The 68,371-nt window shown below is 46.3% G+C and overlaps 5 protein-coding genes across 10 annotated transcripts; 3 read left to right on the top strand and 2 right to left on the bottom strand.

Moving 5' to 3' along the window:
* Positions 1-8,029: 8,029 nt before the first annotated feature.
* CNBP (CCHC-type zinc finger nucleic acid binding protein) lies at positions 8,030-17,142 on the top strand. Of its 4 annotated transcripts, none has more exons than XM_066195276.1 (5): positions 8,030-8,150; positions 14,379-14,498; positions 14,749-14,844; positions 15,019-15,220; positions 16,081-17,142. In XM_066195276.1, exons 2-5 carry the CDS (start codon positions 14,396-14,398, stop codon positions 16,196-16,198), a joined length of 519 nt encoding a protein of 172 aa, XP_066051373.1. In that variant the 5' UTR covers positions 8,030-8,150; positions 14,379-14,395; the 3' UTR covers positions 16,199-17,142. The 4 variants fall into 4 exon arrangements, with proteins under 4 accessions (XP_066051373.1, XP_066051375.1, XP_066051374.1 ...); XM_066195278.1 differs by having other exon boundaries at positions 8,031-8,150; positions 14,752-14,844; XM_066195277.1 differs by having other exon boundaries at positions 8,034-8,150; positions 15,022-15,220.
* A 1,185-nt stretch (positions 17,143-18,327) lies between these two features.
* ISY1 (ISY1 splicing factor homolog) lies at positions 18,328-26,666 on the top strand. Of its 3 annotated transcripts, none has more exons than XM_066195554.1 (11): positions 18,328-18,390; positions 19,187-19,209; positions 19,861-19,912; positions 20,763-20,828; positions 21,257-21,299; positions 21,467-21,579; positions 21,751-21,868; positions 22,533-22,655; positions 24,434-24,537; positions 25,530-25,616; positions 25,909-26,666. In XM_066195554.1, the coding sequence occupies exons 1-11, from the start codon at positions 18,388-18,390 to the stop codon at positions 26,014-26,016; spliced, it is 840 nt and encodes a 279-aa protein (XP_066051651.1). In that variant the 5' UTR covers positions 18,328-18,387; the 3' UTR covers positions 26,017-26,666. The 3 variants fall into 3 exon arrangements, with proteins under 3 accessions (XP_066051651.1, XP_066051652.1, XP_066051650.1); XM_066195555.1 differs by lacking the exon at positions 18,328-18,390 and adding an exon at positions 18,865-18,889; XM_066195553.1 differs by lacking the exon at positions 18,328-18,390 and adding an exon at positions 18,912-18,924.
* A 4,047-nt stretch (positions 26,667-30,713) lies between these two features.
* On the top strand, positions 30,714-39,127 carry LOC136296472 (haloacid dehalogenase-like hydrolase domain-containing 5). The gene is made up of 7 exons (XM_066195598.1): positions 30,714-31,120; positions 31,776-31,888; positions 32,601-32,694; positions 33,887-33,920; positions 34,814-34,988; positions 35,958-36,146; positions 36,960-39,127. Exons 1-7 carry the CDS (start codon positions 30,881-30,883, stop codon positions 37,354-37,356), a joined length of 1,242 nt encoding a protein of 413 aa, XP_066051695.1. The 5' UTR covers positions 30,714-30,880; the 3' UTR covers positions 37,357-39,127.
* A 1,672-nt stretch (positions 39,128-40,799) lies between these two features.
* On the bottom strand, positions 40,800-55,216 carry RAB43 (RAB43, member RAS oncogene family). The gene is made up of 3 exons (XM_066195181.1): positions 54,959-55,216; positions 47,335-47,518; positions 40,800-46,468 (listed from the first exon to the last, which is right to left on the bottom strand). Exons 1-3 carry the CDS (start codon positions 55,166-55,168, stop codon positions 46,215-46,217), a joined length of 648 nt encoding a protein of 215 aa, XP_066051278.1. The 5' UTR covers positions 55,169-55,216; the 3' UTR covers positions 40,800-46,214.
* A 7,495-nt stretch (positions 55,217-62,711) lies between these two features.
* Positions 62,712-64,965, bottom strand: GP9 (glycoprotein IX platelet). The gene is made up of 2 exons (XM_066195329.1): positions 64,871-64,965; positions 62,712-63,718 (listed from the first exon to the last, which is right to left on the bottom strand). The coding sequence occupies exon 2, from the start codon at positions 63,710-63,712 to the stop codon at positions 63,116-63,118; it is 597 nt and encodes a 198-aa protein (XP_066051426.1). The 5' UTR covers positions 63,713-63,718; positions 64,871-64,965; the 3' UTR covers positions 62,712-63,115.
* Between the last annotated feature and the right edge of the window lie 3,406 nt (positions 64,966-68,371).

Raw genomic sequence — 68,371 nt, 5'->3', positions numbered from 1 at the left:
TGGAGACAGATATTTATGATATAATGATGACTAGACTTCCAGCTGCCTGAATCTTAAAGAATTTTTTAAAGAAGACTTTAATATGAAGCGTGCCTGTTAAAGCTGGTGATAATATTAATGAGTCTCAGATGAGTTATTGCATATTTAACTACTATATTATCAAAACCGCATGGCAGTGAGGAAAAACAAGCCACACTTGTGAGCAATGGAGCTTTATACTCCATTTTATTGAACAACAAATACTGGAACCAAATGCCATCCTTCTCTTAGGTGAGTCTATCCGCTTTTATAGTGTTTACATGAACTCCAAACCAGTCCTAAATAAAGTATGTTGTACCATCCACCAGGAATTAGGGATGTTTTGAAAGCCCAGTGGCTGCAGCTCTGAAATCCATACACAAAATTTGATAAACTTTGCAAATACACCAAGCCCTGGTTATCTTCTTCTGGGGGTGTGGCACCTGGGGACATGGGGCAGTGGTGGCCTTGCCAGTGCTGGGTTAATGGTTGGACTTCATGATCCTGAAGGTCTTTTCCAACCTAAATCATTCTAGGATTCTTTGATTCCATACCCAAGGTGGTGTAAAACTGGTCAAACAATCATGAAGCACTGGGGAAAGACACCTTGACTGACAGGGTGTCAGGTTGTATTCTAACTCTGTTAGTGTTTATTCTACTACTGCATTTTATTTTAATTTTCCTAGTGAAGAACTGCTATTTCTATTCTCATATCTTGGCCTGAGAGCCCCTATTTTCAGTTATTATAATTCAGGGGAAGGGGTTTTACGTTTTCCATTCCAAGGGACCAACTGCATCTGCAGGGTCCCCAGAAGCAAGCTGGAAGTGGGCAGGATCATTGAGTGCACCCACTGTGGATGCAGAGGCTGCTCTGGGTGAAGCCTTCTGCCATCAAACTTGTTTTCTGAACTCTGAGGGATATCCCCCTCCTCCTCTTCCTCCTCCTCCTCCTCCTCCTCAATGGACTGTGAGTGCAATTAGAACTGCTTTCTGTGATGGGATATTTCTGTATCAATAATTAAAGCAGCAGCATGATCACCTGGATCATGCATAAATGGGGGATGCTTTGGAGTAGGGTTTTGTGTAGTCATTTATTTTAAAATAAAGCTTGCCTTCCTGGAAAACAAAAAAAAGAAAGGTGACAGAGTATCGTAATAAGTTAGCTGAGATTCCATTATCTTCATGCAGGAAAAGCCAATTCTTTATTATCACAACTCATTTTATACAGTTTTTACAGACCTCGTGTGCAACTTTAACTGTTAATAGCTTTCTTGCCAATTACTCTATTGGTTAGTAAAAGGTATTCTACTTGTCCATCAAATTTCTCCAGTCTTGGATTGTTTACATATTTTCTTTACTGATTCTCCTGGGTCAAATGCGTTGTTATTGCAGGTGCGTTTGTTTTTCAACCCAGGAATAGGTGCTTCTGCTAACGAGTTTTCATACCAAGATTGTTTTTGCACGGGAACTTGCAAATTACTTAGAAGAAGTGGCAGGCTAACTTTGGCAATTTAGCAGAGCAGGCCTGATTTTTTAAGGCCTTTCTTTTATAATTCTTTTACCTGTCACGACAGCAGAGCACTGGCAAATGTATCCTGAAAGGTTGAATGGAAGCCCCTTCTGCATTCAAATCAGAGTTTATGTGAAAGTGTTAGTGTATGTGCCAGAGAGAGCTATTCCTAGATTCCCTAAGAATGCACCACAAGATTTTATATGTAATCAATTCAAAAAGCTGGAAAACAGAAGAAATTTATTTATTTATACAGAGATCACGCCTCTTATGAATTATGCATTTATATAGCAGGCCATATGTGCTCATGAATAAATCCTTTTCTGAGACTCAAGACTTTGGTAGCTGTTCACGAAGTTAAACTTTACACATGTTAATGAGGAGAAGCCTAGGAAATGAGAATAGTTCCTTTCCAAGTAAAAGTCTTGCTTAAACCTGTGAAACCCCAAGACCTCAGTATGGTTTTGCAATGTCCATTTGTATTTCTGGGACTGAAATCCTTAAAACAACTCAAGAACATCCCAAGAGAGGAAGAGCAGGACCCGGCTGTGTGCACTGAGGAGAAAAAGCTGCTTCGTGTGTTTAGGATGTTGTCACTTACCAAGAGCATTTAGGCTGAGGATTCTTTGTATTTGGCTGAATCAAACAACTAGCACTGAAAATTGTGAACAGTGTTGTAATTTTTTGTTGTTGTTGTAATAACAATTAGCATTGTAAATTTAGCATTGAAAAAATTATATTATGATACAATTACAGGAGAAAATTGTTTCATTTCTATTTAATTTCTATGGAGCTGACATGAAAAGAGTCAAAGTGAGAACAACTTATAGTTTTCACCTGTAAATTTTCACCTTTACAATTCCAAACACGGTATGTTTGCACTGCTGGGGAACCCTGCAGTATCTGGGGCTTTTTTTAACCTTAAAACTGCCTCAGCTGCATTATTGCTGCAACTTTGAGCCTCTAACATATTTAAAGCAACTCTATTACCAGCATTATCTCACACACACACACCTTTGTCACAACTGTGAATTGTGATTTGCCTGTTCCTGTGTTTTTCTACCTCCAAGCCAGCACCTTTTTTATGACCTTTTACTCATCCTCAGCTTGTAGTTTATCATGCAATTAAAGTGAGCCACACCTATTTTTAGCATGTACAAATATTCTAGGAACTGCAGAACTGTTTGTCATCTCTGTTGGTAGAGCCCAATTGCTTTCATTTGTTGCTTGGTGGAAATCACCATGGAATTCAGTTATCTTTTTGTTGTTAGCAATGCTTACATTTCTTAGATAATTTCTCCTCTCCTGTGAGTTATTCCCACTCAGGCATATCCCTAACATGGCTTTTCACAGCTTTAAGTGAACATCTCTTTTTAAAGAGTATTTCTCATCATTATTTTTGTACTTCTATGTATTATTTAATGCAGCTGAAAGGATGCTGTCAGGTTTGTATCCACATTTCAGTCTGAGGTGGGATAACCTCGCTTAGCTCACTCTCCTATATCCTCTGCACTATTTTGGGTCAAACACCTCACTGGAAAAAACAATAAAGCAGATAAATCACTGTAATTTTAACACAGATTTTTTTTCCCATTAGATATCTATCTTTCTGCAGAGAATTTATGTCTGAAAGGAATGTGGCTATAATATTTTCCATTAAATTATCATGCTGCTAAATCTTTCTTGGCAAAGGTTGTGGTAAGGTGCAACAACTCAACTGCTTGCTTGACAGCTTATTCCAGGAATAATGTAGGGGGGGGGGAAAGTCCTACTCATTACTTCAGTAATGAGATGTTGGGGGTGGGGGCAAGGTTTTAATCCTTTTTGCTTTGGCAGGCTGCAAACAGGACACCAGATGGGAGATATTTAATAAATAAACACTGCAAAGGCTCTGATCCACCTATAGCCAAGTCCTGACTCAGCCTCCTCTTACTGAAATCACTTGGAGCCTGGTCAAGTACAGATAAAGAGCTCGTTTCAGTGTTGGATCCCAGCTGAGGATTGCTGCATCCAAACTAGGTTAGGAACCTGCTGCTGGGAGCCATGGCAGTGTGAGAGGAAAAGGCAGCTTTGCCTTGAACTCTCTTCAGTCGAGTCAGCCTAGACCAGTCCATTTCCTCTGCTTCCAGCCCTGGAAAACTTGGTAAAGCTGTTCCAGCACCTGGATGTCTCTGCTCTGCCTCTTGACGTACTATTTTTTTTCCTAGGTATCTCTTTCCTTCCCAGAGTTAACTGGAACAGCCATGAGGGGATGGCCCCTCAACAAGGTAAAGCCTTTGGTGTCCAGGTACAGTTGCTCGATGTCAAACATACACTGAGAAAAGATGGGCTGGTTATGAATCTCAAGTGGAGGCTCCAAAATCCAAATTTGACCCAGCCTAGTGGAGTGTCCAGCAAAAAGAAGGTTTAGTTGTGGGCTCTGATCCTCCTCTGGAGTCCCAGCTCAGGAGTTGCCCTGTCAGAGTAGAGAGAACGGCACAAGATTCAACTGGTGTCATCAACATCATGGAATGCCTGGGCTCATCGGGTACAATCATGTTAAATTAATAAGTGATATTTTTTACTGGGTTTGCAATAAACACTGCATAGAGATTTTTGGTCCCTGATTCCTCCTCAGGAAAACTCAAATGTTGGAATCACTGGTGTAAGTGGCTGGGAGCCGTGTGAGAAGCATTTGAAGCAGGGAGGAGCCGGGTCTGCAGATTGACTGCGGCAGATGCCTGAGGCCAGACAGCTGATAACAGAGCCAGGGAGCCGCTGCACTCCGGGGACAATCCAGCACCTCCTGACCGGGGCTCCACATTGTCCCGGATAACCCCGGGGCACTGCTCAGAAATAGAAGCAGCGGAATGACCAAACCTGCCCCTTTAGTCGAATCTGCCATTTTAGAGGGACACCAAAACTCCATCAACACTGCGCACACAAACGTCTCCGCAGTTCTCACAGGACAGTGCCTCTGGCACTCCAGGTTTTGGAGGTTATCCTAAAATATTTGGGGTGTGTGTGATGTCAGAGGCATCCTGCAGCAGAGGTCTTTGCACAACATCAAATGCTGCTGTGATTTTTAACACTGTAGTCAGCATAACGGCCACAGCATTGGGCTCAGTGCCGAACTGCCCCTGTGGCCAAAGGAAATGACACCTCGAAGGTGGGCACAGTGTTAAAAAAACTATTCCAAACAGCTGGCACCCGGCAGGTTATTCCACAGGGTGTTTTAAAAATAACAGCACAAGGAGGTTTGTGTGTCCTAGCCATGCCACAGAGTATGCTTTGGAGGATATTTTATTGAGACACGTGCCTCAGCCTGTGCCACATTGGTTATGTCCGTGTGGCCTCACGGTGACTTCACTTGCACTTTTCCCTTCCCATCCTCATGGGACACCAATCTGCTGCTCCAGGAGTTCTGAGGGACCCCCCTTGTACCATGTAAGCTGTGGCTCCTTATTCCACAGGACTTCCCGAATAACTGATTTCAATCTCTTTAGAGAAATAGAGGGATGATTGTGGAGCTGCAGTTCTTAGTTAGCAAAGGAAGTTCTTCTTGCCCGATTCTAAATGTGGATATCTGTGCAACAGTCATGAGCTAACTCATCACTCTCGTATTATCATATACACTAAATATGTAATTATTGGAAATCTCATCACTAATTATAACAAATCAAAATGGACTAAGCATCTGGAATCAGTATGATTGCTTCTCCTCAACCAGACTAATTTTGCCCTAGAACACTGTATATAGCTAATTTAGCATAGACACACTCTCAAGAAAAAGAATCAGCCAGCAATTGGAACAGTTCTCTACCCACAGCTCCAACCACTCCAAGGAAAACAACGCAACAACGTGGGCTGCAGAACGTGAATTGTTGTTTAATTTGGTCTTAAAATGATTTGGCTCTTTGTCCAACACTCCTAAGAACTGTCTGTGTTAGGAAAGGTAGACTGCTGAACCAACAGATTACCTTCAGCTGGGAAGGCCCTGGCGCACCTCTGAGCACAGCTATTTGCAAATGGCTTTTGAGCTTTGGGATTCTTGGGGCAGACGCTGGACCTGACATAAAATTGCATTTTCCTTGTGTGCAAGAAATGCAGAGCCTTTGTACTTCCACCTTGTTTTCTGTCTCTTTTGTTTTCTCTAGGAAGTACTGAGCCAGGAATAGATGTCCTGCTCCTCACTTTTGTTCTCTAACTGCAAGACTATCCTTTGCTTAAGTATCAAAGAGAAGCTTGCAAAATAAGAAATACAATTTTTATGAAGATACAACAAGCCAAATTAATTCTTGAAGCAAGAACACAAACTAAATGCTGTTGAAAGACTCTCTTACTATCTGCTGGAGGAGAATTCCCTCCATTATAATGAAACATAGCTAAAAATATCCTGTGTTATAAGAACACTGGAGCTGAATGTGAGGCAGTACACTTAGAGAGGATGATTAATTGATGTGTCACCAGCAGTAACACTTCTTGAGTAAAGCATTTTCACTCACTGTTGCACCCTGGTTCCACTTCAACTAAGGGAGAGTCCAGGGGATGGTTTGAAGTTCTTTTAGATAAAGAGTTTTGATTTGCTCAGGGCAATTTATCAGCTGTATCAGTCACAAAAGCTTTTTATGACAGCAAGTCAACAGACGCCACCAAGATTAAGCTTGGAGTTTCCTAGGCTCATGGAGAATCCCAGAAGCACAACCAGCAGAACACGAGGAGAAGTTAGAGAAGTTTTACTACAAGAGGCATGTCAGTCTGAAATTCCTGAGTCCTATGACAAAGACTCAGAGAGAAGAAAGGTTTTATTACTTCAGAAAAAGTAAAGATTTGATGAAAAAGTGATATGATTTTGTTTCTGCAGCCTTTGTGTGTGACATTGATTTGTTGGTTTTTTTCATGCAGTGAAAAAAATGATGATTTATAAGCTCTGAGCACTTCCTTAGCTCCACACGCTATTTTTCTTCCCTTTATCACCTGGAAACAGCAATAATTGATTGAAACGAAAAGTGGGACTACTTGTGAACAGGATTGTAATGTATCCAAGGCAACCAAAGGCCATGAAAATTATGCTGGACTAGGACAGTAGAGATTTTATAAGTAATTAATGGGGAGAAATGTTGTAACTGGGGGAAATGTTATTATGAGTTCAAAGCCCATTGGCAACGCTGATGTTTTACTGAGAGGCTCATCCCGTTTTCACAGCTCGGGATGGGTTTAGCTCTGTAGGAAATACAGCATGTTATAAACCACACTACACACACACGCAAGCATAGCACTCAAAGCACAAATAAACCCAAGTCCATCTTAAATGAGCTGCACTTAACAGGAAGGAAAAGACACACGTTGTTACTCATAGTCTAATTAAAGAAACTTAACAGTGCTATAATATTAGATTTACAGCTTGAGGAAAGGTCAATCCAAAGTGTCTCCACGATCTGCCTGTCACACATTTCATTCCCGAGCCCGGGGACTCGGTGGGGGCTTCTTGTACCTGATGAGCAGGAAGGGGAAGACATTTAAACAAAAGGATGACAACTAATTGTGGGTAACACCTGGTGCGTTTTACTCGCTGCACTATCCACGTACGAGTGCAGTTTGGGGCAATAACCGGCCACTGATTCATTTACAAACTTCCCAGGCAAAAAGCAGATTTATGCAAAACACCCTCAGAACGCTGAACTCAGCGGTGACGTTACTTTTGAGTTTCGCGTACGCACAAAGACCGAGAGCAAATTCTTTTCAGCAAGTCGAAAAACTGCGGAGCGCTGAGGGGAGCGCTGAGGGGAGCCCGGAGCCCGCCCGGCCCCGCGTCCTCCATTTGCTGCGCCGCGCCCGCGCCCCGCCAAGATGGCGGCGGCGCCTGAGGGCCGCCTGAGGGCGGCATGCGGCCCCTGCCCGAGCCCAGGGCCGCTCCAGCCGCGACCCGCACCGCGGGCTGTGCCTGGCCGTGTCCGGGCAGGGCGGCGCGGGGAGCGGGGCGGAGGTTAAGGGAGTCCCGCCTGGCGGAGGCTGCCGGGGCGGCGGCAAGCCCCGGACAGGTCTCGCAGGGGCGTGGGGCGTTTTCCCCCGGAGGCGCTGGGCTGCCCGGCTCGGCGCGGGAATCTGTGCGGGACAGAGGAGCGGGGCTGAGAGCGGCTCCTCGGTACAACATGGAGTCACCGGAGGGGCTAGGCCGGGCCGGGCAGGGCAGCGACAGGCAGGGAGCCAAGCGGGCAAGGGGCTCTGACGCTCCCGCCAGCCACCCGGGTGCGTGCGGTACCGGCCGCCGCTGCTGCGCCGTGCCCAGGCCGCGCTGTACGCGCCGCGGGCAGGAGCGGGCGATGAATCACGGCGAAACAGCGCGAAGCGAGTGCCGCCATGGCCGCCCCGCCCGCCCCCGGCCAGCGCGCGGGAGGCGCGCCCCGCCCACCCTCCGGCCGCCGCGGTTGGGTGTCCCCGGCCGCCGCTCCCATTGGCCGCCCCTCAGCGCCCCTCTGCGCCGATTGGCCGAGGCGGGCTCCGGTGAGCCGTGCGCACAGCGGCGGGGCGGGCTGAGCCGTGGGGCCGTGTGCACACCGCGTGTGGCGCAGGCAGCGGGACCGGCGGGGCCGAGCGGAGCTGAGTCGTGCGGGGGCCGCGGCCGCAGGGAACCGGACCGCAGGTACCGCCGGGAGGCCGCGAGGGAACCGCAGGGGAGCGGCCGGGGCTCCTGCGGGGCTCCGAGGCGGCAGCGAGGGCACTGCGCGGGACGGTGATGGCGCTGGCGCACTCCGGCCTAGCGCGCGGGAAAGTCCGGCCGGGCGGGCGCCGGCGCCATTCCCGGCCCTGTGGCGCGCCGGGGAGGCCCGAAGGCCGCTAGAGCCGTGAGGGCCGCGGGCCTGGAGAGGGCGGCGGGCGGCGGCGGGTGAGTCAGGTCTGGGTTCCGGGAGCGCCCAAGGAGCCTGCGCCGCTCGGGGGAGGGAGGCCGGGGCGCCGGCCGAGGGGGGAGCCGCTCCGCTGGGCCCGGGCGCGCCCCGGGGGGGTTTTCACGCTCGGTTTCTGGGCCGGGGGCGATGGGCGGCGGGGCCGGGCAGCGCTGCACGTGGTCGCCTGGGCGTGGGGAGGGGGAGCCCCGCCGGCCCGCCCGCCCGTGAGCCAGCGAGTTTGGAGTGAAGAACGTCCTGGGAGTCTGGGGGCTACGGAGAACGGACTGGAATTAAATCCTTTCTTCACTAAATTGTTTTTTCTTTTTTTTTTCTTTTTTTTTTTTTTTAAATAATTGAATTTTGAGTGCCCGCTAAACTCCTGTCGGCGGGGCCGCGGCCCGCGCACCACGTGGGCCCCCACGTGTGGGGCGCTGCCGGAGACCAGAGGGTCGAGGTGTCGCAACTGTTCGCTCCGACCACAGGCACGGATGGTGGCCTGCTCTAAATCCAAATGTGACCTATAAATGGATAGGAAAAACAGCCCGTGCCATCTGCAGATCGCGGCCTGTGGGGCGGCCTTTTATTTGAGTTCTTGTCGGGCGTAGTTCTCAAGTAACCGCTGTTAGTAATTTAGGAGCCAGCATTGTCACAGGGATTTATTAAACCTAATAGTGAGTTGTGATTTCCTGTGTACACTCAACGTGATCCCATTGCCACGCAGCATTGGGGTTGCCGAGTCCGTGTTTCCTTCTTCAGTGCAGACTTGCCCAGAGAAGCAATCCTGCACCCGTCATCAAAGTGAGGAGGTTAAATAAGTTCACTAGGGCTGTGCATCAGTCCTGAGAGTTACAGGTTTAACCTGCCATTTAAACTGACTTTGTTCGTGTCTGGGCTAAATGTTATGCTTATAGGCTCACATGTTGCTCGTGGTGTTTCATAATTCCGTACACACAGACATGAAAATGAAAGGGGAAGATGGTAAAATGTGCATGTTTCTTCAGTAAGGGTTTATCCCTTTCCCCATTAACTAGTATGGATAGGCAGGAAGTGCTACTGAGTCACTCCTTGATGAACTTTTGTTCTCTTTCTGGTTTGTGTCAACAGAGATATCCAAGAATTACCTGGCTAAGTAGAGTCATGATGTCCTTTTGTCCTGGTTTCTGCCCCCTCTTGAGTCTTAGTTAATGTTCAGCAGTCCTGTGTCAGCTTGGCTGTGAAATGAATGTATCGAGGGGTCCCAAGTAGAGTGTAGGGATTGGCTGCTTACTTCAGCAGGTTTCCTCCAAGTTTAAAACGAGTTTATTTCAGAATTGGGATGTTGTTACCTGCTGGTCAGAGCACTTAATTTTGTGTTATTTTGCTAATGAGAACAGAAGAGGGAGACAGGAACAGCATTAACTCTGCTGTAGCAGGCTTTCAGGTCACCATGTGAAATTACCTGCTAAATACTCAGTGGCTTTGCTGACACTCACGTGTCCTGGGTTCAAGAATTCTTACAACATATTGCTTGGGTAATAAAAACTCCTCACAGATGGTATTTCTTGTAAAATGACTAATGTTTTGACTTCTCTTTTGAAACAAAATGCTGGATTGTGATTAGCAGGTGGCTTTTGTGCCTCTGCAGTGCCTCAGAGGCCGGCAGAGCTGCACTTCCTGGCACGTCGGGGTTTCATCATCCTCAGCCCTTGTCCAATTCAGGTGTGGTGCTGCGGGTTGTCCCAGCAGCCTGGGAGGGCCCTGCTGATTTCCCAAGGTGTGCCCCTGACAGAGCTGCCCCTGCAGGGCTTTGCCTGTGCTGGCTGCAGCAGTGCCTTTATCTGCTCTGTCCTTTGGCTGAAGGAGTGAAGTCCTGCTGGGACCGCCTGCAAGTGCTCTTTGTAGGTCAGAAGAGGCACTGAAGTAGAGTGAAGAGAGCTGCTCCTGTTCTCTTGGATCCTCAGGAGCTGCTGGTATCCAGAAGAATCCTGAGTAATCTCAGAGGTGAAGTTCAGTTTCCTTTTTACTGTGAGGAGCCCAGGTTAATTGTATTTTAGTTTGTTAAAGCAGCTTCTTTGGAGGGCATCTAGGCTAAAAGCCATAAAATGAAGAGTGTTAACAGTGGAGCTTTGTGCAGTTTTTTACATCAGCAGGTCTAGAAGGGCTACTAAAACAGGGTTGAATATTGCTGAATGTCGTGCATAAAGGCTGGAGATTAATAGCACCTCTCCTGTTCTAAGAGTCTTGAATATGTTTTAACTGCAAAGCCACAGAAGGACACAGTCTTTCCCTTCAGAGTGTGAGACAGAAAATGTCTTGTGTCAGAGGTGTCTCCTGCAACTGGGAGGATCACCAGGAAACTCCCACTTCGAGGTTTGATGCTCAAGTTTCACTCAGAAACTTCAGATGTGACCTGGGAAAGTGCTGTGGTGGCACAGGGATCTTTGTCATCCCTCCCTGCTGTTTGGGGACTGATGTATGGCCATCACACAGAACAAGGTCTAAAAATTCATTCTTAATAATGTTCCAGCTTCCAGCTGCAGTTATTTAGGAGGAGTTCAGGACAATGACTGCCTTCTCCCTTTTCCAGAAAGGTGAGGTTTGAGGTGAGAAGTCCAGAAGCTCAAGTCCAGCTGTGCTGAGTTTTGGGAGCTAATCCAGGGGGCAGTGCCTTGCTATATCTTGCAGAATTTGACCTGTCTCAGAAATGCTAGATGAGGCTGGAGTTGTAATTTGTTTTCCATTCCTACTTTTCCTGCCCTGGTGAGGTAAAAATCTGGTTTTGGTGTGTAAGAAGGGAGGGGACGATGACACATGGACAGACAGGACAGGCTGCTTTGTGAAACACATCTGAGCTGAGGAAAACAGTGATAGCTGTGACTGAAAACTTTCCAAGAAGACTGAGGTAGCTTTCTTGCAGAAGGCTCACTTAAGGTGGCCTTAATAGATAAAAGGAGCTGCTGGAAACTTGCCTGTGATGACAAATTGGAGGAATATTGACTAACAGAGAAGTGTTTGAACTTGGGTGGTTTTTACTGTGCTCATTTTTTTTCGCTTGGAAGTAACTGAAAACTGTAATGGTGTCCAGAGTGCTTGGAGGCTCTCCATTTAAGGACTTGTCTTCTGAACCAGCCTTTTCTGGATGTTGCTCCTTGAAAGGTGGCTCTTGGCTCTCTATGAAAACTAAATCCTGAGGGTTCACAGTGCTGGGGAATTGTGTGCTGTGTCAGGCTTGTTGGGATGCAGGCAGGTAAAAGCAATGTCAGCTGCAGCCACCTCACTGGTGAACCCCTTGACAGTTCCAGAGTCTTTACAGGAAGGATGGAGAAGTTTAACATAAAAATACTGGTGAAGAGAAACCTGGTGGCAAACAGTTTGGATGTGTTTAAGGTGTCTGAGGATGGAGCAGCATACTTTGTAATCCCATTTGTGTGGCAGCTGTGACCTTCCACTGCTCTTGAGCTCGGGGGGAAAGGGGCCTCTGAAGAGAGAGATTTTTAAATGAATCTCAGTCATGAAGGATTCTTGCACAGAGACTGGTGTTTGAGTTCAGATTTCTGCTTCAGTTTGGGTAATCCTTACAAATTTTCTGTATGGCAGAGGAAGAGAAACTCAGTGTTTTGCTTCTGAAGGGGCAGTTAAAAAGGAAAAAAACTCTGATTCAGATATAAAACTTCTCTTTTGACATTCCTTTGGGGCAGTGAGGAGTGAGCTTCTGTCCCTCATGCAGCTCCTGACCCAGACTGGCAGAAGGACAGACTAGCTGTAGGTTGCCATTAATCTCGGTGTAAAAGCTGCCCCGACGTGTATCTGGAGCAGGTGTGGCTCCCCTGTCAGACATTTCCCCGAGTGGTTGTGTGGGTGCTCCCTGTGGGCACTGCCAGCAGGGCTCAGCCCTGTCCCCTCCTGCTGGAGGCTCGGCTTCATGCCTGGGTGTGAAGTCTCTTCAGCTAGTGCTGCTGTTCTCCTCTTTTTAATAGATTTTATGTTGCCATTTGATAATGCTTTAATTTGAGGACTGTTAACAAGAGTTGTAATGAAGGGAAGAATATATGTCTAAAATTCAGAGAGCCCATCTTGCCTCTCTGGCACATGAAAAGCAGCATCCCCTGTGGTGGCTGAGCCCAGCTCCTGCCGTTGGTGTGCCTGTGTTTTCCCTGTTCTGCAGTGTCAACACGGTTGCTATGAAAACAGGATAAACAATGGCCCAGGGAGTGCCAGCTGCTGCCAGCAGAGCAGGCAGTGCTCAGCCCTGGCAGTCCTCAGGAGAGGCTGGAAATCTTGAACACTGAAATGAAGCAGAAAAGACTGAGTTATGTGTGAAATCAAGTGACTCAAGTGCTCCAACAGCCAGTTGTTTTAACTTTTTTTAGATGTGTCTAAAGTCTTCTTGGAGCTTTTCACTCCAGAACTTCATTTTGAGGGCAAAAACCATTGTCTGGTCCAGCTGGAAGATAGAAATGGGATTACAGAAATGACATGCTAGAGTTTGTACCTCTGGTATTTTAAATTGTCAGCCATTTACTGTGGTTGGAATAACCACTTCTGTGCAGAAGGCCATCTGAGAGAGGAACTGTTTTGAGGGAGGAGTGGATAAAAAACCACAGTAAATTTCTGAAACACTGAGGTACTTTGGAAATAGCTAAATAACAATTCATGTTTAGATGCACACTCTGTAGGAGCTAAATGTCAGGATGCTAATTCTGGTTCCTTCTGGAGGTCATGTGTTGTTCTACTGCTCCTGTAGTGGCTTTCCTCAAGACTCAACTTGTGGGATGTTCCTGTGGTCTGGGAGGAGGGGAACCCTTCTGTAACATGAATAAACTGCAGGGTTACAGGGGGATTACCTTGAAGGGGGGATCAGGTAAACTGCCAAACATGCCAGATACTAATTCTTCTGTTGGGTAAAGAATAATGAATTGAGAGAGAGTATGTGAGGTATTTAAACTTCAGCAGGCTTCATCAAAACAAAGCTTGACATGCATATTTTTAGACCAGTGTACTTTAAATGTGTCTTCAAGCACGCTTTAAAAAAGACTCCGTTTAAATGTGTAACTTCCTTGTTCTTTTCTTTCTGGCTCTGGAAGTGTTGTGTGAGTGTTGTGCAGCTCAGGGAGTGTGGCAGTGTGAGCGCACTGTGGAACCTGCCCCGTCCACTGTGGGCTGTGCAGGCTGGCTCTGCCCATGCAGTGTTGCCCTCCATTCCAGTGGGCAGAGCAGGGATCCTGCTGTCACAGCTGCCTGTCTCATGCTTCCACAGGATTCTAAGGATGCTTTGCCCAGTTGGCAAGTGTCTGCTGTCTTAACAGCTCCAAACATTTTCTTTCATGTATACCTGGAGTGGAATATGCATCCTGAGCTATAAGTTAATTACAAGTTACAGTTTTGCTTTTCAGAGTTAAACTGCTGTTTGGGTCATAAAAGGCCTAAAATCTTCAACTGTCAAGCTAAAGGACCTTTGAATGCTTTAGGTTTAATGCTGCCTATTCTTACACTTGGCTTCCAGTCAATAGAGGTAGTAGCTGCCAGGCAGGTCCTTCAGGAGAAAATGGAACAACTACCAGGTGGATACTACTTGCAGAGATTAAGTAACTGGCTTTTGAGTTTAACTCGCAGCAATATGGAAGAAAGTGCTTTACTGAAAGGGATAATGGCATTAAAGCTACTGCTACAGTAGTTACAGGGACTTCCTTCTCTTTTTCCCTTTCTGTGAACATTTTGTAAGTTGCCAAAGTAAAGGGTGACTACAGAATAATGAGAGGAAAAGTTACATAGCACACTGTCTGTTCAAAGCTGTCTTACTCAAAGCAAAGTGGAGGCAAACTTTTATCCTTTGCAGTGGTTTCAGTAGTCATGATCAGATACTGTACAAGAAAGTACTGACTTGCTGGAAGTCCTGTATGGTTTGCATTGCCTTTGCTGAGGGGCTGGGAAACCTCTAAATCTCTCATTTTAATGTAGCCTTTGGCTGGGGGAGCAGAAGGTGCTTAGAAATGTTTGTTGTTCAGACAGGTGATCTGCAGCCATGAGCAGCAACGAGTGCTTCAAGTGTGGCCGTACTGGGCACTGGGCCCGGGAGTGCCCCACCGGGATGGGCCGTGGCCGTGGCATGAGGAGCCGTGGCAGAGGTGAGTGCTGCCTGTGCACGGCACACAGAGCTGCCTGCTCTGCACTGAGGGAAACAGGCTCTGGCAGACCCCAGGGGAGAGCTTGACACTCAAATTGGTAATAAGAACCAGGGAAATTAATCTCTACCTAAGAGTTTGGCCAGGGGCTCTGAGAGTGAAGCTGGCTTGTCAGTTCAGTTTGTGATTGATTCTTAAAAGTATTCTGAACTCAATACTTACGCCTGTTTTTTTCTCTTCTCCCCATTTCAAGCAGGCTTCCAGTTCATGTCTTCGTCTCTGCCAGATATCTGTTACCGCTGTGGTGAATCTGGCCATCTTGCCAAGGACTGTGACCTTCAGGAGGATGGTAAGTATCACTAAATATTCCAGCTCTTCAGTGCCACGGGCAGAGCTCTGTGCCTGAAGAGAAGGGTGCTGGCATTCCCTGGGAGCAAGCCGTGCATGTGCCCTACTCACAGCATGCTGCCCCTCACGCTACCAAGGTTTTATAGTCTTGTTTGGTATGTTTTTCTTATTGTGGAAGCCTGCTATAACTGCGGTAGAGGTGGCCACATTGCGAAGGACTGCAAGGAGCCCAAGAGGGAGAGGGAGCAGTGCTGCTACAACTGTGGCAAGCCCGGCCACCTGGCCCGCGACTGCGACCACGCAGACGAGCAGAAGTGCTATTCTTGTGGAGAGTTCGGGCACATTCAAAAAGACTGCACCAAAGTGAAATGCTATAGGTAAGGAGGCAGCTGTGTGCTGGATGCATTCTCTCTGGTTTTGGTTAGGAAATACAGTTTGTTTGAACACTCACCCTCTGTTGCTCAAAACTAAGGCTTAAACGCTTATTAGCAAGGTGGAGTACAGATTCCAGGATGTGTCTCTAGATGGCCACCCAGTGCCATCACACACCCAGGTGTTATTTGAGCTGTACAGAAGGGCTCGTGTCCTTTGCCGTAGGTAGCAGGAGGCACGTGGCTGTAGCACAGAGTTGGGTACCCTGTGTCTTCTGCCAGAGCTAACAAACCCCAGCTGTCCTGCCCAGCTGACTGGCACAGCCAGCCCCTGCAGGAACACACTGAAGATGCTTTGCTTATGGGAACAGTGAATAGAAGTGGGTGTTAAATTGGTTTGAAATGCCATCTTCAGAGTGCTGTCTGGTTTTTGAATGCAGGCATATACCAGAAACAGCACGTTCCTGAGAGCAGGATTCTTCACCCCCACCAACATTCCCTTCTGTGGAGGAAGGAGAGAGAACATGGTGTATTGGAGTTAAAACTAATTATTCTCAAAGCAAGGCTAAACTGCAAGCATAAGCATTGGGAACAGGCAAAACCCAGGAAACAACTGGGAAAAAACCCTGCAAAACACACAAAGCTGATGTAGAGTGATTCTGGCATGTACAGTGATTAATGTGAGTTGATCATTTGGGAGCAGTTCATGGCTCTGCTGAAAACAAATTTGCCTCGTGTCAGAATTCCAGAACAGAAGCCTTGAATGCAGGACTAGTGTTGCATGAAACCGAAGCAGACAGTGTCCTGGACAGAGTAGAGTTGCTCCTGTGAGTGTTGTGGCTCTGACACAAGCTTTGCTTTTGCAGGTGTGGTGAAACTGGCCATGTAGCCATCAACTGCAGCAAGACCAGCGAAGTCAACTGCTACCGCTGCGGCGAGTCAGGGCACCTTGCACGGGAATGCACAATTGAAGCTACAGCCTAATTATTTTCCTTTGTCGCCCCTCCTTTTTCTGGTTGATGGTTGTATTATTTTTCTCTGAATCCTCTTCACTGGCCAAAGGTTGGCAGATAGAGGCTACTCCCAGGCCAGTGAGCTTTACTTGCCGTGTAAAAGGAGGAAAGGGGTGGAAAAATCAACTTTCTGCATTTAACTACAAAAATGTTTATGTTTAGTTTGGTAGAGGTGTTATGTATAATGCTTTGTTAAAGAACCCCCTTTCCGTGCCACTGGTGAATAGGGATTGATGAGTGGGAAGAGTTGAGTCAGACCAGCAAAAACCCTCTCTGGGTTACAGGGAAGTGATCCTATGCAGGAGGAAAGAAATTCTGGAAGTGTCTAAACTTCCTCATAACTTTTATTTTATTACAATGGCCTTGGATTGTCTGACCTCAGTAGCTGTTAACACCAAGTGATATCTGCATCAGGCCCTACCTAGAGCATATAGCTGAGTGGGAGTAAACAAACAAAGATGCACATGCCTGTTAATGGCCATGAGAGAGAGAGAGAGAAATCTGAAATAAATCTAAAAGTAACAGTGATTCAGTCAGTGAATGTTAATGTTGGAGATACAGAACGCAATGGGAAGCTTTTGAATAAATATCTCAAAGTCAATCTGAAACCCAGACATCAGTGCTCATAGCATAAACAATTTGGAGCTATTCAGGAGTTGCAAATAAATGCATTTTCACAGAAATCAAGATGTTATTTTTGTATACTATATCACTTAGACAACTGAGTTTCATTTGCTTGTAATCGGTTTTTAAAGTAAGATGGTAAGAGCAATTGAAGTCCTAGAACATAGAAAATGTAATTTTAAACTATCAATAAAGCTGGAGGAGGAAGGGGAGTTTGGCTAAAGTTCCTTTTGTTTATTTTTGGTTTTCCTGTACACAGTGCAAAACAACATATTAAAAGGGGTATGTGGAGGTTCAGCTTGGCCTTTTCTTTTGTACTGTCTCACGTTCAGGTCCTGTCTGCACACGTTCATGGGAGGGGGCTCTGGATGGGGGGCTGGCTACATCTGTGCTGCTGCAGGTCAAGCATTTAATGGCAAAGCCATCAAAGGAGGAGGTTGCTGGAGGTGCAGGGAGTTGCAAACTGGCTCTGTCAGTTCTGTGCAGCAGTGTTTGAGCTTTCACAGTGGCACCGAGAGCTGCAGGGATCTGCCCTTGCCCTGTCCCTCGTGGTTGTGCTGTGCTGGGTCACTGAGGGTCAGTGACCAGCTGGGAAAGGAGCTGACCAACGGTGGATCTGCACGTCCACTCAGTCAATAAAGCCTTGGTGTGCGGGAGCTCTTGGCTGGCCAGTGCTTCACCCTAGGGCAGGACTGGAGAAGGGCTGTCCTGATGTCTGTGTGGAGGGTGGGCTTTGCCTGGATGCCTCTGAGCTGCTGGCTGTGCTCGAGCTCTGCCAGCTCCGGTGGAATCTGCAGCTGGGGGAGGGATGGTGTGCTGGACTCGGCTTGTGTAAGGAGATTTAAAAGCTGAGGAACAGCAGGCTGGAAGTTCCAGAAGGAGAAAATTACTTCAAAAGGAGACTTCTCTTCCTTGGTCATCCTTCTGTGAGAAAATTTGTCCTGCTGTTCATAGTCAGTTTTTCCTAAGTGAACAGGAGCTTGGACAAGCAAGTGGATTTCATGCATTGTGGCCTATGGAAAAAACCAATTCTTCATGTTTCATGTTGATTTGTTTGTCATTAATACTGAGGCATCTCTTCATTCGTTATGGCAAACTCAAGTGGTTACGGAGGAGGACTGTTCATCGGGAACTGAGTGACAGGACAAGGGGAATGGATACAAACTGAAAGCGGGCAAATTCAGATGTTAGAAGGAGCTTTGCTTGTGAGGGTGGGGGGGGCCCTGGCACAGGGTGCCCGGAGAAGCTGTGGTTGTCCCTGGGTCGCTGGCAGTGTCGCCGGCCAGGTCGGCCGGGGCTGTGAGCAGTGTCCGTGCCCCGGCAGCGGTGGCACCGCAGGGTCCCCTCGCTCCCGGCCCCTCCACGTGTCCCCGCCAGCTGCAGGAACGCGCATGCGCCGCGCGGGGTCACCGCATCCTGCCCGAGCGGGGCGCGCAGGCGCGTTGGGGAGCGGGGCCGCGTTCACTTCCGGGGCGGGGAGCGGCTGCGGCGCGGCGCGTTCGGCGGGACTGAGGGGCTGCGGGGCACGGCGGGACCATGGTGAGTGCGGGTCTGAGGGGCTGCGGGGCACGGCGGGACCATGGTGAGTGCGGGGCTGAGGGGCTGCGGGGCACGGCGGGACCATGGTGAGTGCGGGTCTGAGGGGCTGCGGGGCACGGCGGGACCATGGTGAGTGCGGGGCTGAGGGGCTGCGGGGCACGGCGGGACCATGGTGAGTGCGGGTCTGAGGGGCTGCGGGGCACGGCGGGACCATGGTGAGTGCGGGGCTCAGGGGCACGGCGGGACCATGGTGAGTGCGGGTCTGAGGGGCTGCGGGGCACGGCGGGACCATGGTGAGTGCGGGGCTGAGGGGCTGCGGGGCACGGCGGGACCATGGTGAGTGCGGGGCTGAGGGACTGAGGGGCACGGCGGGCCATGGTGAGTGCGGGGCTGCGGGGCACGGCGGGACCATGGTGAGTGCGGGGCTGAGGGGCTGCGGGGCACGGCGGGACCATGGTGAGTGCGGGGCTGAGGGGCTGCGGGGCACGGCGGGACCATGGTGAGTGCGGGGCTGAGGGGCACGGCGGGACCATGGTGAGTGCGGGGCTGAGGGGCACGGCGGGCCATGGTGAGTGCGGGGCTGCGGGGCACGGCGGGCCATGGTGAGTGCGGGGCTGAGGGGCTGCGGGGCACGGCGGGCCATGGTGAGTGCGGGGCTGAGGCGCCGCTGGGCACTTGTTGTCCCCTGGTGCCCCTGCGCGGCGAGGGGCTCGGAGGGGAGCGGCCGCAGGCTGGGGCCGCTGGAGGCGGGGAGCACGCCGGGGCTAACCGGGGCTGCTCTGTTTGTGTCTTGCAGGCTCGGAACGCGGAGAAGGCCATGTGAGTGCGGCGGGGGCACGGCAGCGCGGGCACCGCTCCAGCCCTGGGTCACCTCGGTTGAGGCTCGACCTGGGCTCACACATCCGTGGCTGCTGGACCTGACTGTACCTATCTCAGACACCTGTGCCTGCTGGCCGTGCCTGGCTGGCCCATAGGACCCGCTGTTCTGCCTCTTTTAAGCATCCACAGTTTAATGATGCTTTTGGGTACTCAGCTGTACATGTGCTGGCCCAGAGGCAGTGGGAGTTGGAGGGCACACGTGTCCCTCCCTGGTGCTGTGGAGCTCCTGTAGCTGTGCTGGGTGGCTCGGTGCACAAGAGACCCTGCAGCAGTGTGCTTGTCCCCCTGCAGGCTGGGGAATAAATACACTGAAATGTGTTGTAAAGGACCCTTGTGGTTTTAGGCAGTTCCCGTTTTGGGAACAGAGATGCCAGGCCAGATAGGAGGAATCAGTCAGCATTGCTTTACTTGAGAAATGAACCACTGAGGACTTCTAGTGCTGCAAAGTAATTAGCTGGAAGCCCTGGATTGTCAGTGAATGTGTTCAGGCCTTTGTTTTCTACAGACTGTAATTAACTCCATAATCAACATCCAGACCAATACTTGTTCCTGTTGGAATTTGCCAAAGTAAATCTGCTTTCTTCTCTTTAGGACGGCCTTGGCAAGATTTCGGCAAGCCCAGCTTGAGGAAGGAAAAGTCAAGGTGAGATGTGAAATCCCTGGAGGTTTGGTAGCTCAAGTCAGGGGGGATGGCAGGCCTTGTTCAGAGCCCACGTGTTCTGTGCTTGACTCCAGTTGGGAAGAAAATATTTCAGCTGGCTGTATTTCACACTCACAGGAAAATTCTCCACTACAGTTTCTCCAAACCTTTTATGCTTTTCTGTTTCATATTGCATATTATGCAGAGGAAAGGGGTTTAATGCTTTTTAATAAAAGGTGGAGCTTTAAGTAAAAAGGTGGAGCCTTTTAATAAAAGGTGAAGCTGTGGGGAAAGAGACAAAATGACTACACACAAAACCCTAGAAGCACGATGATGCATTAGTTTGTGTAAGCAAGGAATGTGAAGAAGGTTGAGAAGAAGATACTCTCTATAAACTGAAAAAAATAACATTATTTAGTAGTAGCAGTTGAGAAAAGCTTAACCTTAGGAGGTGATGTGTGCTGAAAATGATGAAACTGTCCTGAATGGAACATTTGCTGTATTGGAGAGAATTATGGGGTGTTTTGGAAAAAAAAACCAAACAAACAAAAAAAAACAAACCAAAAAAACCCACCAAAAAAACAACCCAAACGAAACAAACAAACAAACAAAAAAACAGGTGAAATATTTTGGTTTGGATAAAGTGTATTTAAGTAGATTTTTATAGTCTGTGATAGTTTAATTTGTCAGGGCTGTAAATCATTATTGTTCTCCACTTACTAAAAATCCATGGGAGCAGAAGGCCCTGGAGCTTGGTAGCATAATTTGGCATTAATGGGGCAGTAAAGCCTGTGTGAAATGCTGTGTGTCAGTGCTCAGCTGAATTTGTTGTGTGTGGTTTTCTGTCTCACAGGAGAGAAGGCCTTTCCTTGCATCAGAGTGTAATGAGCTGCCCAAAGCTGAGAAATGGAGGAGACAGGTAATGTCAACCTGTGGATTTTCTCATTTATAGGAGGTAGAACTTTACAGTTCCTGTTTAGACAGCCGGCTTACAGGGGGGTTTTTCCACACTTGGCAGCATCCTGGCAGTTAAATCACAGAACATTTTCTAAGATTATACAGCTGTGTTTAAAGTAGCTCCTACCATGTCACCTTGCCCCAGGGCCATGTCCAGCTGAGTCCTGAACATCTTCAGGGATTTAGATTCCGGGGGTTTGGGGCTGCTGTTCCAGTGTTTGATTATCTTCCTAATGATTTCTCTCCCCTTGAATTTAATCAGAATTTCTCCAGTTTCAACTTGTGTTTTATTGCTACTTGTCCTGTTGCCATGCACTTCTCAATCTGGCTCTGTCTTCTCTGTTCCCCCCACTAATTTAGAAATTAATTTCTTTGTTCTTATTTGACTAGATCATTGGGGAGATTTCCAAGAAAGTGGCACAGATCCAAAATGGTAAGATTTGTCTAACTATGTTTTATTTTTTTGAATATCCAGTCATGAGCAGTTACAGTAAAAATCCCATTTCATGTGAACTGTGCTGTTTCCATTGCATAAATTCTGAAATCCCTCAGGTATTCCTGTGAGCTGCCTGATTCATTGGTTTTTTTCCTCTCTAACAGCTGGATTGGGTGAATTCAGAATTCGGGACCTGAATGATGAAATAAATAAACTTCTGAGGGAGAAAGGACACTGGGAATACAGAATAAAGGAGCTAGGAGGTCCTGATTATGCTGTAAGTATGGAATGTGTTGTACTACATGGTTACAAGTGAAGTGACTGCTGAGAAAAATAGGTAACAATATGTAACATGGATGGCTTGGCCAGTGTGATTTTTATTCAGCCCCTAAAATGTTTGACTCTGTTAGAAGAAACTTTTAAACTACTAATTCTGTCTATTTTCCAGAGGATTGGCCCGAAAATGTTAGATCATGAAGGGAAAGAAGTTCCAGGAAACAGAGGCTACAAATACTTTGGCGCTGCAAAGGATTTGCCAGGAGTTAGAGAACTTTTCGAAAAGGAACGTAAGTAAAGAGCAGCTCTTCCCAGACGTGAATCTGTGCAGGGCAGTATCTTGAGTAAAATGCTGTTGTAGTTTGTGGGGAGTGCTGGTAACAGCATTTCTGAGTGTCTTAGGTCAGCTTAGTGAAACACTGAGCACAGGTAATTAATTAAATGCTAAGAGCACCTTTGGCTGTTTGCAATTAAGGAAATATAGAAAGGAGTAAACTGGTTTCTACTGGGAATTCCAAATGGTAAGGACTGATGTCCTACAGAAACTTCCCAGCATAAACTTTATTGAGAAGTTGTAAATAGTACTCAGAGTTCAGGACTAGAAAAAAAGGGAGAAAAAGGGAAAGTTGGGTTGAAAGTTGGGTTGAACGTCATTTTAGAAGCAGGGATGAGTTTTCATAGCAAAAAACTGCGTGTAAAGGGATGAAACTTTGTCATGGAATGAGTGGGAATTGCTTGGGCCTCCAAGTGAGGCACAGACAAATTACGGGAAGTACTCCAGGATGTGGGGAAGCTTTGGGTCCTGTACTGGAACTGGTTTGTGCAGGCCAGAGGGTGACACCAGCAGCTCCATCATGCTGGGTGTTGGCTGGTGCAGGGCAGCTGTGGGGACAGGCTGGGGACACTCAGCAGGCTGGGGAGGTGACCTGGAGGGTGACAATGGTGTCCCTGCAGCCCTGCCACCCCCACGGAAGACTCGGGCTGAGCTTATGAAGGACATCGATGCCGAGTACTACGGCTATAGGGATGAGGATGATGGCATCCTGGAGCCCCTGGAGCAGGAGCATGAGAAGAAAGGTATGTGAGATTGCAGACCTGCACAGGGCACCCAGGAAGGGCTGGTGATGGACTCGGAGCTGGCAGACTTTTTCTGTCACATGGGTATCCAAATAAATCATTTCAGGAAGGAAATGCTAAAAGGCATTTTTAGCTTTGACTTTCATCTTTACTGCTATAAAAGATTTCATATTTTAGCAAGTCATTCACTGCCAAAGCAAAAAGTCCTTCCCCCCCTGCTTTTTCCTGCTTAAGAATGTAGAAGAGTTGGTTGCAGCAAGATCTGTGGAACCCAAGCTGTTCCCTCCCTTGTGAAATTGACCCTGCCATCTGTTTCCTGTCTCACCTCATTATTTATTTATCCATAAACATAGCTGGTTACTTTTCTGCCAGATTAGAGGGGCCTGCTGGAAACCCTGCAGTCTAGGTGGGCTCTGTTAATTTAGCCATATCATCTCTCTTGGAATTTTAACACTTTCTGAATATTTTTTCCTTTGGAACTTAGTTTTTCGCAATAGAAAATATTTATCCTGGGTCTGCTCACAGAGATTTCTGGCATTGCTTCTACTGGCTTCCCTGGGGAAGACACCAGGATTATGACTCTTAATTCCTGAAACTCTCTTTGGAATTCAGCACTGTGTGGCATTTTTTGGGATTTATGTAGCTACAATCAAGAGGGCACAGACTACTTTTAAGTTTCCTAAATAGTTCTCTTGGTGCTTCTGCTGAGCACTGGCTGATCCTCACAGTTATCCCTTCTCCATGGGTGAGGCATTCACAGAATTCAGGATCATGCCTTGTTGGTTGGATGGTGGGGCAGGGAGGAAGGGAGGCTGGAGGAAATCCTCACTTACCAGTGTCCTGCAGCAGAGTCAGGAGCCCCAAACCCTGGGAAGGGGAGGTGGCTGCAGGCACCGGATAGTGCAGGAAGGGAAGTTGTGTGGTGAGAGCCCAACAGCTCCCGCTCATCCTGCACATGCTGCTTGTCTGGGACCTTGCAGTTTTTACCTTGCTAAGCCAAGTTTTTCTGAAATAAAGTATTGAGAAAACTTCTTAAACTGGGGTTCCTTTTCTATTAGGGAGTCACACACAAACCATGTGCCACTGGTTAGGTCTTGCTCTCTCAGGGGGACAGTTTTAGATGTGTGACCTCTGAGAGCCTGGGGAATGCCTGCTGGCCCCTGTGGCTCTGGGCTTTTCCTCCTGCCACGATGCATTAATCTGGCACCTCTGTAGGATCTTAAGCACTGGCTGTGTCACTGATTAAGCTTCTTAAAACTTGTTTTAGTGCTCTTATTGTCACTCTGCTGTAATAGAGATGCAGCAGCCCTGGCAGCAAGGTACAGAACTGGGATTGTGCTCCAAAATAAGAGAAATGCCCTCTGAGATGGAACAAGAGATTTCTGTGTGTGGTCGGTGTAAGGAGCATAATCATGTTTAATTAACCACAGGGTGATCAGCATCCCTATAGCTGCTGACAGGCTACAGAGCTGTAAGAGCCACTTAGGCTGCTCATGTGACCCTGCTCTCAGGTCAGAAAATAGGTTGGTGTTTATCTGTGACATGTAGAGTCTAAAATGTACCCATATGAAGGCATTAGCAAGTACCACACTGTGACAGTATGTCAGCATACACTGATACATTTTATTGCATACTACATCGAGGTTCATACTACATCAGTGTGTTACTGATGTAGAGGATTTAGGCAAGAAGTTTAAGCATTGGAAAAGCTCTGGCAATAAGAGCATGCTGCTGGGACTGGCTCTCAGCCACACTTGCCCTTTTCCTGTGCTCCCCAGTTATAGCAGAAGCAGTGGAAAAATGGAAGATGGAGAGAGAAGCCCGACTTGCAAGGGGTGAGGAGGAGGAGGAAGAAAACATCTATGCTGTCCACGAGGAAGAGGTAGGGCATGGCTCAGGTGTTGTCACTTTTCATGTGTCTTCTGTGCTCCTTTCCTGAACATGGTGTTACCCTGCCAAGGACTTGTGTGCTGCTGTCCTGCCCCTCTCCACAGTTTAGTACCAATCAGAAGTAGGGAGTGCTCTTGGCCCAAGTTCAGGGAGTGCTGGAGGCTGGCAGGAGAGGACAGACCTTTCGCTGGAGTGAGAAGCACCTTGCTGTGATTTAAGTGGCACTGTTTTTGTCAGGGGGTGTGTTGGTAACACTGCTCAGTCTGGCTCCTGAGTACAACCTGCCTCAGTGACAGCACAAGCAGCTTTGGGGGCAGGATGATGTCACACTGCCACTGTATGAAAACCCAGGGGCTGCAGGGCCTAGCTCACACCTGCATCATGATGCAGCAGGGCTTTGCTGGTGCTGCTGCCACTGCTGTCACTGCTCTTGTTTCTCCTCCCTGCTCCCAGTGAGATCTGGAGAAGGGTGCTGGAAACAAGTTCTCATTTCTCAGTCTGTATCTAAGTGGGTTAAGCGGAAGAATAAAAAGGAAGAATCCATCAGGTGGAGTTGGTGGCTCCTCCAGTACCTGTTTTATTTGTATTACCCCATGGTTCATGAGCCCAGCTCTTAGGTGTGGACCAAAGCAGTACAGAGCTGTACAGGGAAGCGGTACCTGTATTTTTAAAGCACTTGCTGTATTCCTGCTTAGCTGGCTCCTCTTCTGTTCACAGCTTTGCTGTGGCAGCCAGAGTTATGGAAGGGGAGGAAATCCAGCTTTACATTCATGCCCATGGCACAGCAGAGCAAAGGCTATGTGAGAAATGGAAGCAGTCATGCTGAAAACGTCAAGGAGCAGGATCTGCATGTGATCCTTGTGTTCCTTTGGTGCTGGCTCCTCTTCACTCATTCCTGTGTTTGTCATGTTGACCATGCTTTGTTCCTTCTGGCAAAGCAAGTGAAAAAGAAAATAAACTCGATGCGATTTTTTCACTTTTTAGTCTGATGAGGAAGGTGGCAAGGAGAGAGAAGGTGAAGATGGCCAACAGAAATTTATTGCACATGTTCCAGTGCCGACTCAACAGGAGGTAAGGCATAACAGCACTCAGCTGCAGAGATGCACACTGGCTTTTGCAGGACACATCTTAATTGACATCAGGTCATCAGTAAAAGTGCTCTAAATTAATGATTTCTGTGACTTGACCCTGCAGCTGTTTAATCCTCTTGCAAATGCCATAACCCTTTTTAACCTGAGAATTTCCAAAACCTTCCTAAGTATTCCATAAATTGCGAGGTGTTGTGCTGAGCATCTCAGCATTTCACATGCTGAGCTTTCAGCATCTCAGCTGAGCTGAATCCACCCTGCTTTTATCTCTGCAGATCGAGGAGGCTCTTGTACGAAGAAAGAAGATGGAGCTGCTCCAGAAGTACGCCAGTGAAACCCTCCTAGCACAGAGTGAGGAGGCAAAGACACTTTTAGGATTGTAACATTGCACCAGTGTCCTGGTTTGTGTGTAATCCCTCTGAAAGCAACAGGTTCCTAAGTTCTGGTAGCTGTGGGTTTGAGCTCTGAAAGTTCCTTTGGATGTGGAGCAAACTGCTGGAGTGACAGTGTGATGTGCAGAAGGAGAAATGATCATTCTTGTACTCCAGTGCTGGAAAAGGTCAAACCTTGGTGAGCTTGTCTCTGCATCTAACTGCTGTCTTCAGTGCTTTCAGTTTGGGAGAGGGTCTGTGCAGTGGGGCCTCTTACAGATAGAACCACACCCAGTGAGCTCCTAAATCCTGGACCCCATGGTGTTCCTGCCATCCTGTCTGCTCTGTCCTGGCTGTAAGCGTGCACATCTTCTCGTGCTGGGTTTTGTTGAGCTGAGAAGTAACTTACACTGTTACACCTGCTCAGTTTACCAGAATAACCTGGAACCTGTCTAGAGATGCCTTGAAGGCAGATCTTTTGAGGGACTTTGGAGGAGATTTGATTCTTTCTAAACCACATGCAATGTCTAAAACCTGTTACCCTTTTTTTGTGGTTTGTAACTGTACCTGAATGAACTGCTTAAATGCTGGATATTCCAGCAGCTACTGTAAAAAACTTTGCAATACCTTGTTTAAATATTTTTATTAAAACGTATTTACAACCTGATGTCTGTTTTATTCTAGCACAGAGGATTGTGATGATGGCTGCCCTAATGGTAACCAAAGATTGGGATCATAGACAGCCATCCCTGTGGGGATTTTGATCTCTGCATCCCCTGCTGCTCTAGGTTTGTGAATCCTGGGACAAGAGACAAGGTAGAGCCTGGTTTCTCTGTAGCTCTGTGGAGCATTTTTGAGCAGAGTGCCCTTGGCTGCATCTGAGGGAACAAATTGCAGAGTAATGATTTGCCACAGTGGCCTATAGCAAAATTCCCATGTCCTGCCAGGATGGGGAATTGCTGGTGGAGTCAGGGTGGGGAAGCTGCTGTGGCCACAGCCAGGAAACTCATCCTGTTTGTCCTGGAGAACTGAGCAGTGGGCAGGCTCTGCCTCAGCTCTGGGATGTGTGTGTGGTGCCAGGTTTACGGCTCATACCATCTCTGGAATGCCTCAGCCCTGAACGCATCCAGGGTATAAAACAAGTTCTTTATGTCCTCTTACATGTCTGCTTCAGAAGTTCTGCCCCGTGTGTGATCCTGGCTTGAACACCAAGGGGATAAACTCTCTGATTGTTCTGTCTGCTGCATCGGTTTGGGCCTGCTTTTGTCTCCTACAATTGCATTTGTGTGTTTCATTTAATGCCAGCCACATCAGTGATGCAGATGGAAACCACCTTCCTTTTTCTGTCTCCTGATGAGTGCAGTGCGGCTGCTGAAGGATCAGTTTCTCCTTGCAGTCAGAGGGGTGGTGAGGAATGTTTGTTGGCAGCACTAGGAAATAAGTGGATTTCCGTAATCTGCATTAGAAGATGAGCAAGATAAACAGAGACAGCTTTGCAGAGTATCCATTAACTAATGGATGTATCACTTAGAAGTCTAGCTGCAGGGACTGTGGTGTTTGTGCATGATAGGCTTTTTCCCAAAAAATGAATCACAGAATGGGGTCGGGCTGGAAGTGACCACTGTGGGAAATCTGGTCCAGCCTCCCTGCTCGGGCAGGACCATCCCAGAGCACAGGGCACAGGATTTGTCCCAACAGTTCCAGGGCAGCTCCAGTGAGACAACTCCACACCCTCTCTGGACAGTCTGTTCCAGTGCTCAGTCACTGCACAGGGCAGAAGTTCTTCCTGGGCATCAGTCCCTGCCCATTCCTTGTGTCCAAATGGTTGACACCACCAAGCGGAGCCTGCTCCATCCTCTTGGCTCCCCTCTCAGGCTCCCTCAGCCTTTCCTCCTGAGAGAGATGCTCCAGTCCCTGCTCCCCTTGGCCAGGCACAACCAGACAGAATGTTTCTTCTACTTCGTTACTAAATTAAAAAACAGCTATCTCCTCGGTGGGAATGTTGTACTGACTGCTCCTCGCACCGGTGCTCCGGAGGGGCCGAGCCTCGGGGGGCTGGCCGGGCGCGGAGGAGCTCTGGCCGGGCGCGGAGAAGCTCTGCGGGAGCGGAGGAGCTCTGCGGGAGCGGAGCAGCTCTGGCAAGGCGCGGAGGAGCTCTGGCCGGGCGCGGAGGAGCTCTGGCCGGGCGCGGAGCAGCTCTGGCCGGGCGCGGAGCAGCTCTGGCCGGGCGCGGAGGAGCTCTGGCCGGGCGCGGAGGAGCTCTGGCCGGGAGCGGAGGAGCTCTGGCCGGGAGCGGAGGAGCTCTGGCCGGGCGCGGAGGAGCTCTGGCCGGGCGCGGAGCAGCTCTGGCCGGGCGCGGAGGAGCTCTGGCCGGGCGCGGAGCAGCTCTGGCCGGGCGCGGAGGAGCTCTGGCCGGGCGCGGAGGAGCTCTGGCCGGGCGCGGAGGAGCTCTGGCCGGGCGCGGAGGAGCTCTGGCCGGGCGCGGAGGAGCTCTGGCCGGGAGCGGAGAAGCTCTGCGGGAGCGGAGGAGCTCTGGCCGGGCGCGGAGGAGCTCTGGCCGGGCGCGGAGGAGCTCTGGCCGGGAGCGGAGGAGCTCTGGCCGGGCGCGGAGAAGCTCTGCGGGAGCGGAGGAGCTCTGGCCGGGCGCGGAGGAGCTCTGCGGGAGCGGAGGAGCTCTGGCCGGGCGCGGAGCAGCTCTGGCCGGGCGCGGAGCAGCTCTGGCCGGGCGCGGAGCAGCTCTGGCCGGGCGCGGAGGAGCTGGCCGGGCGCGGAGCCCCGGCAGGGCGCGGAAGATCTCTCAGGGCGCTCCGCCGCGGTCCCGGGGCTGACGTTGGCCGGTGACGCCGTGACGCTGCCCCGTGGGCTGGCGCGGGCCCGGGCGGGGCGGTGGTTGCCGGCTCCGCACTGGGCTCGCCATGCGCCGGGCGCTGCCGCCGCTCCGCGCCCTGCTCGGGGCCGCCCGCCCGCCGCGGCTGCCGGCGCCCCGGGGGATGTGCGGCCGCCCGGCCCAGCGCAGCGGGCACAGCGCGGTGAGCGGGGCCGGGGCCCGGGGCGGGCGGGCCGGGGCGCAGCGAAAGCGAAACGGGGAGCGGCGGAGCGCGGCCGGGCCGCCCGCCCTGCCCGGGGCCGGGGATGCCCGGGGGTGTCCTCGCGTCCCCGGGACGCCGGGACGGATTTCCCGGGCGCTGCCGGCCGGAACTCCTGTCCTGGGGCTGCGTGTGCTCCTGGTCTCACAGAGCGAACGAGGGAAACTCGTTCCGACCTCTGCCGGCTCCGTCCGTCCCTTTGGTTGTGCAGCTCCTGCCACCAAGAGTTTCTTTAGGGTCAAAAGGGAAACAAAGCTGTTGACATCATTATCCCTAGCTATCATTATATCTATCATATTCTCAGTTCTTTCCTTAGTGCTTTTTCCCTTTGTAATACTTAACTTTCTGCTAGCGTTACTCACTGTAAAATTCCCATTTGTAATCTGTGATCTGTACGTCTGTTATTTATGTGTCGCAAAATGAACGTAAAGAATCGCATCCGCTACAGAATTCCAACACCACTACAGTTTCAGCAATTTCATGTACCCCTTCACAAAGCCTGGGAAGACTGCTGGACATGTATTGTCAGGCATCTTCAGCAGCATCTCTGCAGCAGTTGGGTTATTTCTGACACAGCTTTCCTGCAATGGGTGCAGGCTGTGTGGAGACAAGGGCTTCAGGGGGAGTTCTTGCATGTAAAGACAAAACCCAGCCTAACTGAAAGGAATGGGAATGCAACATATTTACAGTGTTGACGTTGTTAACTCGGGCTGTGTAAGGGAGCAGATTTTCGCTGACACTTGAGCTGCATCCCCATTCCCAGCAGTGCCTGTCCCCCGGCTGCGGCGGGTGAATAATTGATGTGGAACAAAGTGCTGCTTGAGTAGGCAGAGTGCCCTTCCCCTGCCCAGGAGACACGGTGGCTGGGGGTGTGTGCCCTGGGACAGCTCTGGTAGCGAAGGCTGTGCCACCTCCCACGGCTGCAATCCTTCCTGTGCCTGTTCCCGCACCACGCTCAGCCTCGGCCCTTAACCCGTCCCTTTTCATCACTGATCATACATCCCAAGGTTCCCGGTTGCTGTTTTAGGCTCGGGAGAGAAATGAGCTTTTAATTGATGGATTTTGTTCCGTACTTTTCCAGCCTGATCTAGTAACAGTTCCGTTGCTCAACATCTCTCTGTCTCTGCTCCCTGACCTTTATCACCCTCCCCATCTCCCTCGCTCTCCTTGCTGGGGCTCACCAGGTCCAGCTCTTCACTGCCCCGAAGGCAGGCACGGAGATGTATTTTATTCACTCGAGCAGCACCTTTGTCTAAGGAGGTGCTGACTTAACCAATTAGTCTGCCCCGTGTGGAACTACGACTGAAGCCACGTGTAGGAGCACAGCAGCCACTTGGATGTAATCAGACTCCTGTGGAACACATAAACACCTTGTATAAGGGAGGAGCCAAGCACAAGACTTGTATCCAAGACCTGCCTGTTGCTGAAAAATTTACTTTTGTATATTTTGTTAGCATTCCGTGGGGCTCAAGCCATTGAAGTGTGACTCACTGGCACAGCAGCAAGTATTCTGTACCTCTTGGCGTCAGTTTAAGTTAATTTTTCCACATCTTCTGAAATGGTCTGGAACTATTTGCAAGGCAAAAAAAGCTCTCATGGGTCTGTATGCATAAGGCAGAGGGAGTTGCGGTGCTCCTTGTGTCCACGTGTGTTTAGGATGAAGATGTGTCCGTGAGGCACATTGAGATGTGCAGAGTTACAGATCCCCTGCTCTCACTGGAGGTGTCTGTTCTCAGGGAGCTGTAGCTGCTGTAAACTCTAATAAATGTGTCTAAAGACAGACATAACTAATGCACCCTTTGATCTCCCTCTCCTTCCAGCTCAGCGTGCTGCCATCCTTTGGATTTCTCTTTGACATTGATGGGGTGCTGGTGCGAGGGAGGACCCCCATTCCTGCTGCCAGAACAGCCTTTCAAAAGCTGGTCAATTCTCAGGGACAGTTCCTGGTGCCCGTGGTCTTTGTCACCAATGCAGGGAACTGCCTGCGCCAGAAAAAAGCTGACCAGTTGTCTCACCTGCTGGGGGTTCCAGTGAGTCACTTACATCCCATTTATTTCCTGATAATGTTGAATGTGTCAGGTGTATTATCTTCCATTAAATGCTGCTCACTTAATCAGGTCTGCTTTTCCCTTAAAGCTTTGCTGAAAGTAAAAACTGCTGTCCAAAGCTAATGGAATTTCCACTGGTAAAGGCACTGATTTTTCTTTCCAGTAGTAAAGCTAAAGGAATTTCTTTGGAAAGGTGGTAAGCAGTGATTCACAGGAGCAACTTTCCAGGATAATAATCTTACTGGTTAATACCTGTCCCGTTCAAGGGGTGGGGATATGTAAACTAAAATCTTCTGGTCAGCAATTAAATCAGAGCTGCAGTCCAGCAAAGGGCCCACAAACCAGGGCAGTTCTGATTCTCCTTTTCTGTTTATTTCCAAATTAATTTGGTGATTTTATAGAATTGGGAGAGAAAAGTTTGTTCATGTTGAATAGAGCTGGGAGCTCAAAGGGTATGTATGATAATTTGTCAGTAAGGTACTCTTTTTCTGGCACAGTATCAATACCTCATTTGTGAAAGGAGAAAATGCTGATTGTTTTGTAATTCCTGGAATCTGTCACGTCTGTTAATTGAATCTACGTATAAATAACTTCTCTGAAAAATAACAGACCCCTTTTGTTTTTAAATCCCAAACAGATTTCACAAGACCAAGTGATGATGTCACACAGTCCTCTGCGGATGTTCAAGCGTTATCATGAAAAATGTGTCCTGGTATCTGGACAAGGACCACTTCTTGATATTGCTCAAGAGTATCTTTTTAAAAAGAGTTTAAAAAACCAACAGCTTTCTGTCAAAGGGTTCTCCTTAACCAGGTTCAGGGGTTCGTATGGATCAAGTGAAAATCAAATATTTCAACCCTACAAACGCAGTAATCAATAGTAATGATAGCTCCTAGTGTGGTGCCCAATTTATGTTTTGAATGTGGTTTTATACCAAGTGCCCAAAGAACTTGAATTATATTGATTGTGTTGAATTATATTGATGTCATGGTGGTATCAAAGCTTCAAACTGTAACTTAACAACCTTAGCTTTTGCCTAAGCTTTGCTCAGCCTTCCATGAAGTCCCTTCTACACTTCTGTCCTTTAGTGGGATTTTCATTAAAGTTGGTGTAAATCATTAGTTGTAAAAATGTATGTGCAACTTTTAAGGTCAACCTCTATTTGTACAAAACTGAGAAAAAGGTATTGAAGGAACTTTGCAGTTAATGGTCAAAATTCATTAGGCTTGTCTGAGAGAGAAGGAGATGAGAAGACTGAAAACAAAACAGACCAGCTGTGGTCTCTCATTTATCAGCAGTGGGACGATCATCTTTTTGTCTGACAGAAGGAAAATCTGTCTTTGATGCTGCTTTCATTCCTAACTAATTTGCCGACTGAATACCTTTAATTGCTTGAAGGGGAATTAGCAGCGTCAAAAGCTTTTCCTGTGGCAGCTGTGTGTCCTTAGCTGGTGTGTCCCAGCCTTGGCTTCTGCCAGCCCATCACCATTGACACCCTGAGGGAGAAACGCCCTCTGCTCGATGCTGTTGACCATGACAGAAGACCCAACGTCCTGGTGAGTGGAGATTTTTTGTTTTAAACCTCTCTGTTTGCTCATTGCACGACACCCTGTAGCAGGGGGTCAATATTTAACTACCAAGCTAATGCTGCTGTTCTTACATTGTATTTTGACTTTGCTTTTCTGCTTCCTTATTTGTTTTATTACCGCATTCTCCAGAACAACTCTTTTCTCTCAGCAGTAATTCTTTAACCCAGCCTTTGATTTTTTTAAGCTGCTGCTGTGGGAAAACTCACAGTCTTATACAGATTTCTAATGCAAAATCTGTCCTGGAAAGCTGATTAGCTTCCTCGGAAAGTGTGAAAGATAACATCAGCTTTTCCCTGAAAATATGATCGTATTGGTATTGTTTCTAAGCCACGAGGTGGCTTTGAAACGACCTTCTTTCTTTGAAGAGCAATAATCTTCCCTTGAAGGACTCCCTTTGCTGTTTATAGCACTATTTAAATGTTAACAGTGGTTCCAGCTGAATTGTGCGGAATTTAAAGCAGAAGTGAGGAGCTGGGTGCGCTGGACGTGTTCAGGGCCAGCCTACAAAGTGGATTTTCCCCACCTCTAGTGAGGACATTCCCTGTGGCTCCCAGAATCCATCGCTCAGTTGTGCCACCTTCTGCTGGGCTTCTCACCCGAGTGGATGGGGAAGGTCAAGAACCTCTTGAAGTGTTTGTCACCACAGAGAGTAAATGATGAAGTGCAAACTCTTAATTGTTTAGCAAATACGTTACATGTTATGCAGTGCATTCTTTATTAGAAGTGTTAAAGAAAGACATCTCAAAAACTGTTTTTCAGATGTCTTGGTACTACTGGAGGCCTCTTACTGCTGTGCAAAAACAAACACCTATACTTATATACACAGGTCATTTAAACAACTAATTCAATAAGTAATTTAAACAACTAAAATTATAACGCAAGTACTTTTAAGAACTGCAGCTCAAAAGCTCCAGAAGCAGCTCAGGAGGAGCAGGAGGCTGGTGCAGGTACAGCACAGTCACTGCTGTCCCTGTGCCAGAAATGTCACTTCAGAGTGGAAACACAAATTTCTGAGTGAAATGGCTCCAGGTACTTACCAAGAGAGAACTCATTTCCTGTCAGAATGGCAGGAGGCAGCTGTGGGAGCTGTGCTTGGGTTTATTCTGTTAAAAGTAGATGTTTAACCTTGTGGAAGACTTTCACTTCTTTCTTTTTGCAGTCCCCCTCTGCTGTGGAGCTTCCCAAGATTGAGGGTCAGTTATCTTCCTTTAACTTGCATATATCCATTAATAAATGAAGTATCTTTATTTTATTTTATATTTTATTTTATATTTTATATTTTTTAATTTTTATTTTATTTTAATTTTAGTTTTCTTAGACTTTATTTTTATTTTATTTTTATTTGATTATCAGAAATTATTTTTACCTTGTTGTGGGCACTTTAGAAATTTGTCTGAGACAATCCTAAAATTTCCTTGTTAATGACATCTGTCATCATGTGTTGTAAAGCTGGTTTTTAATGGGCGCAGTTTTCAGCCACTGGGGTTTGATGTTTGAAGGGTGTGTGAGGTGTCCTTCCCTTTTCACCTGCCTTTAACAGGCTCTTGTTGCCCTCCTTCCATAAATGAGGAATGAACTGATGTTCATTATTCAGAAATAATTGGTCTTGTTCTTACAAGATGGAGCTGTAGTGTGAGAAGGGTCTGGTGTTCACTCTCATCTCATCTGAACTACAGGAAAGTAGAAATTGGACTTTAGACTTTAGGATTTGAAAAATCCATGTCAGGTTATTGCTGGAGACCAAAGCAGTTTTTAAAAACGTCCAAATTTTGCTCTAAACAGAGAACTCGTAAATGATGGAAGACTTAGAAATACAATTTAGAAGTTTAATATTGTAATTTCTGGAGAAACTTCACCTGAAAAATAAAATTCCTAAACCTGTAGATTTTGCAGTGGGGTTTTGTTACTTCTGAGATTTTCTGTGAATGGAGGGGCACGTGTATATTAAGCCCCTAAATTAACGTGGCTATTTGATCAGTTCCTGGCTGTATTGAATGACTTCTTCAGTCTCTTTAGGCCACGTTTCAGAGGCAGCGTTAGGGATTCTCTGTTAACAATTCCTGTTCTGTGCCTGTGCTTCTCACAGCTGTGGTGCTGTTTGGGGAGCCAGTGAGATGGGAAACCAGCCTGCAGCTGATCATTGATGTTCTGCTGACGAGTGGCTACCCTGGGAATCCCTACGAGCAGGAAAACTACCCTCACATTCCTGTGCTTGCCTGTAACATGGACCTGATGTGGGTGGCTGAGGCACAGTCCCCGAGGTAAGTGCTTCATTCATTTCATTGGCATTGATCTGGGGCTTCCTCAGTTTTCCAGCAGGATTCAGAGTCAACCCTTGGACACAGAATGTTTGATGAGGCTTCCCAGCAGGGCTTGGCTTTGAATGCAGCGTCCCTAATGCACTTTCAGCTCATGCTGCCTCCTTGCTGCCTGCGTTGTTGCATCCAGGAAATCAGTTCTCAAGAGAAGAGCTGCTTTTAAGCTCTAAACCCTTTTGTTTCCTCACTCCCAGAACAGTGGACGAAGAGAGGTTTTTTTTCCCTGAGGGCCTCAGAGCCTCGGTTCAAAGGCAAAATCTGAAAAAATTATCAAGGCCATTGTTTCATTTCATTAGGTCCCTCTTTGGTATTTCTCTTTTCCTGGTAGGGTAAAGAGCTGACCCTGCTGGTTGAAAGCAGTGAGTGGCTCTGAGCTGAGGACAGTGCAGTGAGCTCTTTAAGGAAAACTAGGAAAAAAACAAGTAGAACACGCAGAACAAGGTGCCAGGACCTCTTAGAGTGGTTTTGTTTGATTTTGCTTTCAACAGAAGGTACTTTTTAATAGGTTTGTTTCCCCTCCCTTCCCCTCAGTCTGTAATTTGAAATAGAAACTTGTTACTGTGATTTGGTTGCTGCCTGAGTCCTGGGTCAAAGATCTGGCTGCAGCCAGGATACCTCCAGTGAGCAATTTTAAAATCAGATAGATCTGTTGTGCCATCCCAGTAATGTGAGTTTATTGTGGTGTCTGTTGTTCAGCTAATCAGCACTCAATTTTCAGTGAATCAGCTGCACAAGTGTTGCATGCTGAGGGGAATTTGATAGTTGCAGGACACGATTTATTCCTAAAAAAAAATCATGAAATAAAAAGCCTCGGTTGATGTTTTTAACCTCAGATAATGTACTTTGATTTGGGTTTATATCTGTGTTGGTTTGGGCGCAGACCGTTCATGGTTTGGGTTTATATCTGTGTAGGTTTGGGCACGGAACGTTCATGGTTTGTCTGGAAAACATTTACAAGAAGATCACTGGCAAAGACCTGAAGTACGAGGCGTTGATGGGCAAGCCCAGCAGGCTGACATACCAGTATGCAGAGCACCTGATCCGGGCCCAGGCCCTGCAGAGGAGCTGGGAGCAGCCCATCCAGACCCTCTATGCTGTGGGGTAAGGTGTGCTGAGCCCCACAAACACACCAGGAAATCCCAGACCCTCTGTGCCGAGCCCCACAAATACATCAGCAAATTACTCACAGTGTAAATGCCAGCCAAGAAAAACACACAACTCTTACCAGCTTGTTTCTCCTGCAGTTAAGACCATCAAACTTTATTGGTGCTGTGTTTTTTATCATCTTTTTTTATGACGTTTCTAATCTTAAAAATCAATGATGCTTTGCTCTTTTTATGTGAAATTGCTACAGAAGCACAAAAGGTGTTTTATATGCAATTCAGATTTATCCTGTTTTTTTTTAAATTTTTATTTTTTTCTGCAATAGGCTGTGTCAATCTAACAAAAAGGGTTTGCCTGGGTGTTTATTCTGTTAGGTTTAGTGGTGTAACACCAACTGCCTTTGAGCAAAGGACACTTAGAGACTGTAGAGCTGGACTTTATCTCTGAGGTTATTTAGGTTAGTCATGTGCTGCCACATCATAGAATCCTTCTCAGAGGAGAAGATAAAGCTCTATTGTATGAAGGACTGTTCCAGAATCTCCAAGATGTTTGAAAATATAATAAGCTCATTCATGGGCTGCTCATACCTTGATTTTCTCTCCCCAGTCTGCAATATGAAGAGTGATTCATTTTGATCCTGCCGCGCTTCATGAAAACGATGCAATAAAATCGCTGCGGGGTTGGATTTCTCCCTGTCCACCCGATTCCGCATAAAGTTGTGTAAAGCAGACAGCAAACTGTTAAACGGAAGCTGTGAGGATGTCTTTTGGCAGCTCAGGCTGCAGTGCTGACTGCCTCTCTCCTCCGCAGGGACAACGTGATGACGGACGTGTACGGCGCTAACCTGTACAACCGCTACCTGCAGGAGAGCTCCAGGACTGGCCCCACATCCCTCCTCCAGGCCAAGCTCTCCGGGGCAGGAGGCCCTGCCCCGCTCCCCCAGCACCATGAGATCAGCCTCAGCTGGGAGAACGAGCTGGCAGGGGCAGCTGCAGCCCGGTGCAGGTCCGTGCTGGTGTGCACAGGGGTGTACAGCCCGCAGCCCCAGGTGTCCCTGCACCGCGGGGACAGCCCCGCCCGGGCCGCCTTCCACGGCCACAGGGACTTCAGGTTCGACCCCGGCCTGGTGGAGCCAGACCACGTCGTGCCAGATGTGGATGCTGCTGTGGACCTGGTCTTCCAGCTGGAGAACTTTGCACCTCAGTGAGGTGATGGCATTTCTGAAGGACCGCTCAGTGCTGTGCTTGCTTTCCCCAGAACACACTGTGCTTTACAAGAGTGCCACAAACTGCTGCCTTCTAAATTTTTTAACCTCGAAATTAATACAGTCTTCTCTTAGGTACGCTTATCAGTAGTACAGGTAGGTACGTGTGTGCGTTTAAGTGTATTAAATATCAGTAATGCCTTTTATACTGCTTTTAAATATGTCATTTATGGCATGAGTTGCCCTTTATTGTCTTCCTCTTTGTTATATTAGTTCTTTAGTGGCAATATTTCATAGGATTCATGTACTGGTACTTCAGTCCCTCCAGGACAGTACCTCCTTTGGTTTGCTGAAGATTTAGCTTTTAGCTGTTGGGGATCTTTGAGGATCTCAGATAGTGGTGCTGGGTCACTCAGTCCATTCCAGGTGGGCTGGTACGGAGCACAACATCTGTTAGTGCCTGGCATTCTGCAATACTGAATGCTCCCTCCCTCCACCCAGAGCGGAGTTCAGTCTGTTCCACTTTGGATTTGCTCTCATCTAACCTTTCCTTGTGTCTGTTTTCCCATGGCCCCGGAGTTTTATTGCTCCTCTCTGCTGTGTGAAGCCTTAACTGTGTTGGAATTCCATAGTCCTGGAAGGGAAGGAGCAGACCTGGGTGCCCCCTGTGGCCTTTTTGCTCTTTGCCTTTCTATCTGTTCTCTTTTTTTGTTTTTGTTTCTTTTTTTTTTTTTTGATAAATTTATAATCCTTTAAAGAAAGCTTTAATATTTTTGTTTGAGGTGTTTCTGTGAGTTGGGACTTTACCACTGGATCAGGGACTACTGCTCGGCCAAAAAGTGCCTCCTAATTTACTTGAAGCCTCATACCACTGTGGTAATTAACTGGCCTTTAGTGTAATATATTTCATCTCATGTCAATGTTATATGTTGTTTGGTTCATGGATTTTATAGCTGTTCGTTTTGAAAAGAAAAAGTAATTTATTTTTTGTTATTTTTGTAAAATACTTCCAAAGTTTTCATCCCAAAGAGGTCTTTGAAAATATTTCTGTGGGTTTTGTTATAACACAGTATGTGTTGTACTTGTGACATAAGCTTGGAAAACATAACCCAATCATTTGTTTTAAAACCAAAGTCAATTTACACACAAAGATCAATTCACATTAGGGACTAGTCAGGTTTTTAGGGCTGGGTTGTTGTTTTTTTTTTTCAAATTAGAACTTGTACAAACAAAAACCTGGGTGTTCATTTCTCCCAGGTTCTTTGCAGGGCTGGCAGAATGATTTCGTGGCCAAATCCTCCACTGCTTTTCATCCCCAGAGAACTCTGAGAGCTCCCAGCTGCTGTGAAGTCAGATTTTGTTGTCGTGTTTCCTCTGTTTGCAAAGCACTGTAATCCCCCCTCCACTGTCAGGATTGTTGATTCATCTCTTCTGTTTCCTAAGTAGCTTTCAGTGTCTCACTGGATCCAGTGTAAGGACACTGCTGCAAACAGTTTATTTCCTGCTTCTTCACTGGAAAAGTATTTACAGCAGCACATTCTTGCCTTTTTATTGGTACAATAAACAAATATTTACCACTTTCTTTAGCACTTTCCTGTAATATGCCAAGCATTTGCAAAGAATGCCAAATCTAAGTGAAGGCTGTAATTTTGCAAGGTCAGGATGATTTGAAGTACATTGTTTCAGTACTCAAGCATGTTGCAGAACTCTCTAACTTTACCGGAATTGGTGAAGCAAGGAATAAAAATGTTGGAAGTTGCTGAAGAACAGAAAATGTTCCGTTTGTTTCTCCTTTTTTTTCTCTACAATGTGGATTAACACTTCGAAAGGTTCACGAAGGAACTGTATATAGACCTCTTAAATCTCATCCCTCATGGAAGCATTAACATAAAATATGTTTATAGAGGAGGAGGACGGTCCCTTTTTCTCTGTCACATCACCAGTACAATCTGTGACCCTTGCCCACAGTGCAGTCCTGCAAGCATCAGGGTATTCCAGATTTTCCAGCTCCATGGACTGAACTCCAGCTTGGTGAGTGGCAGTTTGGGCTTGGCAGACCCTCAAAAAGCCAAAATGCTGAAAAAAACAGATGAAGGAAGTAAAGGAAATTAGAAATAGTGACCTACACACAGAAGGCAGTTGCCAAAAGAGGTGGAAATCTCTTTCCATCGGTGTAAAGGGGAGAAGCTGGGATTGCAGGAGTTTCTCTGAAGCTCTGCTCGTGTGCTCTGGAACTTGAGCAGGAATGGGTACTCACAGATAAAACAGCGTATCTCTCACAGTCTGAATTAAAATCTTTTGTCTAGACCAGGATGAATTCTTGGGTGATGAAACAGATCCTGTTTTCAACCTTGACAGGAACCAGGCTATACCCTTAAAAGTTTCAGGGAAGTGTTTCTGTGGTCACTTCTGTGAATAGAACAGACCAGTGCATATTCCAAATAGCACAGGTGGGTTTATTTTGTGTAAAGATTGGTTTAATTTGTCAAATTCAGAGCACCTGGGACTCAGCTGGTCTGAATTAAAAGTTCTCCTCCTTGCATTGTGTTGGTCTTGTATGCCAAGCTCAGAATCCAGTACTGGAATCTGGGCTCATGCTAAATGTGCCTCACAGTTTAACACCCACCAGGTGATTGATTTATTTATTGGTTTATTTATTTACCTTTTTCCTGAAGCAGAAGCAGCACCTGTTGTACAGGTAAGAATCTCAGAATCAGATTTTCCATAGGATTTGGGATTGGTGGCTTGTTTTATGGAACTGTATCTGGTTTAACTGCTAACTTCCTGCCCATAGATGTGGAGAAAAAAATATTCACTGAACTTAAACTATAAAAAAATACACTTTTTTTTTTTTTCAGGTACAAGCTACATAATGAAAGGTCAGTTCACCAGAGCAAAAGAAAAATGGTTGGAGTGTGTGCAGATCTCTTCTTATCCAAACTATTTCACTTTCTTAAGAGAATTTCAGGGAGAGTTCCCAGAAATGGGAAATAATTTCTAGTGTTGATCACATGCACTTATAAAAAGCCATTAAAAGGGAAAAGTTTGGGCTTTTTCCCCACACAGACTTAGAAACTGCAGTATAAATGTGTAGAACACATGACAAAATGCAGGTCAGCCCCTCCCAAGAGCAGGTAGATGTTAATCATGACACCTGCACTATTTCCCTCTCTCACCCATTCTCTCCAGCACTCCGGGGCAATTACAGCCACAGGTTTCAGCAGTAAAAATGTGTCCTTAAAGAGAGTTAACTGACAAATTCCGCACTCTGAGGAAGCAGCTCTAGAGCCTGGCCATGGCATTGACAACCCCTCTTTTGACACCTGAGGCTGTTACTGGAGCAGCAGACAATGCAAACCGAGTAACTCGATATTTGGCTCCTGCGGATCACAAATACCCATCTGCTGACGTTCAAATTAAAGAGCCAAGCAAAAAGAAAGGGGTGTTGCTTTGTTTAATTTACAGCACTTCAATAAAGTCCAGGATCTAAACGTTCCCCTGGGGAGGTACAGTTGTAACTACATTGTTCACACTTAATTGCAAGCACTGAAAAAGTTATTTGCACTTCTCCAACAATGAGCATTTTGGGTTGCATTCTTCATCTTCCAGACAGCTCTGCTGGAGAGTTTGCCAGCTGGGAACAATTGGAAGTGCATGCATTTCTGGAAGTGGTGGACAGTTGGGAGGATAAGGGGAAGTTAGTTCAGCACCATTTGTTTCATTAAGGGTACGTTAGGTCGTTATCTCGTGTAAAAGTAGACCATACACCACTGTAGGATAGGATACAGAATTTCTTCAAGTTGATTTTGTTTCTGATCATCTACCATGACAAGGTACATGCATAAAATAACAACCAAAGGTTTTAATTGCCAAATTTTGACTTTTAATTAAACCTTTTTAATGATACACAGTACAACGTATCCACTACTTTGCTAAAACTCAAAACAAAAGCAGGTTTCATGTTTAAAAATACTTTTCGTAATAAATTCATAAATAGATGAAGGTAAAGTATAAAAAATCATCGTAGTATGCAAGCTTGCTCCCTTGTCTCCTCGTATTCCAAATCATTTAAGTCAGTATTGTGGTAAGAAAGTTTAAAAGCAAAATAGTTACTGATGATTATAGACATGTACAGCCTGCATCTCTCGAAGAAACCTTAGAAAGCAACAGATTTGTCCTAGAAAAATGCAGAACCATTTTAACACTGTTATCACCCAAACCCTTCAAATAATTTTGGAATGCAGCGAGTGAATTCAATATGAATTCAATATGAATTAAGAGGTTTTTACCTTCCCCCCGGAGGTGTGTGTGAGCCAGACTGGCTGGGACGCTCCCTGCTCTGGAGCCGTGGGGTTTTCACCTGTCGGATCTCAGCGAGTGAGGCACAGAAGAGGGGAAAGCTGGCTGACAGCACAGAGCACATCTGCCTATCAGAAATCTAAACCAGAAACCTTTAAAAACAGTTACAATTCACCTTCTGCTCAGTACATGCCTGTGTCTCTATTTTCAGTCTGGTAGGCAGGACAGGGTCTGGTGTCCCCCTCTGTTTTGGGAATGGTTTCTGTGTCTCACACCATTCCAACACAGCCCTGTGAGGAATCCCTGATACTGCACCACCAACCCCTATTAGCAAAGTTATTCTCCTCGTCAATATTATCACTCTCTTAAGAAAGCATTTATTTTGTCAAGTATCAAACTACTTTTCACACTTTATCTATTTTCATATCATTTAAAAAGGGAAAAAACCTTACTTATGCACAGCATTGAAATAGGAAATGAACATGAAAAATGCAGAATAATCAGGATGCTCTGCCTTTCACATTAATGATTTTTTTTTTCCTCTGATAACTATTTCCCTTTAGTGCAAAACCACTTCCACACAAGTTTTGTGCTTTATTTGCAACGGTACCGAGATGCTTTTGAAGACTTTGGGAGGCATCTGTCTGCAGCTTTCATGTCTCTGGAAATTCAGCTCTTGGCTCACTTCTAAAAAATGTCTTCAAGTTTTCAAGACAAGTTTGCATGCCATGTCCAAAGGATAATTTTCCAAACCCTTGTTTTTACATATGATAATCTAGGCACCCAAAAGGAGCAAGAGCTCCACTTTTGGTGAAGTTCTTGGAAATCTATCAGTATTATGATAGGAAAGCTATGGGTGGTTTTTAGCTGGGCTTCATTTAGATTTTTGCCCCTGAAAAACCTGCTTTCCAGTCCAGTGAGAGTAAGAAAATCATCAGGGCTTTTCCCCTGTTCTTGAGTATTCTCATTTTTCTCAAATTTTGCTTTGCAAAGCAAACGTTAGCAGGTTTCTGGGCCACCATTTATTTGGTTTTATATTTACATAATTATAAATATTTGTCCAAGTTCCATCCGTGATGATGGAACTGGATGAGAAACTGGAGATAAAATTAGCTTAAAATCAATACAAAGGGTAACAAAGACTCCTGGGAACCACATTGTGCTGATGGTTTCATTTCAGTATTTGCCTCTGCTATTCCACTCCCAAGTGCTACAAGGCAGAGATCAATGTCCCCTCCTGTGCTTTTGTAATATTTTTGCACACTTTGGTGCTGCCAAAAAGAAATGATAAATACTAATGCAAATACGTGAGCAGCCAAGGGGATCTGCCTAAAAGCAATTACTGCACCATAGTCTTGTTAATGTTCAACTGGCAGTAAACAGATTTCTTGGCAAATGTTTATGCTGTGAACTCTGAACAAGCACTACTGAATTATTCACCTGATGTACATCAGTGCCCACTTACACCCTGGGAGTTGAAACTCAGGTTTTTACCCGTAAGTCACACGTTTATTGCTCCTCACTCTCTTCACCCAGGTATCCTTTTGGCTGCAATAGGATTAATGGAGTTAAACCAACAGTCTTCCTAATGCCTGAATTCCATAGCTCCCAGGTTTGAGAAAGTCTTCAGCAGGGCAGTGAAAAGCTCTAAATTTACTGTTTATTTCTGGTCAAGAAGCTCCCAGCCTAGTGGGCAGTGAACAAAGGAAGGGTTTGGTAATGAAAATAAATTTTAACTACTGACAGTCCAAGCACCACCAGCTGCTAACCTAAAAAATAAACCAGGTCTTCAGGTTTCTTCTGAATAAAAAATGAACCAGGTCTTCTTCTATTTCTTTTGTTCAGTTAGGAGGGCATGCAAACTTTTACTCCACTTGTTACAACATGGAAGAGCCAAGAGTTAAAAGACAAAACTCATTTAAAGCCACGGTTTTAGTTTTCTGCAGGAAACTGAAAACTAATTGGAATTGGTGCCTTCATTTGAAGTACAGCAAACCAATCACTGTATTGAACATTTTCTGAGTGAACCAGGCTGACCTGCAGACAGAGCCTCACCCTTCAAGCCTAGTTTAAGAGATACATCCCTGCAAACTATAATGAGAAGTGTAGTGCCTGGTCTAATTCTACTTCTTCACTAAACAAACCTCAAAACGAAGAAAATGGATCAGTAATTCCTCAGTCCTTCATCTACTGTAAAAACACAATCATTCAATGGCTGCACTGAAAGCAGGATTTATGTTCATTTTGCTTCTTGTTCCAGTTTTAAGTTAAGGTACTATGTAAACTGTGGATTTCAGTCTGAGAAGTAGCAACACTGTTCTTAAATGCATCTGGATTTTTCTCAGCATGAAAATAATTTGGCACTAATCCTGCAGGTAATGGGGGCTGAGCTCATCTGGGGGTCCCTGTTCAAACAGGAGTGCAGGACCACGACCTACAGATATAAACTGGAACAGACAGAAAGTCAAATATTTGCAAATATTCTGTACCTTAAGGATCTCACCAGGAGGAAAAGCAGTCACCAGCACTGAGTTTTAGCCTGGACTGTCTTCACAGTTTCTCCTGAGAGCAGAATATAGAGAATACACCAACAACTCTAGGGTATGGAAAATTCCCATTTTCATCCCCATTCCCAATTTCAAATCCCCAAATGTCGAGCAGGACATTTATTGCCTCCTGTCTTTGGAAGTAGGAATATCCTGGAAAATTGTCCAAAAACACTACCAAGTCCTGCAGCTCAGCCTGCCCTTCTGTAGAAAATGTCAGAATCGTGAAAATTGTAATAGCTGAAAAAATTTAAGGCCTTTTCATTCTCACAACTATAAAATTTGAAAACTAACCCCTTAGATAGAAGCAAACAGGCTACAAAGCACGCATTACTCCTCCATTATCTACCTCACAGTTTAAAAAACCAGAAAGAGGAGAAACTGGTTTAATATTTGCTACAGGAAGATGAAGAGTATTAAAATTGGTATCTATTAGCCCTTTCCTAAATCGTCCTAATTTTCATGACACTGGATATGTTGGATGACTAAACTGGTGCAGCCCTAGTCTCAAAACAGTTCAAGTCCTTTTTGATCTGGATTTTTCAGAGACAAGTGACTTCAAGTGAGTGCTTTTTGAAATGTAACTCCTTCAAATTATCAGGATTGCCATCCCTGAACACATTTGCTTTATAAAATATTGCTGCTCCTGCTCTCTTTGCAAATCCACTTTTGTAAGGTGCCTGAAGTGTAAATGCAGAGGAATCCATCAGTACCTCAGCTACCTCTGTAAGATACTCTACAGAGCTGCATCTGAAAGAACTGGATAATGAAATCTATTTCTCTTTATGTAGACTTTTGATCCACTATGAAAGCTTTTTTCCTGCTGAGTGTTTTAAAGAAATGAAAAGCAACTGGTAACTTGCGCTAGGGAGAGGGGAACATTTGGGTACAAAGGGAATTTGGGGGGGAATCACTCAAAAAGCCACTGGTTTCTCACAACCAAGAAGCAGCAATCATGCAGTTCTCAGCTATTTTGAGGTCTTCTTCCCCATTATATGCCCATGTAGCATTTAAAGAGATGGTTTAAAAAAGCAAAACCAATAAAAAATCAAATCCACTCATGCCACTTATGCACTCTGGTACCATAACATCAAATGTTTGACCAGAATGAACCCTGTATTTGACCATTAGGCACACGGCAAGCGATCTTGGCTACAGTCAGCTCAAGGTTTCTCCAGTTCCTGTTTCCAGCGGTGCAGGTCTTGACTTGGGGAATGAAATGATGAGACCTGAGGGCAAAATTTCAGTGATGCTTCCACTTGAAAAATGGAGCTATCACTGTGCAAACAACAGGCAAGTGAAATGCATCTTCCCTCTCCTCAAGGCTGTTTTAAATCACCACCCTGGTCCAATCCTGCTTGTGACAGAGCTCAGGCTGGTTTTGCTTTGTGTTAAAACACTAACTTCAAATGAGAACAAAACCTGAGAGAAGCTCCCTTACCTGGGCCTGTTCCAACAGCAACCAGCAACTCATGTGCCCTAGGACAGGTGACTGCTGTTTGGTCCTGTAATCAAAACTATGGCTATTATGACCCTTGAAATACCATTATCAAAGCACTGACACTTTCTGGTCACTAGTGGAGTGCTGAGGATTTGAAGAGACACTGTCAAGATTGCCTATTCCAAAAGTGACCTCCTTTCCCACCAGTCCCATCCTAAATGCTCAGACCTTTGGGTTTGCATCAGCCTCTTCCCCAGCCAAACGTCTTCCCACCCCAAAATACCAAGTTCAGAGTAGTTTCCTCCATTTTTTCGTAACTCGCATGAAGGTTACAGAAAATAAAATGGTGGGGACAGATGCTGAGTAAGTTTTTCAGAGGGTTTGACTTTTAGGACTACCTCTCCAAAGTCCCTTTTTAAAAATAAGACACCGAAGCAAACAGGATTGTGTGTCTAACTTCTACAAAATTGCTGGTTTCACAGGAGGAGGAGGAGAATATGGCTACCATGCTACTCAGCATTAGGGTGAAGCACCATCTAAATTCCAGTAAAGTTAGGGATATCAGCTAGCTCTTATCAGCAACCACACCCCCAGCCTTCCACAACGTCTTTGCTGTCAAGCTTGATGCTGTCAGTGTTCTTCTCACTGAACATGGGCCCTCCATGCCTCATCATCAGCTCCGTGGCCATCTTCACAAAAGCCTCCTCCACGTTGCTGGAGTCCTTGGCAGAGGTCTCTATGGCACAGATGATGTTGTCATAGTGTTCAGCCAGGCTCTGAGCTTCCTCCAGCTGAACCTCTCTAAGGTCACTTAGGTCAGACTTGTTTCCTGGAAGGAAAGAAAACAACAGAGCCATTGATCACGGCTTGTTTGTGTCACAGGAAGGGCTTGGCAGGAGGTTCTTGGGTTTCCCAAGGAAGCTGAAGAATTTCCATTCTGTAGATTTTCAAAATGTGGCTGAAAAGGCCCCAGCCAACCTGACTCTGGCCTTGGTTGGACTGGTAATCTCCCCAGCCCTTTCCAACCTGCATTTCTGTGTTACCCATAAAGAACAGAAAAAGTAACTGAACAGTGGTGTCTGCAGACCTTAACAGAGGAGAATTGGCTAGAAATTGAAGTTAAAAACCATCCTGTGAAATCAGCAGCTCTCTGCTGATTCCTAGGGAAATCCAGAATGGTACTGCTGTTGTATCAGCAGCTCTCCAGGCCCCAAGAGCCACATCTGAGTCCAAAACATTTGGGCTGGAAAGCAGAACGCCTACCAAAGGACTGGCAAACTCTGATTGCCCCAGAGTCCTTCCAAAATTACCTGTCTCCTGAATCGTCCGTGTGTGTGTGTGTTGCAACTCACCACAACACACCAGCTTGCTACGATGGAGCTTCCCTGGGCCCTGGAAACCTGAAGATCTTTATGAGGAAATGCAATGCAATGAGATGCAATGAAATGCAGTGACGTGAAATGATGTGACTCCACAGCAGCTGTGCCTCAGAACTGGGAAATCCTGGGCACCCCAGTTCTCTATTAAATGAGATGCAAAGGTCTCAGAGCTGTCTATTCCTTAACAGAAGTCAATCAAAGCAAAGCAAATCAGCTCTTTAGGTAAACTTTTCAGTCGGGTCTATTGCACACACCTTAACTTTGCAGAAACAAAACCTGTGTGCACATCGAACGAGCCCTGAGACTCCCCACTCACCAATGAGTAACTGCACGATGTTGGAGCCGGCGTACTTCCTGACATCCTCGATCCAGCGAGGGATGGAGAGGAAGGAGCCCTTCTTGCTGATGTCGTAGGCCAGGATGGCCCCGTTGGCGCTGCGGTAGTAACTCTGCGTGATGGTCCTGAACCTCTCCTGGCCTGCTGTGTCCCAGATCTGCAGCTGAGGGGACAGCACAGCGTGAGACACGGCGACACACACAGCAGCTGCTCTCCTCAACCGAGAGAGAGGACTCGAGCCAAGGGCCTTGACCCAAATCTCCTGTATGCTGGAATTCTGAAAGCTGAAAATTTGGGTTTTAGTACACAGTAATGTATATGGGGCAATATGGAGGATTTAGGGTGTTGTCTAAGTCCTTCTTCATGGTTTCAGGTGTTTTTTTTCTAATTGGTTGAAGAAGGTCCACATTGCAGGCCTTGGGTGGTCAATTATTGGGTTAAAAGTGTAAATAATACTCATTGGGTGATTAGAGCTTAAATAACCTTGGAAAGAGTTAGATCCATCCATTTTACCTCGGTTTCTAACTTGCTAGTTAGAGCTCACAACTCATGAGGCTGTACTATAGATAAGAATTAATAAACATTGAGTCCAAACAGAAACCGTGACTCCTGTGTGTTAATCCTGGCTCTAACACAAAGTAAAGAAGATAAAAACCTCACACGTGTATGTGCAATACATTCTAGCCGTGTTTATCTAGCCTTTTGTTCATGGTCTAAGGATGAGAATATTTGCTTGAGAACCTTGATATAAGCAGATATATAATAATTACATATATAGATGTGTGTAATCTATGCTTGGCTGCTCAAAGTTTGTACCTGCATCAGATGGGACCCTGGTTTTCTGCCAGTGAGCTCCTTCTGTGGCAGATTTTGGAATCCTCTGGTGTGCCCAGCCCTACCCCTTTGTCACCCTCTGCAGCAGAGGCAGCAGAACAAGGTGCCAGCCCGCAGCCAAGGCCACCTGGTGTGTCACTGAAAGCACAGGTGAGCTTTGGCTACCACATCACCTGTGCTTCTGCCAGTTCTGTCACAAAGGCAGGAACAAAGGGAGCAGGATGTGGTCACACAATCTGAGAGCACCGATGCTGTTTCAGAAGGAAATATGAGACGATGAAAAGAATATAGATAAAAGAGTGTGTAAACAAAGTGCCAGCAATCCTAGGTTTCAATAAAATCAGGCAAGGATCTGGCCAGTCTAAATCACCCGTCCTTTTCTGGGTGGTAAAACAGACATTACATCTGGACAGGAAGAAGAAACGCTTGATTTATGAACTTTTGCCTAAATCCAGCAGCACAAGAGTGATGAATTTAGTATTAGAGTTTGACTTCCCAGAACTAGATGTTCCAGAGGAAGAAACCAAATAATTCAGAGTGGACAAACACAATATCCTGCTCGTAGGGAATTTCTTTGTAAATCTTGCTGTTTTATAGGTTGTCTAATGTCCTGGAACATGATGGCTTATATTCCAGGATCTTTTAATCTAAAGTAACTGTGGATGTTCTCATCCTCCATATAAATCTCTAATCCTTTCTGAATCTTCCAAAGCTCTTGGCTTCAATATACAGTCACTCTGAAACTAAAGAATTTCCTTTTATAAATCTATATTCTGTTGCACTTTCACTTCTCCATCCCCAAATGATACATGAGAGACCAGAGCTTGTCTTTTTGTGCCATTCCTTATATCCTGCATCTCCACTGACACAGGACATAAGCAAACACCCTGGGGTTTTTAATCCTCCCATAGCACGGACCTTTTATTTATGGCTTCCCCCTTCTCTGAACCTCCTTATTTTAAAGAGTTGCCAACAACTCAACACAATGTGCCAGTGCTATTTTATACCAAATAACATGGAATCATTTCTCCTTTTACTTCTTTTGCACAGTAGTGTTTTGTTTGTATCTTCTGACTCTGCTGCATTTTTGAGCAGCAAATTTCACGTTGGAAAAGGTTGTGCTGATAAGATCTCATTTCCTGTGCTCAGCAAGCATTCAGATCCCAGCTGATATATGTACAGCTTACAGGGAATCAATCCAAGGAGAAAGGACTTCTCAGTTCTGGTAAGAGCATTCTCAGAGAAGGGGAAGGGACTGTAATGGACTCAGAAAACCACAAAGCAATGATTATTAATGGCACAGATAATGGTTCAGAGCAGTCAACAGCAATTACCAGAGACAAGGAAATTGGGGGCAGGTTTATGGACGATCTCGGCACCCAAGTCTCCCACCAGACCTCTGTGTTTGTTAAATCTCAACACTCGATTAGGTCAAGTGCTAGAAAAGGCTAATGATGATTACTCAACTCTTGGGAAGGGCCTGAGGGATACTGTGCATACAAACAAACTGGAAACATCTGAATTAAAAAATGAAATTGTTTCCACTCACACTTTTCATGTGGTGTGAATAAAAGTGCAGAGTGACTGAGCTGAAAACAACTCCCCCCCCCCGGTCTGGAAGCTTGAAAACCTTGCCTTGTCACATCGTTTGTAATTTGAATAATGTCATGTCATTAGGAATACACACCACAGACCCAGCAAGGAAGTATTAGGAACCAGATCACTTAATGTAAAGCAAGGGGTATTTCTAAAGGAAAAATACAGCTAGTTTGCTTGACAGCATCTTTAGGAAATGCCAAGAAAAATATTTCCATGTAACATTAATCAGTCTGATACGTGGTTAAAAATATAAGTATAAATTAGTTTTAATTTATAATGACTAAATTATAAATTCATTTATAATTACTAAATAATTATTTAAAAATACCAGTTCTGATGCTAACTAAACACTACTTTCTCCAGCGTGTCTACAGAGATATATTTCACAGAATTCTACTGAAAGAGAACCATGACAACTATACAAAAATACCAATCACAACTATAACTTTCACCAGCTTCTCCACAGTACAAGTTTTACACAGTATTTCTGTTAAACTATATTTACTGTAACTCTTGACAAAAAATAACAATTGAAAACTCTTGGGGAAAAAAAAAGTAGTCTTAGTATTTCTCATTCCAAAGTCCCTCAGTTTAAGTTAAAATTTAAATACCAAAAGAACTGTACTAGCTGCAGTTTTTTAAAAAAGACATGCTCGTGTATTCTTTCAGATTGTGCAAGTGTATGACATATGTTGTAAATGACACAAAGTTCTTAATTATTTATTTCCTTGATTTAAGTGCATCAGCCACGTCTGTCACTCAGTAACCTCTTAAAGCAGTTCCTGATTTTGTAATTACTTTGGCAACTCCTTTGGTGGGAGAAAGACAGAGAGAAGTCGAAATTGCTGCAGAATTGTGCTGAATTCATTTAAAACCACTAATTAAAAACACCTCTGAAATCAGAGATTGGGGGCAGGCCTTCAGGGGAACCAGTGCTAGGAACAAAAAAGACCAGGGTAAAGAACAGGGAATAAATACTCACTGTTCACAAGGAATATGGCAGAATAAAGGAGCCACCTTTCTCCTGCTGATTGTTTCACTACTGAATGCTCATTTCCTCACAAAAGCTGATTATTTTTATCTGCTCTTAGCTTTGAACTTTTTGGACAGCCACGCTCTTCATGGTGGCACATAAAGGACAGTGAGAGACAGCGGAAAAAAATCTGAAACAAGGAGTGTTTCAACTGGAAAACAGAAGGTGGTGAAATTCATGGAGGTTCTCTGGAAGATCATTCTGGGATGTCTGCTAAGAAAGCAGATTTTGAACTACAGAGACAGACAAAATGTTGAAGATGGTGAGTGACAGGTTGGCCAAAGAGCACAGGAAATATTCACTATCCAACGGGCCAATGTGGCTGCTTCTAGCATTGATAAACATATTGTTTATCAGAGGTGAATGCTTAACAGATGGCCCCCAGACACATTCAATAATTTCTCCCTCCCTCACTTCCTATATAATGTATTAAGTACTTTCCTGATTCTTCTAAAGTATCTCAGGAGTTCAGGTGTACTTCTGCCTGTGGAGCAGCAGAAATAATGACTGAGCACATCCTCCAGCTGACGCCTTCCTTTACAAAAATAGAAACGTCACTTTTGCAGCAATATTCCGAAAAATTTCCCAGCAGTGAAATACTGGACCTAAAGACTGTGCTAAATGAATCCTAACCAACTGTGTCTGAATCCTGTCATCTCAAATGGCAAACAATAATATACATTCCTGCAGGCTGGCAAATCACAACACTCGCTCCTAAAAACATTTATTGAAACAGCCCTGCAACTTAATCCACGCGGTTTTTGCCAAAAGCAACATCTCTGTGGCAGCGTATTTCAATTTAAAGTGATATTCATAGGCAGAAGAGTCAGGACAAACTGCTCCATTCAAGTGTTTCCCTACACAACTCTCAGAGAATGAGGAATCCCTCTTTTCTGGGAATGCAGTATTCCCACTTGCTCCAGGTTATGAGTGTCAAAGGAGCTGACAGAGAGCTACATTTTCCTCTGGATATCAAAGAATATTGCTTCCAATAGCTCCGCTTTTATCTGTGCAGCAAAGTTATTAAATCCCCAGCCAGGAGACAGGCCAGTTAACAAGTCCCAACTTTGTGTTACTGGCAATTCGGCCAGATCATGACACAAAAATCCATTTTGGGCCATTCTGAAAGGAATACAGTTCACAGCCAGGAGGCCTGAACCAAAGCCAGTAATCTTGATAACATATGGGCTGAAAAAGCTTGTAAATGAAGAAGTGCAATGGTACATAAAGAAGTGTTTGTTGTAAAAGGAATGTGTTTTCAACTGTTCTTCTCTCCTGCTACTTTCTTAAAAGTTATGCTGAGGGAGAAAAAAACCATGGCATAGAGGAAAAAATACTTTATGTAAGACACACTGAAATGACAGCATAAAGTAGACATTAAAGACAATTAATCAGCTCACAGGAGGTAATTCATCAAAAGAAAAAGACTGTTATTATTACTAACCATGATTTATGGACTTGGACTTAAGAATGTCCTTGCCTATCATTATGTAAAATCTTAGTTCCAGCATTTTATAAATCTCTTTTCTTGCAGTGACATAACAGTTATAAAACGTTTTTGTTCTGTTTGCCAGGTTTTTTTTTCTATCACTCAAAGAACAAGTAATTATTTTATCAATAGGACTTTAATCACCATGCATTAAGTGATTAACACCACTTTTAAACACTTTTGGGTGATTAACAAGACCAACTTTTGGGCACTGCAGTCTGTACTCTAGGATTTAGCCAGCCAGGAAGGAGGTCTTTTAGAGAAAGCAGTATGCCACAATTTCAAACAGCATGTACCAGAACATTTCTTGAAATGAAGACAGCCTGCAGACATTTCATAAAGCTGATTTCTTTTTATATGAAGTGTAGTCAGCTTCAGCAGCAGTGTATGGAACACCACGTGAGGCACTTGAAAGAATACAGCTTCAAGGTGCAAGGAAAGCCTCAAGTTTCATAAATAATTTAAAAAAAGAAGTTATATCAGCACCTTAACCTTCAGTATTCCAACAGGCATCTTTTCCCTTATCCAAAAAACCCCCGACACATCAAAGGAAAGTGAGACCTAAAATCCTTGGGTTCTAAATGTTACAGAAATATTATGTAACTGTGACGGGAACATTTGAAGCTTGGAACAGAATGGGGCACATTTAACCTTAAATTGTTTGTTTCAATCTCAAAATAAGTGTTGGGTTGCCATACTGCCCTTAGCCAGACTAAAAATGAAGTTGAGGCCACTGGGGAGGTGGAACAAGTAGCGTTCAAGAGCTCCCTGGTTCCTTTGGTTTTTTTTAGACACTTTGTTTTAAAGAAACTTCTAAAGATGAGCCTCTAAAACATTGTAAACACAGGATTTTTTTCATTCCTTCACCGTTTGCTAAATAGGCAACAATATTGTCTTGAGGAGCATAAACCCCCAAGGAAATCAAAGCAGCAGACAATTACCTGGCCTGCTTTTGGAAGGCAAGAAGTGCAAACAGCGTGTGTAAGGGAGCTCAAAAAACACTTTATTTCCTGCTTCCAAGAGCATGCTGAGCAAACCTAAGGCACGTTAGATGGGCTGCTGTGAAATCTCAATCTGACTGGAAAAGTCTGATTTAAACTTCACACACACTCCACACTTCCACAGACCAGACAAAAAAACACCTCTTCAAGCAAATGCTTTCATATTCAGCCTGTGTCCCTGACTCAGCAGCTGACAAAAGTCTCCGTAAGGTAAATCAGCAAGAGTGTTGGATTAATTTCCCTAAAATAATACTTAAAACACTTCTTCAATATGTGCATTCCTCATTTTTTTTTTCCCCACGTGGAAATACAGAACAACCCAAAGAAAAAGAAAGCTTCAAGACCTCTCCCTTCCTTACTTGTTTTTCGTAGAACACTTCGAAGTAACACGCGGGTTTTGTTACAGACAGGCTGTACCAGGAATACTCAGGTGAAAGTAGTGACAGTGTGAAAAAGCACACCTAGGAAGCTTGGCTGATTTCCTGGGGGACTCCAGGCACCAGGAACAGACACATTCGTCACTTTCTATGTGCCCGGCATTTAAATGCGGGCAGGTTTCAACCTTAAAGGAGAAGCCCACTCCTCACTTGCCACGAAGTGTGGAAAGGCACCGACAGCTCAGAGAGAAAACCCCAGTTTCCTTCTCAGCTCCCCAGCCCCAGCCAGACGTGACAGGGAAAGGTGTGATACTCACAGGAAAATAAACACTGCTAAATAAACAAGCAGGGTGTGGAACCGCAAATCCCTCTCTGTTCCTAAAAAACAGAGGCTTCATTTCTTCTGTTTTCTGCAGCTTTCTCACCCTAATATTCTGCTCACCGAGAGAAAAAAAACCAAAAAAACACAACAGAGGACTCTGACACCTACTTTGGTAAGCACAGGCCGAAACTTACCGGCATCCCTGTAACTGTGTGTCACCAAAAGCTTTACAATCCCAGCATCTTTCTGCAGGCGGTGCCTGAATTAAATGCTTTTTAGTCTAACTGGGGGTAAGGGTAGTTGTCCGACCCCATTCTGGGGGGGCTGGTGAAGGGATTGATCCCAGTTTGCAGGATCTACTATAAACCGCAGACGCTTTAAACGTTTTCTCCCCACTGTTTACTTGCGCTCCTGTGCTCAGAGGGGGAGCCCAGCCTAAGGAATCCGTGCCACCGAGAATCTGAGGACAGATCCACCGGCTACACGTCCTGGGCTCTCTCTAACCCCAACAACCAGCTGATTGCCTCCAGCACACTAAAAAAAAAAAAAAAAAAAAAAAAAAAAAAAAAAAAAAAGCAAGCAGATGTCAAATTTAGAGTGTATTGGTTCTATAAAGAAGAACCGTAAAAACGGCACTTCCTGTGACACCATGTAAACCGTGTCTTAAGATAATAACACGCCTAATTTAAGAGCCTTCTCTCAATCTGCCAGTTCCACATCCCTTTCTGGAAACACGACAGCCCAGCTGAGCTTTCCTCTGCCCTGTAAACACCCCGCGGCCAGCAGGCAGCCCGAGGGAAGGAAGAGGCAAGCCCGAGGCAGCCTGAACGAGGTTTTCTTTGCCCCGGGGCTCCTGGCGGAACCGGGCCGGCCCCGCAGGCGCTGCCCCGGCGGCCCCGGCTGAGGGCAGGGCTCGGAGCCGGCCCGGCCGGGCCCAGCGCCGCTCACCTTCACCCGCTTGCCCTGGATCTCCAGGCTCTTCATCGTGAAGTCCACGCCGATGGTGCTGCCCTGGCGCTCGGAGAAGGCCCCGGTCTTGAAGCGCTGCACCAGGCAGGTCTTGCCCACGCTGGCGTCGCCGATCAGCACCAGCTTGAAGAGGAAGTCGTAGCTCTCCTCGGCCTCGGGGCCGGCGCCCAGCGCGGCCGCTCCGGGCATGGCGGGGCGCGCTACGGCCGAGGGCAGCCGGCTCTGCTCTGCGCAGCGCCCGCCGCCCCACCGCGCCGGGACCGCCCGGGACCGCCTCAGGACCGCCCCGCTTCAGCGCCGGCACCGCCCGGGACCGCCCGGGACCGCCTCAGGACCGCCCGGGACCGCCTCAGGACCGCCCCGCTTCAGCGCCGGCACCGCCCGGGACCGCCCGGGACCGCCTCAGGACCGCCCGGGACCGCCTCAGGACCGCCCCGCTTCAGCGCCGGCACCGCCCGGGACCGCCCGGGACCGCCTCAGGACCGCCCGGGACCGCCTCAGGACCGCCCCGCTTCAGCGCCGGCACCGCCCGGGGCCGCCCGGGACCGCCTCAGGACCGCCCCGCTTCAGCGCCGGCACCGCCCGGGACCGCCCGGGACCGCCTCAGGACCGCCCCGCTTCAGCGCCGGCACCGCCCGGGACCGCCCGGGACCGCCTCAGGACCGCCCCGCTTCAGCGCCGGCACCGCCCGGGACCGCCCGGGACCGCCTCAGGACCGCCCCGCTTCTGCGCCGGCACCGCCCGGGACCGCCTCGGGGCCGCCCGGGATCGGCCCCCTCCGCCCGGGATCGCCAGGCACAGCGCCGGGACCGCCCCGCTCCGCCCGGCATCGTCCGGCATCGCCCGCGGCCGGGCTGTGACGGCTCCGAGCGGGGCTCGGTCGCTGCCCCGGGGTCGGTCGCTGCCCCGGGCTCGGTCGCTGCCCCGGGCACAGCCGCGCCGGTGCAGGTCCCCGTGTCGCGGTCCATCCCCCGAACCCATCCTGTGGCGGCTCTGGTGGTGCCGAGGAGCCGGAGCCAGCCGCCGCCCGGGCGGACAGCCCGCACACGCCGGAGTGACAGACTGTTGTGTTTTGCTGCGTTTGTGTATTTCTTTCACAGAAATAAATAGGTGCGGTCAGCTGCCACTCAGCCTTCCGGGAAGTGCAGCTGGCTCGCCTCGCTGGCTTTTCATTTTCAGGTCTGGGCTGGGTGTGGTTCGTTTCCAGGGGCACGGGCCAGGGCTCAGGGCTATGGTTTTTCACCCTTGCCGGGTCCTGTGCTGCTCAGAGCCGGCTTTAGAGCTTTAACATCCAGCTACGTGTCTGACCTGTGCGCATGGATGTGTGTGACTACTACATCACATGGTTCTGTGTATGAAGATAAATATATCTCAAGGGTCTGGAATGACTTGTTTTAACTGCTGCTTGGGTTATCTACAAAGCAAAGTGCTCTTTAACAGGTACTCTCCCTTAGGTCACGTGAAAAATCAAGATGCTAATAAAAATAAGCTTTACTAATAAAATACATTGACAGAGTGCATTTTGTCGTTCTGTTCTTTGTACCAAAGATCAGCTAAATTCCATCCTCATCCTTTCAGGTTATAAAAATGTGAAATGAAACTGTTTTATGGCAAAGACTGAGAGGTAAACTGTCCCATAGGTAGTTGTGCAGGAGGAGAACAACCTGATTATCTCTGCGCCAGCACAGGCAACCAGGCCAGCTTGGCTTGAATTGCCTCTGAAATCCATCTATTTTGGGGTGGCTCCATGATTATTGCTTTTCAGGTCTGGTTATGTATATTTGGTGATCCATGGTTACCTTCCAGCCAAGAGCAGAGGTGTGAGTACTCAGTCAGGCTGGACCGAAGGTGTTGTGTTTCTGTAGGTGGCAGCAGAACCGTAAAGTTATAAGGAAATTACTGACACATAAACAGGAATGAATTCGAGGTCCAAAACTCCTCCAGCCAAGGATTTGTATTGAGTACTTCTAAGCTTGCAGAGCCTACCCTTGCTGTGAGAAGAAATGAAAATGTTCTCCCTCGTGGTGGCTCTTAGCGATGAAATTGTCTCTGTTCTGCAGCTGTTCAGCAAAGTGTGTGACTTTGTCATGTGTGTGACTTTGTCACGGGTGATGTGCTCCTCACCCCACACGAGTGTCGTGTTTCTTATCAGCCAAGTTCCAGAACAAGCTGGGAAGAACAACAACAACAAGAACAAAAAAAAATAATTGTAATAGTATTCATGAAATTTTCCAAGTTAGGCATCTTGAACGTTGGAAACCATCAGCTATTTCCAGTTCCTTTCAGATGACTCAGTTGTGGAGACTGGCCTCTTTGTCGTTTGAAATACTACATTCATATGCACAGCTTAATCATCTTCTGAATGAATGAAGTACAAATCCTCCTCTGCTTGGCTTCTGGAGGCTTTTATCAATCTTAGTCACCCATCCTTTTTTGCTGGTCTGTGCTCTGTAGAGGATGAAAGGCAGCAATGGCACGGGTTTTATCTCACGGGGTGTGAGGACACACCACTGCAGAGCCACACCAGTTACAGAACTGATTTCTTAAACGCCGCTGCTAATCAGCCTCAGGCACTGAAGAGTGGCTGATGAAACCAAGCCCCTCGGTTCATTTGGCCCATCCTCACAGCCAGTTCCCTGAGCTCCTTGGTGACCTGCATCACCTTGGTTGGAGCTGCACCTTCAGGAGGACAGGCTCGGGGAGTTTTTGGGTACCTTTAGCAGCATTTGCACCCACCAGGATTCCTGCCTGGCATTTCCAGTGCAGCCAGTCCCACAGAGCAGCAGGGTCAGAGCACACGAGCTGGGATTTACCAGCTGGCCTGAGGCTGTGTGCCCATGAAATACTGCACAAAGCGCTAAAGACTCAGTAAAGAAACACCTGGAAAACTGCAGCGTTTGCTGGCTCCTTATTCTTTTTTCAGACATCCTAAAATCTGGGCTTTCATTCTCCTCGGGTCTGTTTGGGATCCCCTGATATTGTCACAATGGCTGGATTTTTTTGATGGTAAATTTTCCCTGGTACAGATTGCCGAGGGAGCTCAAGTTGTTTTAATATATTTGGGCCTTTAAAACAATGATGCTGCACATCAGTTAGGTAGGGGAATGGTAGGGGGAAAGACCCACAAAGGGATTTGATTTAATTATTTTGTTTTACTTAATCTACATTTTTTCCCTTTTTTTGTTTTATCACACTTTGATAGGATGAAGCCATAGTACAAAGTTGTTAGTCTAATTTGAATTTGCATCAATCATGACTCTAGGAGAACAGAAGAAATAAAACCTCAGTCCAGTTTCAATATAAATATTGAGCTGTGACTTTGGGAGCTGTAGCACCAGAAAATTCCAGGCATGTCTAAAAATGTTTAATCACAGTGGAGAAAACAAATGGAGATTGTATTGCCCAGTGTCCAGAATTAGGACAACTCAGGTTTCTGCCAATAGAAAACAATTTATGTCTTGCACCTTCGGGACAGAAAAGTTGTCTGGAAACTCTGGGAAGAGCTGGCAGTAATTGGCAGCTTGTTGGGGAAATCTCGGCCCATCTCTGAGGTCTTGGAAAGGGTGGCAAACTGTCGGGAACTTCTGTCCCTGTCGAATTTAGCAGCCACTAGGTGCCAATGTTGGTCCAGTTTCAGAGCAGTCGGACAAAGCAGTGCCTGGCAAAGGAATCCCTTCGTGGGCTCTGAGTTTCTGCCGTGCACAGTTTGTGTCCTTTCATTGCCCCTTCCCTTCAGGTTGAAATCGCTGCTGGTTTAGTTTTTGGCTTTCCGTCATCCAGCTTTTGCAAAGTGCAGCTGCACATGAAATTACTGGGTTTTGCAGTGTCCTTGCGAACTCAGGGGAGTCAAAAATACCCTCAGGTCTAAATGCTCTGCTGTCTTGAGGGCAGCCTTTGGTGATTCTGCTTCCTTCTGCTTTGCACTGCCGCTGGAGGGAGAGGGTTGCAAAGGTCGATTTTATCTGGATGTGTCAGGTTCCAGAGCCCTTCTCCGTGGCTGTAAGAGGCGATCCATGAATCCTTGTCAAAAAATAAATTATTAGTTGAGAGGTAAAACCCTTTTGACCCCTAAAGAGGAGACAAGAAAGATGATTCAAGGTGGAAAGGGAGGCTGCAATCCATCCCTGCTGACACTCCCTCCCCTAGAGATCAAGGTCATTTAAGAAAGGGCTTCGTTTGAATTTTTTCCCCTTGTACTAAGATGAATGTTCTGTATTTCTGTAACCCTATTCCTTAATAGTATTCTGGGGGAAGAGGCTTCAATCTACTTTCCCCGGGAAATGTCCTGATGCAAAACAGCACCGTGCAACTTTAACAGCTCTAGATTCCTAGAGAGCTGGATGCTTGCTGGTCAGACAAGCCAAGCCAAATGAAATCTGAGCAAAATTCTGTCAAATGAAATCCGAGCAAAATTCTGTCAGGCACATCCCATTCCTTTTGCCCAAAACGAAGATGCCAGGTCAGGCAGTAGCTGTGACATCACTGGGATAAACATTGGGAAGGGCTGCCGGGGAAGGCACTGGAGAGGCCACGTCAGGAGCAAATTGCCCCTGGGAAGGAGCTCAGTATAAATAGCAGCCATGTGGCCATTATGCAACTGGAGCAATTTGTTGTCACACACCCATTATTGAGTGTAATCTGAATTTCTTTGGAGTCAATGTAATGGCAAAATATTTACGTGGGTCCCAGCAACAGAGCTGCAGCACTTTGGGAAATTGTTTTGTGCTCTGGAAAGTAAAGGCATTAAGATAAATAAACTTAGCATTCCTGTGCACTGCAGTAAACCTAGCACCATCAAAGGAGTCATTAGGTGGGAATTGTTAATATTTCAGTGCTGACATTTCACCTGTTGGCAGAGAGAGTAAAATCCTATCATTCAGGTATAAATCGTGCCACTGTTTTTCCCACTTGCTCAGCTCCACCCTTGGCATCTTCTGGGCAGCTCCTGCCCCGGCTCCCCTGCTCCTGCTGTGCTTTCCCTGGAGCTCCAGTGACCTCAGCAGCTGCTGCTGCCCGAGGGCAGTCCTGCTGTCGTTTTCTTCCTGGATTTGGAAATTCTCCTGTCTTATAAACGAGCAGAAGTGCCTCAGTTCTTTCAGTTCTGGTGCAGAAAAGAGTATTTGCAGCTGACTTCAGCAGTCAGCTCCAGGGGGGCAGCACCCAGAGGAGTGACATCAGTGATGCAGAGCCAGACACTTGGACTCCACAAGGCAGAGTCACTTTTACTGGGCGAGCTGAGCTGTTTTATTTTGTTGAGCAGAGCTGAGCTGTTTTATTTTGTTGAGCAGAGCTGAGCTGTTTCGTTTCGTTGGGTAGATCTGAGCTGTTTGTTTCGTTGGGTAGATCTGAGCTGTTTCGTTTCTTTGGGTAGATCTGAGCTGTTTGTTTCGTTGGGTAGATCTGAGCTGTTTTATTTCGTTGGGTAGATCTGAGCTGTTTTGTTTCTTTGGGTAGATCTGAGCTGTTTTGTTTCGTTGGGTAGATCTGAGCTGTTTTGTTTCGTTGGGTAGATCTGAGCTGTTTTGTTTCACTGGGTAGATCTGAGCTGTTATGTTTCGTTGGGTAGATCTGAGCTGTTATGTTTCGTTGGGTAGATCTGAGCTGTTTCGTTTCTTTGGGTAGATCTGAGCTGTTTTGTTTCACTGGGTAGATCTGAGCTGTTTTATTTCGTTGGGTAGATCTGAGCTGTTTTATTTCGTTGGGTAGATCTGAGCTGTTTTGTTTCACTGGGTAGATCTGAGCTGTTTTATTTCGTTGGGTAGATCTGAGCTGTTTTATTTCGTTGGGTAGATCTGAGCTGTTTTGTTTCTTTGGGTAGATCTGAGCTGTTTTATTTCGTTGGGTAGATCTGAGCTGTTTTGTTTCACTGGGTAGATCTGAGCTGTTTTGTTTCGTTGGGTAGATCTGAGCTGTTTTGTTTCACTGGGTAGATCTGAGCTGTCTTATTCAGCCTGCTCTGATCTCAGGCAGGGTGGTTCTTAGGGAAAGAGCTGCCTTGTGTTTTATAGAGCTCCAGAGCTGAGTGTTAGCACGTTGGTCATAGTAATCACGTTCTGTCAGGATGGTGGGCCTGTAGCACAAAGGAGAACAGCATTTTGTGATGATGGAGCCTTGCAAACTGCCCTGGTGCATAAGCTCGAACAACAGACCTGGAATAAACTCTGAGTGAAGCCTGGCAGAAAGCAAGAAGGAAGCTGAACAGAAGTCGTTCAGCTTGAGCAATGCTGTTTGCTCCTGTGTTAGCAAAATATGGAGAATTTATGGGCAAAAAGGTGATTCACATACTGTGTTATTTAATAAATGAAACCTGAATATATTCTTCACATTAATTGAGTTTCAGTCTACACAGAATTGCTGTTCAACGAAACTTTTCTGTGTGCTGCACTGAGGTTTTGCTCAATAATGCTGACTCTGGTGACTTGTTCTGCCCAGTGTGGAAGCAAACCTCTTAACATTTTATTTTATTTTATTTTATTTTATTTTATTTTATTTTATTTTATTTTATTTTATTTTATTTTATTTTATTTTATTTTATTCTATTTTATATTTTATTTTATTTTATTTTATTTTATTTTATTGTCATCCCAGCAGTCACACCTGTGATCCCAGGCTGTGCAAGCAGATGCAGCCACCAGCTTGCCCCTTGCAGGCAGGATGCAGTGACAGTTTCTGGGTGTTCCAGACCTATTTTGGGAGTGCTCCCTGCGTGTTTCATTTTGATAGCTGATGTATTTTCCTGCCTTTGCACGCTGTTAGCAACTGCAGTGGTTTTTGTGCAGTTTGATGGAGTGTGTGGCTTAAGCATGACACAGTGGCCCTGCCAGATAAACACTGAGTGTTACTTTTGAGCCCTTACTTAGTTCCCTTTGCAGAGGTGTTTTTTTGTTGTTGTTTTTGGGGTTTTTTGGGGTGGTTTTTTTGTTTGTTTGTTTGTTTGTTTTTCAGATAAAACCCAAATGGATGGAAAGTTATAAATACAACGCTGTTCTGGTAAAATGTGAACTACTGCCATGGAAGACATTCCCTCCTCTTTCTTCTTATAAGGGCAGAAAAGTTCTCTCAATTATTTTTTTTTCCTGTATTCTGTGCATCTTATTTGATGTGTTGGTTGGTGTAAGCAGAAATGTTTGCTAATTGCTCATTTTTAAAATATTTGTACTATTGAAGCCATGCCCTAAAGCAGTTTCCTATTTTATGCATATCCAGTTTATAGGCACAGAAGAGAGGGATAAGCTTTTTGTGTTAATGATTTATTTCATTTTGAGGAAACAAGAAATACCATGTAGAAAATTCCATGAGGGTTGGCAGAGTGCATTTCTCCTGTAATATTCTGCATTTTTACAGAATGGTGGCTGTCTTTTAAAAAACAGAAAAGCTCAGTGCAGGGGAAATATTCTAGAAGTATCTCCAGAAGACAAGTTCTGGAAATATCTTAGAAATATAATCAGGAACGTTTAGAATCATGAAAGAGATCAAATTTGGGTCAATATGAATGTTCAAGAAGCATCCATTATTTCACATAGAATGCTTTATTATTGTACACCCTCCAGGAAATTCAGTAAGATTTAAAATTATTTAGCTGATTATCTTCTCATCAGCAGTCCATCTTTATTCAATAAGGGATATATTCAGTGTCTGGTCTATATAATCTCGGTGGTTTTGGCGGCAGGAAGCTCCTGAACCTGAGCAAGAGATGGCTGAGCTGTTCTGCACACAGGAATGGTCCTACCAAGCCCACTGGGACACCAGGAGATGGTGATGGGCTGTAAACTCACAGGGCCTCAGTGAGAAAAGACTTGTTAAAATATCACAATTGGGGTTCATCCCCATATATTAAAAAGTGGAGGATGTGGGGATGTAAATCTTCTTTCTGTAAGAGCTGATAATTCCGTGGGGAAATGCTAAGTTAAATGATTTTTTAAAATGTGGAGACTGCTCTTCATATGAGTAGATGGCAGCAGGATGAAACTTGCCTTTCCAAACTTCACCACGCTTCTTTTTGGATGAAAATTAAATCCAGCTTGCCAGACTTTGAGCTTTTTCAGCATTGACCATTCAGACCAGAGTTACCAGTGCTGTTGCTCTTTTGTTGTGGAGGAGTTTGAAGTTTCTGTCAGGCTGGTGGCAGCGCAGAGCTCACTGGATCTTGCAGGTTTTGGGGATGTTCCTCCTCAGCAGCCGGCACCCCAGGGCGAGCTGGCAGACCAGCTTCTTGGCAAACTTCAGAGCCCACGCCACTAAAATAAAGGTAATTACCACTCCAGCAATTAAAACGAGGTCTCTCCAGAAGAACTGGAGACACTTGGTTGGGAGGAGCCTGGTGCAAACGCCCAGATCACTCCCGGTGAGCTGCCCCAGGGGTTTCATCCTCAGGTGAGCGGGGCTGGCGCACCTGAGCCGGGCGAGCGCGGGCACGGAGAAATCCTCCAGCCAGAGCTTGAGGTACAGGATGTGACAGTCACAGTGCCAGGGGTTGTCCCAGAGCTCCAGCTCCTGCAGGTGGCCCAGGCTGTCCAGGGCTCCAGCAGGGATGGAGGCCAGGCTGTTGTTGTGCAGGTGCAGGCTGCGGGTCAGGCGGGGCAGGGCGGGCAGGGACACCAGCCCCCGTGAGCTGCAGTCCACCCGTGTCCCCCACGCCTCCTCCAGGGACCAGCAGCTGCAGGGGGATGGACAGTCCTCACCCAGCGCCACGGGGAGCAGCAGGGCGCAGCCCAGCAGGGCCAGCAGCTCCATCTCCAGCTGCACAAACAACAATGATGAGGTTTATCACCATGGTTCGAAGTGCAGAACTGAGGCCTTAAGTTTTGGCTTTTGTATTTTCCAGATTCTGCACCGCCTTGGTACGTAACTCTGAACTTCATATGAAGCGTTAGCCAGTTCTCCTCACAGTTCAGTCACACTAAACAATCCTTTTCCAGCCCAAGGACACCACACCACCAAGTGCAACCAACAGGGAATTGAGGGGAGCAAACTGGGAGGATGGGACTTCAGAACCTGAAGCTGTAATTGAACAATTAACCCCAATATGTAAAGGGACCAAACCTTATAAAAGTGTGAGACCTTGTGACTCAGAGTCCATCTTGGGTCCGTCGTGTGTGGAGCCGTGGCCAGGCTCTTGTCCTGCCCAAGGTGCATCCTTTGAAGGCCTTTTAATAAATCCCTACTTTATTCCTTTAACTCTGCCTAGCCTCTGTTCTAAGTAGCCTCTCCAGGCATCAGAAGCACGGCAGTTATTTCTTCCCCCAGGTTTAGGTTTCTGCAATTAAAACTTTAGCTTTCTGTAGGTCCCACAGAACCGTTCTCCCCAGCTTCAGCACAAACGCTGAAGACAGAGCACAGTTCTTCCCTTTCCTCTCTGGTTCATTGTTTTTCCCTTCAAAACTGTACAACAAATATCATTGATCAAAATTCTGGGACAGAATGTCACCAGGACATGACGGGAAAAACCAGTTTAGTTTTAGGCAAAGGTTTCTATTGTGCTTCCATATCTGCATAGATCTGGTGTTAAAATTGTGTGTTTAAACCAGCTTTCAAAATGAAGCTTAAGAGATTGAAGAATTGCAAATGCCTGAAAATCTTCCTTCTTTCTGAAGCCGAAATGCTCACCTTAACCCTCTCCTATGTCAGTGACTTATTCTGAGTATCTTTGCTCTGAACCCAGATACTCATCTGTGATTTTTCAAGAAATCTACCGGAGCTCTTTTCCCCAAAGTAAACATCTTAGAAGGACAGACTAAGACAGATGGTTAAAAAAGTGAACTGATGTTTAAGGAAAAGACGATCTCTTCTGATTTAATATAGAGACAGCAAGAAACCCAAACTCAAACAGAAAGAAGGACTGTGGCAAAAAGGCAGAAGGGAGAGCTGGGGAGGTGCCTGGCCGGCACTTACCCTGTTTGATCCCTCTGGATCCCTTTCCCTCTGCCTGCTGAAGGGCTGGAGTGTGGATGGCAGTGCAGGCTGAGTGCTCAGAGTCCCCAAGGAAGTGTGGCAGGGAAGATGAGCTTTCCCCAGCTTTTTCCTGTGCAGGATGCGGCAGCACCCAGCGCAAGCTGCTATTTATGGCATAAAGTGCTTGGGGTGGGTCTTGTGTTTGCTGCCACAAGATCAGCCAGAAGCACCAGGCATTGGCATCTCAGATTTTTAGGGTCGTAGCTTTTTGTAGGCCAAATGAGGATTCTTCATTTAAGAGGATTTATTAAGAGCCAATTTGGAAAAAAAAAAATAATAATCTGGTATAATCTTGTTAGGCTATGAAAGTTTTCTTTTTTTTTTTTTTTTTCCATGGAGAGAGAATCCATTTGATGTTTTTGTGAATGAGAGAGGCTCAGTCTCCTCTCAGTAGAGAGGGATCTCTGGACACTCTTGTTCCCCAAAAAACCCCTCTCTCCTCACCTCACCCCCTGAAAGCATTTTTTCTCTGGATCAGCTTTCTTTGGAGGCCTTGGCTTGTCCAGTGAGTTCTGTGTCTGATTATTCAGGGAGGGGAGATTTCTGCTTTCCTTGTGCTTCAGAATAAAAGCTGCAAGCTGGAGATAAAAGTGCACATCAAACGTGTGTGACCTGCTGAGAGCAAATTCAGGCAGAAGATGCCATTATCTTTTCTAGTCACTTTTAAGGAGTTACAGTCATTTATTGCTGTCAGTGACCTGTTCTTGACCTAGAAAGGCAGAAGTTTGCTCCAGCACTGTTTCCATCTCCACTGCTGAAAAAACTGCCCACCTTACATTGCCAATGCACAGCTTCTCATTTAAAATCTCTCACCTTGATTAATTCTGTTCTTTTGTGCTTTCAAATAGGTTGGTGAGAGCAGACTGACCAAAATATATCTCTGTAATTGGATGTGATTCACTGGTAATTAATGAATTCTACAAGTAAGCAAGAAGAAGGATTTAAAAAAAAAAATCAATCACAAAATTCATTCTCACATCAAGGAATATTGCTGGCAGAAAGGAATTAAAGAAAAACTGTTGTTTCTCTCAAATCTTTTTGCCTGAAGGCCAAACCATTCCTCTTCCCTACTTCACTCTGCAGAAGTTGCTTTCAAAGCCTTCTGAGCATTTCCACACGGGAAGACTCAGAGTTTCCTCCTGTCCATTATTTTTTCCTGCTGCACATTTATTGTGGTTCTGCCTAAAGGGGTTTTGCCTAATGTAGCTTTGCCTCTGTCAAATCAAAACTCCAATTTCCTCAGATCATTCCACAGGCAGATGAAGTCTTGTCATTTAGGAAATTCTCCTCCTAAACTGTACTGCACCCATTTTATCAAGAAATCCTCTCTCCTCCCGCCTGTTCTCATAAGGATGCTCCCTTTTGCAGTTTTCCCCGTTCAGAATTTCCCCCAGTGATTGTTCATTTTCCCACTAGGTGTCATCCGAGTTATTTGGTTCTCAAATGTTGAGCATCCCCCGAATCGGCCCTTGAGCTGTAATTTCTCAATTCGAAAGAATTGCCTGAAAGAACGAAATATTGTGCTCTTTTTTTAGGGTATTGTTTTCCATTGTCTCCAAAAAATAAAATCCGAGGTACAAAATATATTTAGTGATCTGTCTAAATCAGAGGGCTAAAAGCACATGTTCGCGTTTGATGGAACTCGGAGGGTTTTGAGCCTGTTAATGAAAATATTCACGGTCAATTTGGATTAACACAGCCTTGGGCTGGGCAAACTGGAGGCTCTGTGCCCCTCTCTGCCTTGCTGGCTTTGCTCTGATGAAAAGTTGATCTTGTCCTAGCTCTTTATGCACAGTCACTGTCATTAAAAGTACAATCCAGTGCTCCAGGCAGGCCCAGCACAAGGCTGCATTTCTGAGAATGTTTTATTTAGGATTGGGATTGAGCTGGCAGAGCAGATCTCCTGCTCTCTGTTTTCTGTGCGTGTCATTCAATTAAATTGCAATATTCACTCTGGAAATAGCTGGGATTGGTGCTGATGGAGGTTCGGTGCTTGCACCAGGCTAAAGATGGTCCAAATCACCCCCATTTTCACCATTTCCTGGTATGAATGGCTGCATGTGGAATTATTTCCAGTTCCAGATTATTTCCCTGCTCTGTTCCAGCTGCCTGGGCCGTTGTTTGTTGAATTCCCAGAGTGACAAAGAGCTGCCCATGAATGTCCCTTGCTCTGCTAACCCTTCAGGCCAGCCTGCTACAGGTGTTGAAGCCTCTTCACCCATTTCTTGCACAGCAGCTGCAGCAGGGTTGTGAAATGCATGAGATTGTTCAGCACTCTGAGGGTTGTGGTGTGGTCCTCGTTTAAGGAGAGTGGTGACAAACTAAAGCAGCTAAACCCCCAGGTGAACCCTGCTATTTTCTGCTCGAAGGGTTGGAAATGTAGGAGGCAGGGCATTGAACTTCATGGCCACGCTGAGCAGTTGCTCTTGGAGAGATCAATTAGATATTAATTCGTGTCAGATGTAACAGACTACACTGGGAAAGCCCAGGTGAGGAGTTTACCATGGGAGCTCACTGCAGAATTCTACTCAGCGTCCGTAGTGGATGAAATGGTTATTTTTATGCTGTCCTTTACAAAGCTTCATGGGTTTTGAAATAAACCAGCCAGCTCTGGGTATCTATCCAGTGATAAATTAATTTTGCCCAGTGAGAGCAGCTCCAGCCCCATTACTCCTGCCCCACTGATGCTGTGTTTACACCCTGACTGTGGGGCCCAGCCCCGCAGATGTGCCCAGATGTTTGCAGGAGAGTTTGCCCGGACTCCTGATCCCTCATCACTGCAGACAGATCTGATCCCGTTGTGCTGAATTCCTGCTGCCAGCAGCTGGATTGTGGGGAATGTTTTGCCCACAGGAGATGCCAGAGTGCAGAGCTGGCCTGGACAGTCCTGAGCAATCTCCAACTCTGCAGCCACAGTGTTTGCTGCATTATTGCCAACCCCAGTTCCCAGTTCTTGCATTGCATCCTCAAACCCTGATATTTGCACTTCAGAGCAATGTAGGATTTTTTTAAAAATTATTTATTTATTTATTTTTAAATGGGCTTGATATTTTGAGCCATTAAAATTCACAAATTGCAAGCCCTGCTCCTGGTCCTTAAGGCTGCAGACTGCTAATGAAAGCTGCCCAAGTGCCTTGGGTTCTGAAAGAAATCCTTTATCTAGTGTGACCTGTGATAAAATCTCAAGAGCTGAAAGTGCTGCTGTGCTAATCCTGTTATTTCCTATCACTGAATGCTGATATACAAACAATTTGGAGAGTCAGTTTGATCAAGCTGGCAGCTGAATTAACCACGTGGTCACTTATATGAGGGTATAAATAAGCAGCAGTTCCTCTGAGGAGAATTGTGCACTCATTAAAAGATGCTGCAAGCCTCTTCCTGCGTTATCTGATTATCTCTTTGCCCTCATTTGGTGTCTCCAGCCCAGTGCTGGTGACTGTG

Source organism: Chamaea fasciata, unplaced genomic scaffold (assembly GCF_029207755.1).
Source record: "Chamaea fasciata isolate MVZ Bird 193981 ecotype frontalis unplaced genomic scaffold, bChaFas1.0.hap1 SCAF_13, whole genome shotgun sequence".
NCBI classification, from domain to species: Eukaryota; Metazoa; Chordata; class Aves; order Passeriformes; family Sylviidae; genus Chamaea; species Chamaea fasciata.
Note: the sequence above shows the minus strand (reverse complement) of the source record. Positions and strands in the feature narration are given on the sequence as shown.

Bases quoted from the DNA above. Each gene is read 5' to 3' on its own strand.
- CNBP (XM_066195276.1), top strand. From the start codon at position 14,396: ATGAGCAGCAACGAGTGCTTCAAGTGTGGCCGTACTGGGCACTGGGCC. The intron at 14,845-15,018 runs GTAAGTATCACT...TTCTTATTGTGG, and splicing joins CTGTGACCTTCAGGAGGATG to AAGCCTGCTATAACTGCGGT. The intron at 15,221-16,080 runs GTAAGGAGGCAG...TTGCTTTTGCAG, and splicing joins ACCAAAGTGAAATGCTATAG to GTGTGGTGAAACTGGCCATG.
- ISY1 (XM_066195554.1), top strand. The intron at 21,300-21,466 runs GTAAGATTTGTC...CCTCTCTAACAG, and splicing joins AGTGGCACAGATCCAAAATG to CTGGATTGGGTGAATTCAGA. The intron at 25,617-25,908 runs GTAAGGCATAAC...TTATCTCTGCAG, and splicing joins CAGTGCCGACTCAACAGGAG to ATCGAGGAGGCTCTTGTACG.
- LOC136296472 (XM_066195598.1), top strand. From the start codon at position 30,881: ATGCACCCTTTGATCTCCCTCTCCTTCCAGCTCAGCGTGCTGCCATCC. The intron at 33,921-34,813 runs GTCAGTTATCTT...TGCTTCTCACAG, and splicing joins GGAGCTTCCCAAGATTGAGG to CTGTGGTGCTGTTTGGGGAG. The intron at 34,989-35,957 runs GTAAGTGCTTCA...ATATCTGTGTAG, and splicing joins GCTGAGGCACAGTCCCCGAG to GTTTGGGCACGGAACGTTCA.
- RAB43 (XM_066195181.1), bottom strand. From the start codon at position 55,168: ATGCCCGGAGCGGCCGCGCTGGGCGCCGGCCCCGAGGCCGAGGAGAGC. The intron at 47,519-54,958 runs GTGAGCGGCGCT...CTGTCCCCTCAG, and splicing joins TCCAGGGCAAGCGGGTGAAG to CTGCAGATCTGGGACACAGC. The intron at 46,469-47,334 runs GTGAGTGGGGAG...CTTTCCTTCCAG, and splicing joins CATCGTGCAGTTACTCATTG to GAAACAAGTCTGACCTAAGT.
- GP9 (XM_066195329.1), bottom strand. From the start codon at position 63,712: ATGGAGCTGCTGGCCCTGCTGGGCTGCGCCCTGCTGCTCCCCGTGGCG.